Here is a 72,089-nt window from a genome sequence, read left to right on the forward strand (position 1 = left end):
GATACAAATTTAAACGATGTGGCGCACCTTTTTTGACGCGGTCATCATGGCGGAGGTGAAACGCCGCCCGCTTCACCTGCCAAAGGTGTCGCCTGCCCTGCCGCGAAGTTAATGCGTCGGGACGGGTGGTTTGCGAGGCAGCCGTTGTGCGTGCGCGAGTCGTTTGAGGAACGGGTGTTTCGTCTTCACACCGTGGGGGAGGGCTCCCCTGCTGCTCCAGGAGGGGACGTGAGCCTGCAGATGATTTGACTGCTGCTTCCGTCCGCCTGCTGCCGCCATTACTGCCGACCCACTTTTGGCCATATCGACCGTCGCGTCTTCTCCCGCGGCTGACTGACCCATGACCGATGCGCTTGGTTGGCACTGTTGGGCCATGCGCAGGGTTGCCTCGAGTCGCGGCTCCGGTTCCGCAGTCGAGAAGGCGCGGTATTGGCGCAAGTGGCGGTGCAGTTTTTCGCACGTAGCAACTGGCGCGCCAGTTACATGACGAGTGGGCCTGGGCCTCCATGCTAGATGCGTCGAAGTCGAAAGGGTGCATCTCCGTGGTGCAGTTGCATGCCACCTGCATGGCGGTCCGCCCTTTCACCCACTGATTTAGGCGAAGATGGAGGAGTGCTTGTAACCGCTGGGCGGTTACATGCTCCACGCGCGGCGGTTTGGCTTCTTCTGTCCCGGGCCAGCTTGCATGACTTGTGGGACCCAGCCCCCGTGTCGTAGGGGGAGGACCCTGAAGCGCGTTGGTGAAGACTTAGTCCGCGACGCCTGAGGATGCGAGTGGGGAGATTCGCCTTTAAAAAGGGGTCGACCTCCTGGGTGGTAGCCACGCCTTCGCACTCCCCTCATGCATTGCGCCCTTCCACCTTCCGAGCCCCCGGATGGGGAGCGCCCGCGTTGCTTTCGTCTTGCTGCTGTTGGAGGAGCGCAACTTCGCGGAGGTTGGCACCTTTCAGCCATCGCTCGGCTTCAAGGATTTTCATCATTCAGCTCGGCTGCATCCCCTCACCAATGGTCACGCAGGAGGGTGACCACCGGTTCGATGGTGGGGAGAAGCAAGCCGGGCTGCGGCCTCTGCCCCGCCCTCAGCTTCAAGGATCTTCATCATCCTTGCTGGGGCGGGGGGCGAGCTGAGCCGGAGCTCTACCTCCCGTACGGGTCGGCGGGCCACCTCTTCCTTCATCATTCAGGGGAGAGGGCGCTCATCGGCCTAGCGGAGGGGCGGACTTCGACAACGCAGGGCCGATCGGCCGCAAGCGTCGTCAGCTCCAGCATGCCTGGTTTGCTGGCTCAGCTGGCTCTGGCGCAGCTTCCGGTGCCACATCCCATTGCTGGGCGGTGTGTGGCTATCTGCCCGCCATACGGGCGGCTATTGCGCCGCGCGCACCGGGGGACCACCCAAGACGTCGCACGCCGCTAGGGCGGCGTTCGTGTTCTTGGGTTGTCCTGCCCTCGCTCCGGCACGACGCCTCCGCGCGGAGGTCGGTGCTCGCCCGTCCGGGAGGACTTGAGTGGGGATCTACCGGTGGGCAGGTGGCTGCCGTCGTCGGTGCTGAGGTGGTGGCAGCCGGAGAAGGCTTCTCCGCCGACGAGACCGTCATCGCCACCCGCGGACCGACCTCCGGCTCTTTGGCTTTGATAGCTTGTCCTCGCCCCTCGAGTGGGGACGCGGGCGAGGGCCTTGTCGCAGCAGCGTCTGCCCTGAGGTCATCGCTGCTGTTGTTTAGCCGCCCGGAGCGGAGGTCGTTGTCGCTGCTGATGGAGCGGGCGGCGGCGAGCCAACTGGAGTTTGTCGTCCCGTAGGCCCTCCGGTGTGTGGTTGTTCGTACCCGCGGGAGTGGAACCGGAGTTCCGTTTGTAATGGCACCTTGAGTGCCGGTGTCCGTTCATGGTGGCTGTCGGGGCCTGAACATCTAGGTATTTGAGTGCAATACCGTGTTTCTTCCTCATTTCGAGCACCAGGACTCGCCTGTCGGCTAGCTGAACCGCTTAACCAAGTGTGAGTTGCCCTGTGCGGAAGGTGACGAGTGAGGTATCCGTATCCCGGAGGCATAGGAGTCCCTCGGCTCGGTCGCCTTGCCACCCAAGGCTTCTCTTGCTCAGTTAAAGAAACCCTCGGCCGCTCTGCGATGAGCCGGAGCCGGAGGCAGCAGTGTCAGCGTGGACAGAGGCGGAGTTGGCTCGAGAAGAAGCTCCGTCGACCCAGGAGCAGGTGACTTCCCAGGCCGAGGAGGCGTAGCAGCGGCGGCTGGAACCTGGCCAGGTCGTCCACTAGCGGGACCAACCCTGGAGTCGGGCTGCCGAGGCCATGAGCCGGCCTTATGTCCTTGGGGGACAGCTGGCTGAGGCTACGGAGTGGCCGGTCAAGCCGTCTGCTCGGGCCGGGTTCCTGGAAGAGACCCTGGCGGTGATGGCCCAGGCGCGGTGCCGACATCTTCCTTCGAGGTGGAGATCCTCCGCCCGTGTCACCGTCCGAGGCCGGGCCAGATTCCGCCGAAGGTGGAGTCGACGCCGAGGGTGCTGCTGCTCCCCCTGTTGATGTCTAAACCTGCAGGAACAGTTTGTCTATAGTGTGCGTATGTTTTTCGCGGCCGCCGAGGCCCAAACATATCATTGTCGTGTTATAAAGTTGTGTTTCTTTTCTTCTTGTTTCGAGTATCAGGACTTGTTTGTTGGTAGCAGAATCGCTTATCTGAGTGAGAGTTACTTACCGCAGAAGGTGATGAGTGAGGTATCCATATCCCGGAGGCGTAGAAGTTCCTCGGCTCGGTCGGCCTCGTCGCTTACGTGTACTCTTACTCGTCCGCAGGATTCTGTTATCAATATAGTCGAGAAGGCACGAAAAATCGTTTTGGCAGAAAAGTTTTCGAGCGTTAAGACTTGTTCGGTCAGCAGAATCGCTTATCCGAGCCTGAGTTACTTATCGCAGAAGGTGATGAGTGAGGTATCCGTATCCTGGAGGCGTAGGAGTCCCTCGGCTCGGTCGACCTTACCGCTTACGTGTACTCCGTCGTTTTTAGGATCCCACTATCGAAGTAGTCAAAAAGCGCGAAAGATGTTCTGGCAGAAAGACTTTTTCCGAGGAAAATTTTGACGCAGAGGGGGTTCCCCCCTTCTAGCCCCCGAGGGAGGGTCGGGCTTTGCCGAGGCAAGGCTGACCCTTCCTTGATGGTTAGACTCTATTTGTGTATGTAAAGAGAACGAGGTATATGAACGACTTGAAAACATCTTAAGGGTAAAAGCGACGTAGCTGTCGGATGTTCCAAGCGTTGCTGTAGACCTCGCCCTGACTGTTGGCCAGCTTGTATGTTCTGGGCTTCAAAATCTTGGCGATGATGAACGACCCTTCCCAGGGAGGAGTGAGCTTGTGGCGCCCTCGGGTGTCTTGTCGTAGCTGAAGTACCAAGTCCCCCACCTGGAGGTCTCGGGACCGAACCCCTCGGGCGTGGTAGCGTCGCAGAGACTGCTGATACCGTGCCGAGTGTAGTAAGACCATGTCCCGAGCCTCTTCCAGCTGGTCCAGTGAGTCCTCTCGGCTGGTCTGGTTGCTTCGATCGTCGTACGCCTTTGTCCTCGGGGAACCGTATTCTAAGTCTGTGGGCAAGATAGCCTCGGCCCCATAGACTAGAAAAAACGGCGTGAAGCCCGTGGCTCGGCTTGGCGTCGTCCTCAGACTCCAGACCACCGAGGGGAGTTCCTTCATCCATCGCTTGCCGAACTTGTTGAGGTCGTTGTAGATCCTCGACTTAAGTCCCTACAGAATCATGTCGTTGGCATGCTCTACCTGCCCATTCGTCATGGGGTGAGCTACGGCGGCCCAGTCCATACAGATGTGGTGGTCCTCGCAGAAGTCCAGGAACTTCCTGCCAGTGAACTGGGTGCCGTTGTCGGTGATGATGGAGTTTGGGACCCCAAAGCGATGGATGATGTTGGTGAAGAACGCCACCGCCTGCTCGGACCTGATGCTGTTTAGGGGTCGGACCTCGATCCACTTGGAGAATTTGTCGATAGCGACCAGCAGGTGCGTGAAGCCCCCGGGTGCCTTCTGCAAGGGACCAACGAGGTCCAGACCCCACACAGCAAACGACCAGGTGATGGGTATTGTTTGCAGGGCCTGAGCGGGCAGGTGTATCTGTCTTGCGTAGAATTGACACCCTTGGCAGGTGCGTACAATCCTAGTAACGTCGGCCACCACGGTCGGCCAGTAGAAACCTTGTCGGAAGGCGTTTCCAACGAGGGCCCAAGGTGCTGCGTGATGACTGCAAGCCCCCGAGTGTATTTCTTGCAATAGCTCCTGACCTTCGGCAATGGATATGCATCATTGGAGGATGCCTGAGGGCTGCGGTGGTAGAGCTCCTTCTCGTCACCCAGCAAGACGAACGACTTGGCGCGCCGCGCCAGCCGCCGAGCTTCGGCTCTGTCGAGGGGTAGCTCTCCTCGGTGGAGATATTGCAGGTACGGGGTATGCCAGTTTCGATTAGGCGTGACCCCATTCCGCTCTTCCTCGACGCGCAGTGCCTCACCCTTGGCGGCCGAGGGTGCCTCGGGCTGGGCTGAGGCCTCCCCGGGCTCGGGCGTGTCGTCGGTCTTGATGGAGGGTTGATGTAGGTCTCGGGAGAAGACATCTGGGGGAACCGTTGTCCGTCCCGAGGCTATCTTAGCCAGCTCGTCTGCAGTCTCGTTGTACCGTCGAGCGACATGGTTGAGCTCGAGCCCGTAGAACTTGTCTTCCAAGCGCCGAACCTCGTCGTAGTAGGCCTCCATCTTCGGGTCGCTGCTGTGGGAGTTCTTCATGACTTGGTCAATGACAAGCTGCGAGTCACCACGAGCGTCGAGGCGCCGAACCCCTAGCTCGATGGCGATGTGCAACCCGTTAACCAGAGCCTCATACTCGGCCACGTTGTTTGATGCTGGGGAATGGAGGCGCAACACGTAGCGGAGGTGCTTCCCGAGGGGTGAGATGAAGAGCGGGCCCGTACCTGCTCCTGTATTTATCAGCGACCCGTCGAAATACATGGTCCAGAGCTCCGGCTGGATCGGAGCAGCTGGAAGCTGGGTGTCGACCCATTCAGCCACAAAGTCCGCCAAGACTTGGGACTTGATGGCCTTCCAAGGAGCGAACGAGATTGTCTCGCCCATGATCTCCATCGCCCATTTTGCAATCCTACCCGAGGCCTCTCGGCACTGGATGATCTCCCCCAGGGGGAAGGATGACACCATAGTCACCGGTTGAGACTCGAAGTAGTGTCGCAACTTTCGCCGCGTCAGAATTACCACGTACAGTAGCTTCTGAATTTGCGGGTAGCGGATTTTGGTCTCGGACAGTACTTCACTGATGAAGTAGACCGGCCTCTGGACGAGCAATGCATGCCCTTCTTCTCGTCTCTCGACCACGATCGCGGCGCTGACCACCTGAGTGGTTGCGGCTACGTAGATCAAGAGGGCTTCTCCCGCAGCGGGGGGGGCACCAGGATGGGCGCGCTTGTAAGGAGCGCCTTTAAGTTCTCGAGGGCTTCCTCGGCCTCGGGGGTCTAAGTGAAGCGCTCGGTCTTCCTTAAGAGGCGGTACAGGGGTAGGCATCTTTCGCCGAGGCGCGAGATGAAACGGCTCAGAGCCGCAAGGCATCCCATGACCCTCTGTACTCCTTTCAAGTCCTTGATAGGCCCCATGTTGGTGATGGCCACGATTTTCTCCGGGTTGGCCTCGATGCCCCGCTCGGAGACGATGAACCCCAGGAGCATGCCTCGGGGGACTCCGAAGACACACTTCTCGGGGTTGAGTTTCACGCCCTTCGCTCTCAGACACTTGAATGTCGTTTCAAGGTCAGAGGTTTTCCTCGTCTTGACTACGATGTCATCGACGTAAGCCTCGACCGTTTGGCCAATGTGCTCTCCGAACACGTGGTTCATGCACCTTTGGTATGTCGCGCCTGCATTCCTTAAACCGAATGGCATAGTAATATAGCAGTACATGCCAAAAGGTGTGATGAAAGAGGTCGCGAGCTGGTCGGACTATTTCATCCTGATTTGGTGATACCCTGAGTAGGCATCGAGGAATGACAGGGTTTCGCACCCAGCAGTGGAATCCACGATTTGATCGATGCGAGGCAGAGGGTAGGGAACCTTCGGACATGCTTTGTTTAGACCAGTGTAGTCTACACACATCCTCCGTTTCCCACCTTTCTTTTTCACAAGCACAGGGTTGGCTAGCCATTCGGGATGGAATACCTCTTTGATGAACCCTGCAGCCATCAGCTTGTGGATCTCCCCACCTATGGCTCTGCGCTTTTCTTCATCGAATCGGCACAGAGGCTGCTTCACGGGTCGGGCTCCAGCTCGGATATCCAGCGAGTGCTCGGCGACATCCCTCGGTATGCCAGGCATGTCCGAGGGACTCCACGCAAAAACCTCAGCGTTCGCGCGGAGAAAGTCGACGAGCACTGCTTCCTATTTGGGGTCGAGCTCGGAGCCGATCCAGACTTGCTTGGAGGCGTCGTTGCTGGGGTTGAGAGGGACAGACTTAACCGCCTCTGTTGGCCCGAAGTTGCCGATGTGGCGCTTCGCATCTGGCACCTCCTTGGAGAGGCTCTCCAGGTCGGCGATGAGGGCCTCGGATTCGGCGAGGGCCTCAGCGTACTCCACGCACTCCACGTCGCATTCGTACGCGTGTCGGTACGTGGATCCGACGGTGATGACCCCGTTGGGGCCCGGCATCTTGAGCTTGAGGTAGGTGTAGTTGGGGACAGCCATGAACTTGGCGTAGCATGGTCTCCCTAGCACTGCGTGGTAGGTTCCTCGGAACCCGACCACCTCGAACGTGAGGGTTTCCTTTCGGAAGTTGGAGGGAGTCCCGAAGCAGACGGGCAGATCGAGTTGCCCAAGGGGTTGGACGCGCTTCCCGGGGATGATCCCGTGAAAGGGCGCCGCACCGGCCCGAATCGTGGACAGATCGATCTGCAAGAGCCCGAGGGTCTCGGCGTAGATGATGTTGAGGCTGCTGCCTCCGTCCATGAGGACCTTGGTAAGCTTGACGTTGCCGATGATGGGATCGACAACGACCGGGTACTTCCCTGGGCTCGGCACGTGGTCGGGGTGGTCGCCTTGGTCGAAGGTGATGGGCTTGTTGGACCAGTCTAGGTAGACTGGCGCTGCCACCTTCACCGAGCAGACCTCCCGGCGCTCCTGCTTGCGGTGCCGAGCCGAGGCGTTCGCCACTTGCCCACCGTAGATCATGAAGCAGTCGTGGACCTCGGGGAACTCCTCTGCCTTGTTGCCCTCCTTCTTGTCGTTGTTATGGGCTCTACCACCTTCCGTCGGGGGCCCGGCCTTATGGAAGTAGCGCCGAAGCATGACGCACTCCTCAAGGGTGTGCTTGACGGGACCTTGATGATAGGGGCACGACTCCTTGAGCATCTTGTCGAACAGGTTGGCCCCTTCGGGAGGCTTTCGAGGGTTCCTGTGCTCGGCGGCGGCGACAAGATCTGCGTCGGCGGCGTCGCGTTTCGCTTGTGGCTTCTTCTTGCCCTTCTTCTTCGTGTCGCGCTGAGCGGACGCCTCGGGGACGTCTTCCTGCTGGCGTCCCTAAGGATGCTTATCCTTCCGGAAGATGGCCTCGACCGCCTCGTGACCAGAGGCGAACTTGGTGGCGATGTCCATCAGCTCGCTCGCCCTGGTGGGAGTCTTGTGACCCAGCTTGCTTACCAGGTCGTGGCAAGTGGTGCCGACGAGGAATGCGCCGATGACATCTGAGTCGGTGATGTTGGGCAGCTCGGTGCGCTGCTTCGAAAATCGCCGGATGTAGTCCCGCAGGGATTCCCCTGGCTGCTGGCGGCAGCTTCGAAGATCCCAGGAGTTCCTAGGGCACACGTATGTGCCCTGGAAATTTCCGGCGAAGGCTTTGACCAGGTCGTCCCAGTTGGAGATCTGCGCTGGAGGCAGATGCTCCAGCTAGGCTCGGGCGGCGTCAGAGAGGAACAGGGGGAGGTTGCGGATGATGAGGTTTTCATCGTCCGTTTCACCTAGCTGGCAGGCCAGCCGGTAGTCCGCGAGCCATAGTTCCGGCCTTGTTTCCCCCGAGTACTTAGTGATGGTAGTCGAGGCTCGGAACCGGGTCGGGAACGGCGCCCGTTGTATGGCCCGGCTGAAAGCTTGCGGACCGGGTGGTTCGGGCGAGGGACTCCGATCCTCCCCGCTGTCGTAGCGTCCCCCATGCCTGGGGTGGTAGCCTCGGCGCACCTTCTCGTCGAGGTGGGCTCGACGGTCGCGGTGGTGGTGCTCGTTGCCGGGGCGACCCGGGGCTGCAGGCGTTGCGTCCCGCGTATGCCCGGTGTGGACCGAGGCTTCCCGCATGAATCGGGAAGTCGTGGCACGATGCTCCGAGGGGTACCCTTGCCTTCGGGAGGCAGAGCTCTCGGCCCGTCGGACCGCGGCATCCTCCAGGAGATTCTTGAGTTCTCCCTGGATACGCCGCTCCTCGGTGGTGGATGGCTCCAGCATCGCTCGGAGTAGTATTGCTGCTGCAGCCAGGTTCTGGCCGACCCCACTGGAAGCCGGGGGCAGCCTTGCCCTGGCATCGTCAGCGATGCGGTGCTGGACGTCCTGAGCCAGATGACGCGCTTCTCCGGCTAGTGCTCGGCCTTCCCACTCCTGCTTGATGTTTTGCCGGAGCTGCACAAGTTGTCATGCTTCCTCGTCAAGCTTGGCCTGCATCTTGCGGATTTGCTCGAGCTGTGTGTCCTGACCCCCCCGCAGGGACTGGGACCACAGCTAGCTCCTAAAGGATGTCAACGCGAGGCGCAGGCCTAGGGGGATCGTCGTCCTCTGGCATACCAAGGTGGTTGCCTTCGTCGAGAAACCCTAGATCGATGTGGAAACATTCGCGACTTGGGCCACAGTCCTCGTCGTCAAGGCTGTGGCCACCATCGGAGCAATCGGAGAGGCAGTAGTCACATGCGGTCATGAAGTCTCGCATGGCACTGGGGTTACCGAGCCCGGAGAAATCCCAACCAGAGTCGGGCTCGTCATCTTCCTCGGAACCCGGGGGCCTGTAGGTCGAGACGGCCATCAATCGGTCCCAGGTTGACCACATATGGTACCCCGGAAGGTTAGGATATGCCTTTATGAAAGCGTCCACCGAAGCGGGGTCGCTTGGTGGGTCGAAGCTGAATCTAAAAGGCACAGGGTGGAAAACGGACGATACCTCTTGATCGACGGATGGTGACGAAGTCGCGTCAGGGACGGACTGAACCGTTATCTCAGGTACGAGGCTAACGCCCAGCAAGTCCTTCGCAAGCGTGCTGGCGTCATCCGTCCGCTTAGGGTTGGCGTGTTGCGGGGAAATGACGCTCGTCTTCATCTCAGACGCGAGGTCAACGCCCGACGTGTCCCTCGCTGGGGCGCCGGCGTCGTCGACTCGCTCGATAGCCAACGAGGTGCCGCCTTCTGCTTGGCCATGGTTGCCCCGCCTCCTCCTCCTGTGGCGGGGAAGGTGATGGGACAGACCCGGATGCTGCTCTTCCGCCATGGGGGGGAAGACGTCGTCGATTCTGCCGCCGTCGGGCGGGCTGACGGTCGTCGTTGTCGTTGTCGCATGGTGGAGGAAGGAGTACCATGTCGTAGCTGCCGTCGAGCGACATGAACTCGAGACTCCCGAAACAGAGCAGCGTCCCGGGCTGGAGAGGTTGCTGGAGACTACCCATCTGGAGCTTGATGGGAAGTTGTTCGTCAACACGCAGCAGGCCCCTACCTGGCGCGCCAACTGTCGGCGTTTCGACCCTGGGGGGTCCCTGGACCGACGAGTAAATTGTCGCTGCGTGCCCTAGCCCAGATGGGTCGGCGAGAGACGGAACATAAGGAGGGGAAAACCACGGCTTCATGTTGTCCTGCGCCCAGGGTGGATGCGCTTGCAGTAGGGGGTTACAAGCGTTCGCGAGGGAGAGAGAGAGAGCCTGTCCGTCAGCCCGTCCTCCCGCGCGGCCACCCCCTCGTACAAGGGCCCTGGACTTTCCTTTTATAGATGTAAGGAGAGGGTCCAGGTGTACAATGGGGGGTGTAGCAATATGCTAACGTGTCCGGCAGAGAGGAGCCAGAGCCCTATGTACATGCCGACGTGGCTGTCGGAGAGGTGCTAGTGCCCTGCGCATGTGATATCGTGGCCGTCGGAGGAGCGCTTGAGCCCTGTAGAAGCACAGCTGTCGGGGCTGTCGGGACCTTGCTGACGTCTCCTTGCTTCCGTAGGGGGCTGAGAACCGCCGTCGTCATGGGAGCACGTGGGGTGCCATCATTACTTGTTTACCGGGGCGAGCCAGATGGGACACCGGTTTTGTTCCCCGTAGCCTGAGCTAGCTATGGGTAGGGTAATGATGTACCCCCCGTGGCGTGGTCGGTCCGAGCCCAAGGTCGAGCGAGGCGGTGACTCCTCCGAGGTCGAGGTTGAGGCCGAGCCCTGGGGTCAGGCAAGGCGGAGACCGTCTTCCGAGGTCGAGGTTGAGGCCGAGCCCTGGGGTCGGGCGAGGCGGAGATCATCTTCCGAGGTCGAGGTTGAGGCCGAGCCTTGGGGTAGGGCAAGGCGGAGTCCACCTTCCAAGGCCGAGGCGGGGGCCGAGCCCCGGGGTCGGGCGAGGCGGAGCTTCCTATGGCGCCTGAGGCTGGACTCGGCTGTTGTCAGCCTCACCCTGGCGGGTGGCACAGCAGTCGGAGCAGGGCAGGCGACGCTGTTTTCCTGTCAGGTCAGTCAGTGGAGGGGCGAAGTGACTGCAGTCACTTCGGCCCTGCTGACTGAGGAGCGTGCGTCAGGATAAGGTGTCAGGCGATCCTTGCATTGAATGCTCCTGCGATACGGTCGGATGGCGAGACGATCTGGCCAAGGTTGCTTCACTATTAAGCTTGTCCGAGCTGGGCCTCAGATGAGTCGAGGGTGCGCCCATTGCTTGAGGAGGCCCTCAGGCGAGGCGTGAATCCACCTGGGTCTACTGTTCCTGCCCGAGGCTGGGCTCGGGCAAGGCGAGATCGTGTCCCTTGAGTGGACGGAGCCTTGACCTGAATTGCGCCCATCAGGCTTTTGCAGCTTGTGCTGATGGTGATTACCAGCTGAGTTTAGGAGTCTCGAGGGTACCCCTAATTATGGTCCTCGACAGCTAGGTCGAGTAGCTGCTTTGCTAATTAGGATCTCAGTAGAAGTCGAGTGATTTTTCTAGCACTCACGCGAGATCAGGAATTGATTGTATTCATCTTGATAACGGGATCTATGATGGTCAATGGACTTGGATCTAGGGAGGATGCCTTGTCCCTGAGACGAGAAAAGGAATTAAGGATTAATGTGTGGATACCTGAGTCAAGCGTTTGAACGTACTAAACACATGTCGAAAAATATGGTAACCGGTAAACCTAGTACCTGAGTGAAGCCGGGCGTGGACTTTACCCCTCACGCGACCTGAGACTGGGTCTCCCATGCTAGCTATGGTGGGCACAAGTGCGATCACTGCACGGCGGCAGCCGGGGTCAGAGGAGCATTGTATGCCAAGGCGGTGAGGCCTGGCCGCGAACGGGGAATCGATGGGGACGGTTGACGTGTGTGGGGACGGAGTGCCCCTACATGTCGTGTGTTTAGGTTTACCTTGCAAGGTTAAAACTCGATTCAAATCGTCTGCTTCTCGCAGCTAATGAGACTGCTTGACCCCTTGTACTACATTGAGTAAGAAGTGAAATGAGGCTTTACATGAGATAACTTATTGATTGTATTAAATGACTGTTACCATGTATGCTTAGAAAGAGCAAACTTAGCTAAAATAATGATACTAGAAATGGAAAAGCTAAAAGTTGACCTTAGATACAGCTAGTGCTTTTGGCAAACCTGCATGGTCTAGAGGTAGAGGAGTAGATTCCTCACACCGGGTAAGTCTGGCTGAGTATTAGCATACTCAGCCTTGCTTGTGGCATAATTTTTGCAGGTACGCTTCAGGACATGGTTGATTGTGTGACTTGGCCTACCACCCTGCCACAGGGTTGGACGGTCGAGTGGGATGCTGCTCCAGCAGGAGAGGAGCAGGAGGAGTAGTGGGCTAGGCCTTGCCCTATTCCTGACTTTCGACGATATCGATTATCCGCTGCAATCTATCTTGTGAATTTATGCCAGTTTACTTGAGAAACTCCGATTTATGTAATAACTCCAGTACTTTAATTTGAGGTTTCCTATTTTATTGTATTTCCTCTGTGACTCACCTTCGAGTGGGTTAGTGGTATTTGATCCTGGATGAGTGGCTTTATCAGACTAGATCTGAGGGACTGACAGGTTATTCCGATTTAAGTGTGTTGCGACCTATAAGGCGTGACTTGGGCACTTAAGCTGGAATAATTCGGGCGGTTCTACCACACTGTTCATTGTCCAGTGCCCTGGCACGTCAGTCGACCGTTGGGGTCTGTAGCAGTCGACTGTTGGATCCAACCGTTACTCAGATTGTCTGGTGCACACCTGACAGTCCAGTGCTACAGCCCGAGAGCGCCCGTTGTGGCCCTCTCTACGTAGACTGCCTGGTGTCCCACCAGGCAGTCCGGTGCACACCGGACATGTTATTGTTCACTGTCCGGTGCGCCACCAGTACACTGGCTGACTGCCCACTTCATAGATTTCTTCGTTGTTTCCCTGGGCTTCTTTTGTTCTTGAGTTTTAGACTTCTATGCTTCTTTTATGTCTTGTTTTGAGGTGTTGCATCCTCAATGCCTTAGTCCAATCCTCTTCGCATTCTGTGAACTATAAACACAAACATTAGTAAACATATTAGTCCACATGTTATGTTGATCATCAAACACCAAAATCCCTTTAGCCAAATGGCTCGGGGTCCATTTTTCCTTACAAGAGTGTTAGAAACTGGTATATCAGTCGTGCTCGTGGTTATGAGTAGCCATGGGAGCTCCTTTGATTAGAGTTACTTTGGTTAACTTTTATGATGATGCTTAACGATGATGAGTATCTTTATGGTATCTGGTATTTCCTCTTGGAGGGAGTGCCATTTGGGTAATAACTGGGGATTATTGATAAAACTTGGCTTTCTACTAGTAATAAATATCTGACCAACTAAAAGCATATGCTTTAAGCTTAACTCCACATACAGCTAGTCCACTTTAGCCAAACGGGACATTTGCTGAGTACGTTGATGTGTACTCACCCTTGCTTTAAAACACCAAACCCCCAGGTTGTCCCTATTGCAACCTGTTCAGGAGAAGATGAAGAAAACATGGAGGACTTTCAGGAGTTTCAGAATTTCGACGAGTTCTAGTATTGTTTTGTGGCAAACCCTCAGTCAGCTACCTGTGAAGGCCTTATCATACTATGTTTCGTATTCGCACTTTGATTATGATTATGACTTAAGTTAATGACTCTGTGGATGCCTTGGACTTTGTGTTGTAATAAAGTACTATTTCGACTATTATTTCGAGCAATGTGTGATGATGTCCAACTATGTAATCGCTGTGTACGTGAGTTTCTAACCTTACACGGTTCGCAATCGGTTTGCCTTCCAAAAACTAGGTGTGACACCAGTGGGTCACGCCTGCCAGGCAACATGCGCGTGGTGGATTGTAAGGAAACCGACTGACCTGTGGGCTGGGTGGTGGAATTCGGTAGTGGGCTGGCGAAGTGAAGCAGGATTGGGCCGGAAGTGGAAAGAGAAACAACCCAAGCAGGTAAGTCAGTTCCTTTTCTTTTCTATTCTCAATTTTCAGTTTTCAAACCAAGTTTCAAATTCAACCAAAGTTTGAATCTCAAACTAAAAAACAAAAATCCAGTATGTATGCAATGCAAAGTCAACCTAATTTATTTTTTATTACTTTATCCTTTCAAATATATGTTTCCAGATATAATGATAAAACAAATAAAACAATATTTAGTTTGGGAAAACTATTTTCTAATATATAACTACACCAAGGTATGCTTTTAGCTTAAATCTTTTAGAGAGTACTTACTTTTAATTCAATAGTGTGATAACTAATTTCATGTGGGTCTGCTTTAATTAACTCTTTATTAGGAAGGATGTTTATTTTAGGGGATATAACTTCAAGGTAGAAAGAATGAGTACTTATAAATATATTTTCTAATAAAGGAATTGTGACAGAACCTCCCAAGTCATTAGGCCCACCTACAGTTGTTCTTGTCCATTGGACTTTAGAGAACCCTGCAGGTGCACCTGATCACTTGACAAGTTCGGTATCTGCATTCTTTACCTTGCCCAAGAGCGTTTCACTCGTCACGCAGATATTACAACACATCGGAGTAACGAGAATGCGGAAGCAATTACAATAACTTACTTTATATTAAAGTATAGAAAGAGTAGTATTATTATAGACCAGAGAAATATAAGAGTGCTGGAGTAATATTATTACATAACCTGGGAGGCAAAAACCCCTCCCGATAAACAGTAAAAACTTTTAAAGGAGGACACTTCCTCCCGAGGCTTCAGTCTTGACTTTCTTCCTTAGGCACCACCTTGGAACAAAAGCAACAAAAATTTGCTGCTTCCTCACCTACAACAACATGTACTTTCGTAAGTCTTACCCGTCAAAATAAAAAAGACTCTCAAGGATATGCTGGCCTTTGGGAGTCAAGGTATGGCTTATCAATAATCAAAGACTCTCTTTGCAGAAATGCTTACTAATAGTGGATCCTTAAAAGTCCAGTTTTATTAGCAAGTTAAGTCATTACCTGAGTTCTAGAGTTCTTTCTACCCTAGTTCAAGCACTTGACCTATACTAGCCAATTTCTTATCAACCCTTCTTGTTCACTGGATTGCTACGTGTAGGTCAGTGACCAAGTCTTCATGTTCGAGAAGTAACGGCGATCCGAATCGATTAATACTCAGTTGAGGATCTCCAATCACACGACATATGTAGCACTTAACCCTTGCATATGTCAACTCGCCACCGGGGTTCTTAAGACCAGATCAGGTTCACGCCAACCGAGAGCACAGATACACCACCGTCCAGCCTCTTGTCGTGGAGGGTACACGCTACTCTCGCCATCTCTCCACTCCCATTGCGTGTTATCTTATTCTGGTATTAGTCTGCCCGAGGCAAAGCTTACCCATGATGAGGCATGTGACCAGTTAAAGGGTCCTCGATCATCAAGCCTACATCGACAAGGTCCTTAATCGACTCAGACGGAGACACTACACCGAGACTCCCTTCTCGTGCAAGTCAACCGCCCGGTCTCAGCTTTATCTTTTCAAACCCAAAGTTTGGTACCTGGCAGAGGTACATCTTTTCCGATATTGAACCCATCACGACCATGATGGATCCACCATCAAGTTTTATTTTTGAAAACATCCCACCCACTTGAAGCATCATCTTTTATCGAAACAAAACATTTTGTTTTTCTAGAGCAAAGCTAAGCATAAGAAAAACCTCTTTGTAAAACAGGGGATTAAGGAAAGGTAATCAAATCCTCAAGGAAGGAAATGCAGCAACTGGTTTAGCACACAACTCCTATCACCTAATGCATCAAGCAAGTAAGAAAGATTTTAAAATAGCAATGAGGTGGCAAATGCACCGGGGCTTGCCTTGTGTTATAGGTGAGTCAGGCTCTGCTCCACAGATGTCAAAATAAAAGTTGTTCCCTGTCTGAGGTTCTTCAAGTGGTGGTGGTGTAGTCCTTGCTTCTTCAACTTCTATCTCTTCTTCGTTTTCTATATATAGCCATATATAATCACGAATGCTCATGTAATGCTTATGCAAATGCAAAGATAATAAAAGTACATTATCTTAGGTCTTGAATACAAATTTCCTTCATGGATCTCCAGAAAACTAGGGTTTCTGGAGTCAGTAGTGAAGTTCATAGGGCAGACACCAATAGAAGACTAGGGTTTTGGGTTCTAGGTACCAAACATGGTCCAAATCATACCAAACTTTACCTAAGGCTTCTAAATAACATCTAAAGCTTATCTAAAGAGTTTGGTGATTTTTGGGATTATTAATTAATTTCTAAAATTCTAGAAGTATGGGTTTTCGCCATTTTAAATACACCATAATTCCCTATTTGGAATAAAAATCATACTACTATTTTTATTAAATACTATAGGAAATTAGGAGTCTAACAAAATTGATCTCATATTTTTAACATTTTCCTGGAATTTTCTATGGATTTTCTAGGCTTGGTAGAAAAGAAAAAGAGAAAACTGTGAACAGTTCTGGGCTGAAACTGGCCCAATACAGCCCACGCCCAGGCGAAATGCGCCGCGCGCGCGCCCGCATTGGCGGTTTTACACAGAAGACCTCAGCTTTTTTGAATAAGCAGAAAATAACCCAGAGTACTATTTGTTTGTCTCACTAACGTTTGCACCAAGGCCCCTGAAGTTCTATTCCTTCGCAACACCAGGTCCGCGATGGTGGTCGGCGACGAGCACATCTCCGGTGAGCCAATACTGGCCGGAATATGCCAAGACCGGACCCCTAACTTAGCTGGCACCGAATTCTACCCTCGGCGACACTAACCCTTCAATCAATTGCACTAATCCGGGCCGGAGCACGCCTGTTCACGACGACGGCAAAACCCGAGAAGAAGTTACAGTGTTTCGGGCAATTCAGTACAATCTAGTTCAATCAATCGAGCCTACAAGCAACAGGAGATCCAAGAGATGCTAGAACATTCAATAGAGGGTTATGAATCAACCTGAAGCAGGCTGGCCACAGTGAGCTCACATCGCACGGTGTTCTTGGTTGATTTGGGGGAAATCCCAAATTGAAGTTCTCTAGTGGATAATTTGAGGCACGAGTTGGTGTATGGGTTGCTTGACTACCTTGCGGAGCCGACAACACACTCAATTTATAGGCTCCGGGGGCGGTGGCACGTGAATTGGAGATGGCGCGGTGGCGGTCGGAGAGAAGGAGATGTACTGTCGCGAGAGCTTGGTGGCTTTCATCGTGGCGAGCTCACCGACGATGAACGGACATGCCAAGGCGAGTTACAGAGATGTGGTAATAGGGTTATGGCGTGGCGCGACCGGGGAAAACGGCGATGGCCGCGGTAATGGTCGTGCGGCCACGTCGCCGGCGCAAGTGGGCAAGAGACAGAGCGACCATGGTGCCTTGTGTTCATTCGCGATGAGATCTTTTCACCGTTGAGCGTAATCCACTCGCCCGAGGCACGAATCACGACGACCGGCGGTGCGAATCCGGACGCGCAGATCACCGGCGGCGAGGTACCCTAAACCTGTTGATATTTGCGTGGCACTGTACCATTGGAAACGATCATCAGAGTGCCTGACAAAGCAACTTGCAATGCTAAGATCTCGGATTTTTGTGCCAGAACATGCCAATCTGTCTGCAGCAAACTTGTAGCCCTATGATCTAGCTACAAATCGACTATGGCAACTATCCTCAATCGAGCAACAGATCTTACTCAAAATCAAGCCCTAAGTTCATCCAACTTCACTATCACTGAAAGTTCAGATCCAAGGCTAACTGACAGCACAACTTTGGGCTTATTTTTCTCCAAATTTTGTATGTAAACAAAGTTTACTTACTTAAGCAAAATTGTTCTCCTATTATAGCTCTATAATCTTGATGTATTGACCTAGGGCAAATTATTCATGGATTAAAAGATATAAGGTTCCAAAGATGCCCTAAGTTCACTAAATTTTAGACTTAACCCAATAGGGTTTAAGTGGTGCTTTTTGCAAATAAGTCCAAATCTCATGGTTTAATTTGCAAATCATCATACATGTGAACCATGTGTTTTGAGGTGCTCAAATCCTTGGTTTTTGCACTTTGGTCCAAAAGTGTACAAAATTTACACTTAGCCCCTAGGGTTTCAATTCAGGGTTTTCCCAGGGGTCCTTTCAGGGTTTTTAGCACTTTAGGGTTTTGGTATCACTAAAGTCCTTCAAATATGATATTTTTAAGATCATTTCTCATATCTTTTGAAGTTTTCTCATACTTGGGCTTCCCTTGACACCCTGAGCTCAGTTTAGGGTTAAGTACCCTACCCTAGGGTTTTACCCATGACATGTCACATCAATACAATCTTGTTTGAAATTTTTGCCTAGTGAATGCACTCTAGGTGTGACAAACACATGATATGCCAATGCTTATGATGTTATGCTCAAGTTTTAGTGATAATAACACCAGGGGTGTTACAGGAATAACTAAAATCATATAGGGATACTTTTATTTATTAGAAACCATATTTGGTTTAATAGATGTAATTCCCAAAGGGAACAAAGTTTTGATTGAAAGGTATTTTAATTTAAATTCCTCGGAGAATTTTATCAGATTACCCAAAATATGATTTTGAGGTGTTACAGCCGATGACTGGAAGTAGGGACGTTCTAGCCGAACTAGTATAAATCTTGCGCCTACCGCGCACACCGTCCGGAGCCCGAAACACGCACAATAAATTTACTTGTCGACGCGAGGTTGAAAACACCGACAATTAGTTGGCTAAAAATCGCAATTAGAATTGGCTAGCTAACAAATAGCCAATTTAATAAGGGGGTGTTTGGATGCATTAAAGCTAATAGTTAGTGACTAAAACTAGTTGGAGACATTCAAACATCATGGCTAATAGTTCATCTATTAGCTATTTTAGTAAATTAGTTAACACTCAGCTAGCTATTTGTTAGCAAGCTAATTTCACTAGTAATTCTTTAGCAAACTAACTATTAGTGTTTGGCACCAAAATGAGCGTGCGGACGATCCGGCCCTGAGGCCGGACAGTCCGCGCCTATGGGCCGGATGGTCCGCGCGTGCGCAGAGCAGATTAGGGTTCCAAGTTTTGTGCTACGGTTGTTAGCTAGATTCACGGAATTAGCTCGGAAATCAGTTATGTAAAGGGTCCAGCCCCCCTCCTCTATAAATAGAGAGGTATACGGCCGATTTGTAAGGATGAATCGAATCAAAAACACTTCTATTTCGCATTTATTTCCTAGGAGTAGTTCTAGTCTAGTTCTAGTTTAGCCTTCCGATCCCCAAATTCTTCGCTTCTCTTCGAGTCTACGTCGATTAGAGGAGTCTAGGTCGGCCTGCCCGAGCCTAGACAACTCCTAGGATCTCTCCTCCCCGACAGGGTCCCTCCCGGGAGCGAGATCCAGGCGCCGCCGCCGATCTTCCGCCGCCCCTGCGCACGCGCAGACCATCCGGCCCCAGGGCGCGGACCGTTCGACCGTCAGACAGGAACCCTAGCCTCGCACCAGGCCGCGGACCGTCCGGCCCCTGCGTGCGAACCGTCCGCCCCTGTGCAGAGAGCACCGCCGCTGGTTCGTGTTGAGTGTTTAGCGCCCTAAAAAGGTGTCAACATACTTTTTGGTGACTCCGTTGGGGAAAACAAATATAGACTCATCAAATCAGCCCTCAATGGCCAGTTCAAGGGATAGCTCTGATATTTCCCCAAGCAACATCATAGAGCCGACTTGGGAGACCTTGCCGGCTGACGAACAGCTCCAGTTCGAGGAGCACAAGGAGCAGATGATCCAGGAGGCAAAAGCAAAGTTCTTGGCCAACTTCAAAGTGGACAGGAACAACAAGGTCGTCCGACATCGGGCGACGGATCCGGCTTCGCTCTGACCCACACCAGATATCCCCAATGTAAGTAATACTAATGAGCTACAATCTCTTAGGAATTATGTAGATAATCAGCGTGAACAAATGCAAAATATCATAGGGGGTATGCAAAACGATTATAGGAGACTAGTACATGCATTTGATAAATCTAATATCGCAAATTTTCCTTCGCACGAGGTTGAGTTAGGGGGTAACACATGTAATACATTGGCTACTGGTTGTCACGACCAGTCACAACCCCTTTATGGGATGCCGATGGACACATATCCTGAGCAACCACAAATCGGCAGCAAAACAGCCGATCTACACATGCCCGGACCATCCGCACGTGAGCGCGGACCGTCCGGGCCAGCAACGTTCGGGCCCATTTTTAATGAATTACCAACACATTTGCCCGAGCCACATCATTTTGCGCAAAATTCAAACTACCCAGTCGGACCATCCGCATACCACGATGGACGGTCCGCATATAATCACGGACGATCCGGGCCAATGTCCGGACAGTCCGCGCATGACCTTTTTGAGGAGGATCGTTACCTGAATCCTCACCCGTCCCAGCAACACTTTCCAACACACTATGCTATGCATCAGCCCATTAATTCAAAATCCAGAGCCCATGAAAGCTTTCCGGCCCCACCTAGAAGGCTGGAAAGGAACGATCAATCCTATGAGCCATATAGGGCAAATGGCAATGCACCGCATAGCTCAAACCTATGGGGGGGAAAGACAACATGCTAATATCCAACCAACCCCACTTATGTTTGACCAGAGAGCTGGTGGTCTCGCACCAGCTGCCATTGACATAGTGAGAGAGGAAATAGCTAGGGCGTTCCGAGATAAGCTCGGAGTAAGCATGGTCCCTGGGGGGCAATCATATTGGAAACCTTATGACAGCCGATGTGATCACCGCCCATACCCACAGGGAACCAGGATACCCGAATTCGCAAAATTTTTGGGTGACCAAGGAAAAAACACGCGCGAACACATAGTCCAGTTTTTAGCATAATTAGGAGAATTGGCCGACACAGAAACATTTCGCTTACGTTTATTTTCATTATCTTTAACAGGAACCGCGTTTGCGTGGTACGCCACTTTACCTCCTAATTCTATTTTATCATGGGGGATTTAGAACAAAAATTCCATGATCACTTTTTCTCTGGTGACTATGAATTAGATCTGGTAGACCTAGTGGCCCTTCGACAGGGGAAGGACGAATCGGTTAATGAATACATCCGGAGATTCTGGGATACAAGAAACCGATGCTTCCAAATTCATTTAGCAGAAAAACAGCTAGCAGGATTAGCCTTTAATGGTCTGCTATATTATTTAAAAGAAAGATTAGAAGGCATCCAATTTTTTACACTAGCACAGTTACACCAGAGAGCTTTGGCCTGTGAAAGCCGAAGCAAAGAAACTGCTAAAACAATTCGTCACAACGTGCATATAGTAGAGTGCGACCAAAGTAGCTCAGATGACGAATCAACAGAAGTTTATACTACTGAAATGATTTGGCCTAAGCAGGCCAAATCTTTGGCTTGTTCCTCTTTGTAGCCGATTCAGAAGAAACGACAAGAGGAAGTTAAGTTTACATTTAATGTTGGTAAATGTGATAAAATATTTGATAAATTACTCAAAAATGGCAATATTAAAATAAATCACACTGTTCCATCTGCCGATGAGCTAAAACGTCGGGCATACTGCAAGTGGCATAACTCATTTTCTCATGCCACTAATGATTGTAATGTATTCTGTCGACAGATTCAATCGGCCATTAACGAGGGACGATTGAAATTTTAGGAAATGCAGGTGGATACAGAGCCCTTTCCAATGAACATGATCGACTTTGAGGGCAAGAAAGTCCTGGTTTGGCCAAACATAACCGATAAAGGCAAAGACGAGGAGATAGTCATCGGCAATGCAAGAGAGACCGATGAGAATCATAAAATTTCTTGCAGAAAAGTGGTGGCAAAGAAGACTCCCGATGGAGGGGAAACTCTTAAGGTGACCATCACGACCTCCGACGCTGGAAGGCAGGCACGGACCAAGGAGCAGGAACCCATGCTGTGCATCCCGGACGGTTCGACACACAGGCGCGGACGGTCCGGGACCACGCCGGACGGTCCAGAGAATTCAAACGGACGGTCCGGCCCCACTCAAGACTCGCAACGACCACGTACCTTCAAACCACGACGACCAGAGATAGGTACGTGGAAAACAAATACATTCAAGGCAGCTGGTCGGTTGGTCAAAACCGGCCCGTCCTTCAATCAATTATTGTCTAAGTACGTGAAAAAGAAGGCCGGCCCTAGAGACCGGCCAGCAAAGCGACCCCGCTCACCTGTTTATGAGCAACGTCAGGTAAGGCCGATTGGACCACCTCACCAATTGGAAGAAATGAAAGGTCATAATGTGCAATTGAGACCTAACATACCTGCATGGACACCTCCAACTCCATATCTACCTATGCCATATCCATACACATACATGCCTCCACCATATGTTCCAAATCAAATGTGGGGCATGCCACCATATTTGTTTGGGATGCCACAGTACCCCACTTGGGGGGGCACCCCAAACATCTGTATTCAACAGGTTGGCACCACCAGCACAAGACCGATTGAGCGCCACTCAATCCTGTCACCAAGCACAGACCCAACAAGATTGCTGGACTACTGAAAGGGAATTAGGCTTACACCTATTTTCCTAATTGATTTTGGTGGTTGAATTGCCCAACACAAATAATTGGACTAACTAGTTTGCTCTAGTCTATAAGTTATACAGGTGTCAAAGGTTCACAAAAAGCCAATAAAAAGACCAAGAAAAGGGTTCATCAATAAGAGCAAGGGATAACCGAAGTGTGCCCGGGTCTGGCGCACCGGACTGTCCGGTGCGCCACCGGACAGTGTCCGGTGCGACTGTCCGGACAATGTCCGGTGCACCAGGGGACTTCAAGCTGAACTCCACACCTTCGGGAATTCTCAGAGGCACTCCGCTATAATTCACCGGACTGTCCGGTGCCCCAAGGGAGAGCAACTCTGAACTCGCCACCTTCGGATTTCCGCTCCGCCAAAATTCACCGGACTGTCCGGTGAGCCAGCGGAGCAACGGCTACTTCGCGCGCAACGGTCGACTGCAACGCATTAAATGCGCGCCTGCGCGCGCAGAGGTCAGAGCACGCACGGGTGGCACACCGGACAGTCTACAAGACTTGTCCAGTGCGCCACCGGACAGCCAGGCGGGCCCACAAGACAGAGCTCCGACGGTCGAACCCTAACGGCCGGGTGACGTGGCTGGCGCACCGGACACTGTCCGGTGGCGCACCAGACTGTCCGGTGCGCCCGTCGACAGCAGCCTTCACCAAACAGCTAGTTTGGTGGTTGGGGTTATAAATACCCCCAACCACCCCACATTCAAGTCATCCAAGTTTTTCACCTTCCAACAACATTACAAGAGCTAGCATTCAATACAAGACACACCAAAGAGATCAAATCCTCTCCCAACTCCACACAACGCTTTAGTGATTAGAGAGAGTGATTTGTTGTGTTCATTTGAGCTCTTGCGCTTGGATTGCTTCTTTCTCTCATTCTTTCTTGTGATCATCTCATTTGTAATCGAGGCAAGAGACACCAATTGTGCGGTGGTCCTTGCGGGAACTTTGTGTTCCGATTGATTGAGAGGAGAAGCTCACTCGGTCCGAGGGACCGTTTTAGAGAGGGAAAGGGTTGAAAGAGGCCCGGTCTTTGTGACCACCTCAACGGGGAGTAGGTTTGCAAGAACCGAACCTCGGTAAAACAAATCCGCGTGTCACACTCTTTTTTCGCTTGCGATTTGTTTTTGCGCCCTCTCTCTCAGACTCATTATTATTTCTAACGCTAACTCGTCTTGTAGTTGTGATTAACTTTGTAAATTTCAGTTTCGCCCTATTCACTCCCCCTCTAGGCGACTTTCAATTGGTATCAGAGCCCGGTGCTTCATTAGAGCCTAACCGCTCGAAGTGATGTCGGGAGATCACGCCAAGAAGGAGATGGAGATCGGCGACAAGCCCACTACAAGCCACGGGAAGGCTTCATCGGAAGAGTCCCGCAACAAAAAGAAAGGGAAGGAAAAGAAATCCTCTTCCCACAAGTCGCATCGGAGTGGCAACAAGAAAAAGAAGATGAGGAAAGTGGTCTACTACAGGACCGATACTTCATCGCCTTCCACCTTCGGCTCCGACGCGCCGTCCGTCACTTCTAAGCGCCATGAGCGCAAGAAGTTTAGTAAGATCCCTCTACGCTATCCTCGCATTCCTAAACATACACCTTTACTTTCCGTCCCATTAGGCAAACCACCAACTTTTGATGGTGAAGATTATGCTAGGTGGAGTGATATGATGCGATATCACCTAACCTCACTCCACAAAAGTATATGGGAGATTGTTGAGTTTGGTGTACAGGTACCATCCGTAGGGGATGAAGATTATGATGAGGACGAAGTGGCTCAAATCCAACACTTCAACTCCCAAGCCACAACTATACTCATCGCCTCTCTAAGTCGAGAGGAGTATAATAAGGTGCAAGGGTTGAAGAGTGCTAAGGAGATTTGGGACGTGCTAAAGATCGCGCACGAAGGAGACGAGGTGACCAAGATCACCAAACGGGAAACGATCGAGGCGGAGCTCGGTTGCTTCCGTCTTCGCCAAGGGGAGGAGCCACAAGACATGTACAACCGGCTCAAAACCTTGGTGAACCAAGTGCGCAACCTCAGGAGCAAAAAATGGGATGACCACGAAGTGGTTAAAGTTATTCTTAGATCACTTGTTTTCCTTAACCCTACTCAAGTTCAATTAATTCGTGGCAATCCTAGATATACACTAATGACTCCTGAGGAAGTAATCGGGAATTTTGTGAGCTTTGAATTGATGATCAAAGGCTCAAAGAAGATCAACGAGCTTGACGGCCCCTCCACGTCCGAAGCACAACCGGTCGCATTCAAGGTGACGGAAGAAAAGAAGGAGGAATCTACTCCAAGTCGAACACCCATCGACGCCTCCAAGCTTGACAACGAGGAGATGGCGCTCATCATCAAGAACTTTCGCCAAATCCTCAAGCAACGGAAGGGGAAGGACTACAAATCCCGTTCCAAGAAGGTTTGCTACAAGTGTGGTAAGCCCGGTCACTTTATAGCTAAATGTCCATTATCAAGTGATAGTGACAGGGACAACGACAAGAAGGGGAGAAGAAAGGAGAAGAAGAGACACTATAAGAAGAAGGGCGGCAATGCCCATGTTTGCCGGGAGTGGGACTCCGACGAGAGCTCCACCGACTCCTCCTCCGATGAGGACGCCGCCAACATCGCCGTCACCAAGGGACTCCTCTTCCCCAACGTCGGCCACAAGTGCCTCATGGCAAAGGACGGTAAAAACAAGAAGGTTAAATCCAAATCCTCCACTAGATATGAGTCCTCGAGCGATGATAATGCTAGTGATGAGGAAGATAATTTGCGTACTCTTTTTGCCAACCTAAACATGCAACAAAAAGAGAAATTAAATGAATTAATTAGTGCTATTCATGAGAAGGATGATCTTTTGGACACCCAAGAGGACTTCCTTATTAAAGAAAATAAGAAGCATGTTAAGGTTAAAAATGCTTATGCTCTAGAAGTAGAAAAATGTGAAAAATTATCTAGTGAGCTAAGCACTTGCCATGAGACTATTGACAACCTTAGAAATGAGAATGCTAATTTGTTAGCTAAGGTTGATTCAAATGTTTGTGATGTTCCAATTCCCAATCTTAGAAATGATAATAATGATTTGCTTGCTAAAATTGAAGAATTAAACATTTCTCTTGCTAGCCTTAGGATTGAGAATGAAAAATTGCTTGCTAAGGCTAAAGAACTTGATGTTTGCAATGTTACAATTTCCGATCTTAGAGATAAAAATGATATATTGCGTGCTAAGATTGTTGAACTTAATTCTTGCAAACCCTCTACATCTACCACTGAACATGTCACTATTTGCACTAGATGTAGAGATGTTGATATTAATGCTATTCATGATCATATGGTATTAATTAAGCAACAAATGATCATATAGCAAAATTAGATGCTAAAATTGCCGATCATGAACTTGAAAATGAAAAATTTAAATTTGCTCGTAGTATGCTTTATAGTGGGAGACGCCCTGACATCAAGGATGGCATTGGCTTCCAAAGGGGGACAATGTCAAACTTAATGCCCCTCCTAAGAGATTATCTAATTTTGTTAAGGGCAAGGCTCCCATGCCTCAAGATAATGAGGGTTACATTTTGTACCCTGCCGGTTATCCCGAGAGCAAAATTAGGAGAATTCACTCTAGGAAGTCTCACTCTGGCCCTAACCATGCTTTTATGTATAAGGGTGAGGCATCTAGTTCTAGGCAACCAACCCGTGCTAAGTTGCCTAAGAAGAAAACTCCTAGTGCATCAAATGAACAAAGCATTTCATTCAAAACTTTTGATGCATCTTATGTGTTAAATAACAAATCCGGTAAGGTAGTTGCCAAATATGTTGGGGGCAAACACAAGGGATCAAAAACTTGTGTTTGGGTACCCAAAGTTCTTGTGTCTAATGCCAAAGGACCCAAAACCATTTGGGTACCTAAAGTCAAGAACTAAACTTGTTTTGTAGGTTTATGCATCCGGGGGCTCAAGTTGGATCATCGACAGCGGGTGCACAAACCACATGACAGGGGAGAAGAAGATGTTCTCCTCCTACGAGAAAAACCAAGATCCTCAACGAGCTATCACATTCGGGGATGGACATCAAGGTTTGGTCAAAGGATTGGGTAAAATTGCTATTTCACCTGACCATTCCATTTCCAATGTTTTTCTTGTTGATTCATTAGATTACAATTTGCTTTCCGTATCTCAATTATGTCAAATGGGCTACAACTGTCTTTTTACTGATGTAGGTGTCACTGTCTTTAGAAGAAGTGATGATTCAGTAGCATTTAAGGGAGTGTTAAAGGGTCAGCTGTACTTGGTAGATTTTGATAGAGCTGAACTCAACACTTGCTTAATTGCTAAGACTAACATGGGTTGGCTCTAGCACCGCCGACTAGCCCATGTTGGGATGAAGAATCTTCATAAGCTTCTAAAGGGAGAGCACATTTTAGGATTAACAAATGTTCATTTTGAGAAAGACATGATTTGTAGCGCATGCCAAGCAGGGAAGCAAGTTGGTGCTCATCATCCACACAAGAACATCATGACGACTGATAGGCCACTGGAGCTCCTACACATGGACCTATTCGGCCCGATAGCTTACATAAGCATCGGCGGGAGTAAGTACTGTCTAGTTATTGTGGATGATTATTCTCGCTTCACTTGGGTGTTCTTTTTGCAGGAAAAATCTCAGACCCAAGAAACCTTAAAGGGATTCTTGAGACGGGCTCAAAATGAGTTCGGCTTAAGGATCAAGAAAATAAGAAGCGAAACGGGACGGAGTTCAAGAACTCACAAATCGAAGGCTTCCTTGAGGAGGAAGGCATCAAGCATGAGTTCTCTTCTCCCTACACCCCACAACAAAATGGTGTAGTGGAGAGGAAGAATAGAACTCTATTGGACATGGCAAGAACCATGCTTGATGAGTACAAGACTTCGGATCGGTTTTGGGCCGAGGCGGTCAACACCGCCTGCTACGCCATCAACCGGTTGTATCTACACCGAATCCTCAAGAAGACATCATATGAACTCCTTACCGATAAAAAGCCCAATATTTCATATTTTAGAGTCTTTGGTAGCAAATGCTTTATTCTTGTTAAAAGAGGTAGAAAATCTAAATTTGCTCCTAAGACTGTAGAAGGCTTTTTATTAGGATATGACTCAAACACAAGGGCATATAGAGTCTTTAACAAGTCCACTGGACAAGTTGAAGTTTCTTGTGACGTTGTGTTTGATGAGACTAACGGCTCTCAAGTAGAGCAAGTTGATCTTGATGAGATAGGTGATGAAGAGGCTCCGTGCATCGCGCTAAGGAACATGTCCATTGGGGATGTGTGTCCTAAGGAATCCGAAGAGCCTCCAAATGCACAAGATCAATCATCCTCCTCAACGCAAGCATCTCCACAAACTCAAAATGAGGATGAGGCTCAAATTGATGAAGGAAAAGATCAAAGAGATGAGCCACCTCAAGATGACGGCAATGATCAAGGGGGAGATGCAAATGATCAAGACAAGGAGGATGAAGAACCAAGGCCGCCACACCCAAGAGTCCACCAAGCAATCCAACGAGATCACCCCGTCGACACCATCCTCGGCGACATTCATAAGGGGGTAACCACTAGATCCTGTGTTGCACATTTTTGTGAGCATTACTCTTTTGTTTCCTCTATTGAGCCACACAGGGTAGAGGAAGCACTACAAGATTCGGATTGGGTGGTGGCGATGCAAGAGGAGCTCAATAACTTCACTAGGAACGAGGTATGGCATTTAGTTCCACGTCCTAATCAAAATGTTGTAGGAACCAAGTGGGTCTTCCGCAACAAGCAAGATGAGCATGGTGTGGTGACAAGGAACAAAGCCCGACTTGTGGCCAAGGGATACTCCCAAGTCAAAGGTTTGGATTTTGGTGAAACCTATGCACCCGTAGCTAGGCTTGAGTCAATTCGTATATTATTAGCCTATGCTACTTACCATGGCTTCAAGCTTTACCAAATGGACGTGAAAAGTGCCTTCCTCAATGGACCAATCAAGGAAGAGGTCTATGTTGAGCAACCTCCCGGCTTTGAAGACAGTGAGTATCCTAACCATGTCTATAGGCTCTCTAAGGCGCTTTATGGGCTCAAGCAAGCCCCAAGAGCATGGTATGAATGCCTAAGAGATTTCCTTATTGCTAATGGCTTCAAAGTCGGAAAAGCCGATCCTACTCTATTCACTAAAACTCTTGACAATGATTTATTTGTATGCCAAATTTATGTTGATGATATCATATTTGGGTCTACTAACGAATCTACATGTGAGGAATTTAGTAGGATCATGACACAAAAATTTGAGATGTCGATGATGGGGGAGTTGAAGTACTTCTTGGGATTTCAGGTGAAGCAACTCCAAGAGGGCACCTTCATTAGCCAAACGAAGTATACTCAAGACATTCTAAGCAAGTTTGGAATGAAGGATGCCAAGCCCATCAAGACACCCATGGGAACCAATGGGCATCTCGACCTCGACACGGAAGGTAAATCCGTAGATCAAAAGGTATACCGGTCGATGATAGGTTCACTACTCTATTTATGTGCATCTCGACCGGACATTATGCTTTCCGTATGCATGTGTGCAAGATTCCAAGCCGACCCTAAGGAAGCTCACCTTACGGCCGTAAAACGAATCTTGAGATATTTGGCTTATACTCCTAAGTTTGGGCTTTGGTATCCTAGGGGATCCACCTTTGATTTAATTGGTTATTCGGATGCCGATTGGGCGGGGTGTAAGATTAATAGAAAGAGCACATCGGGGACTTGCCAGTTCTTGGGAAGATCCTTGGTGTCTTGGGCTTCAAAGAAGCAAAATTCCGTCGCTCTTTCTACCGCCGAAGCCGAGTATATTGTCGCAAGTCATTGTTGCGCGCAACTACTTTGGATGAGGCAAACCCTTAGGGACTATGGTTACAAATTAACCAAAGTTCCTCTTCTATGTGATAATGAGAGTGCAATCCGCATGGCGGATAATCCTGTTGAGCATAGCCGCACTAAACACATAGCCATTCGGTATCATTTTCTAAGGGATCACCAACAAAAGGGAGATATCGAGATTGCATACATTAATACTAAAGATCAATTAGTCGATATCTTTACCAAGCCACTAGATGAACAAACTTTTAACAAACTTAGGCATGAGCTAAATATTCTTGATTCTAGGAATTTCTTTTGATATCTTGCATACATAGCTCATAAATATACCTTTGATCATGTCTCTTTCATGTGCTATGACTAATGTGTTTTCAAGTGAATTTCAAACCAAGTCATAGGTGTATTGAAAGGGAATTGGAGTCTTCGGCGAAGACAAAGGCTTCCACTCCACTCCATCACTCATCCTTCACCGTCTCTCCGAGCATCTCTCCGCATTTGGTATAATCTTCACTCATATGCCTTTTACCAAAGGGGGAGAAAGTAATTCAAAGGGCTCTAATGATTCCGTTTTTGGCGATTTATGCCAAAGGGGAGAGAGCATGAGCCCAAAGCAAAAGGACCGCACCACCACCAATTTCAAAATTTTAGTCTTTCAATTTGGTTTTAAAGAAGGATTTTCAAATTGGTATCTTATTTGTGATGTAATTCCAAATTGGTATACCCTCTTCAAAATCAACATCAAAACCCTCTTGAACACTAAGAGGAGGATTTCATTAAGGGGGAGTTTTGTTTAGTCAAAGGAAAAGCATTTGAAACAGGGGGAGAAAATTTCAAATCTTGTAAATGCTTCTCAAGAGTCTTATTCATTTACCTTTGACTCTTTGCAAAAGTCTTTGAAAAGAATTTCCAAAACCTTTGCAAAAACAAAACAAGTGGTGCAGGCGTGGTCCAAAATATTAAAAATTAAAGAAACAATCCATGCGTATCTTATGAGTATTTATATTGGCTCAATTCTAAGTAACTTTTGCACTTACAATTATGCAAACTAGTTCAATTATGCACTTCTATATTTGCTTTGGTTTGTGTTGGCATCAATCACCAAAAAGGGGGAGATTGAAAGGGAATTAGGCTTACACCTATTTTCCTAATTGATTTTGGTGGTTGAATTGCCCAACACAAATAATTAGACTAACTAGTTTGCTCTAGTCTATAAGTTATACAGGTGCCAAAGGTTCACAAAAAGCCAATAAAAAGACCAAGAAAAGGGTTCAACAATAAGAGCAAGGGATAACCGAAGTGTGCTCTGGTCTGGCGCACCGGACTGTCCGATGCACCACCGGACAATGTCCGGTGCACCAGGGGACTTCAAGCTGAACTCCACACCTTCGGGAATTCTCAGAGGCACTCCGCTATAATTCACCGGACTGTCCGGTGCACCACCGGACAGTGTCCGGTGCCCCAAGGGAGAGCAACTCTGAACTCGCCACCTTCGGATTTCCGCTCCGCTAAAATTCACCGGACACCGGACATGTCCGGTGAGCCAGCGGAGCAACGGCTACTTCGCGCGCAACGGTCGACTGCAACGCATTAAATGCGCGCCTGCGCGCGCAGAGGTCAGAGCACGCGTGGGTGGCACACCGGACAGTCTACAGGACTTGTCCGGTGCGCCACCGGATAGCCAGGCGGGCCCACAAGACAGAGCTCCAACGGTCGAACCCTAACGGCCGAGTGACGTGGCTGGCGCACCGGACACTGTCCGGTGGCGCACCGGACTGTCCGGTGCGCCCGTCGACAGCAGCCTTCACCAAACGGCTAGTTTGGTGGTTGGGGTTATAAATACCCCCAACCACCCCACATTCAAGTCATCCAAGTTTTTCACCTTCCAACAACATTACAAGAGCTAGCATTCAATACAAGACACACCAAAGAGATCAAATCCTCTCCCAACTCCACACAACGCTTTAGTGATTAGAGAGAGTGATTTGTTGTGTTCATTTGAGCTCTTGCGCTTGGATTGCTTCTTTCTCTCATTCTTTCTTGTGATCATCTCATTTGTAATCGAGGCAAGAGACACCAATTGTGTGGTGGTCCTTGCGGGAACTTTGTGTTCCGATTGATTGAGAGGAGAAGCTCACTCGGTCCGAGGGACCGTTTGAGAGAGGGAAAGGGTTGAAAGAGACCCGGTCTTTGTGACCACCTCAACGAGGAGTAGGTTTGCAAGAACCGAACCTCGGTAAAACAAATCCGTGTGTCACACTCTTTATTCGCTTGCGATTTGTTTTTGCGCCCTCTCTCTCGGACTCATTATTATTTCTAACGCTAACCCGTCTTGTAGTTGTGATTAACTTTGTAAATTTCAGTTTCGCCCTATTCACCCCCCCCCCTCTAGGCGACTTTCAACTACTCGGCCTCCAAGGCCAACCAATCCGACAGGGGGGCATACGCCTGCAGCAACTGAAAGAACAACAAAAAAGGACATCATCAAAGTAGGTACTGCAGATGTTGTCATACAGGAAGATAAGAAAGGGTCGATGATTTTTGGCGAATTGGCCAACACAACCAAAATAGAAGATACGGCTACCATCAAAACAGCCGATCCAAAATACTCCATGCCTCGATGGTGCCCAGCGGGATTGACACGGTCCCAAAAGCGGAAATTGCAGCGCCTTAGAGCAAAGGAGAGCCAGGAGAAGGAGGCGGAAAAGATATTCAATGACACACATCCACAGTACCCGCCACCACAAAAGAAATGGAGACCAAAGGCCGTTGAAGAAAAACAAACACTTGTGCAGCACCCTACAGGTACGGCAGATAGCTTGGCCAGCAAGGCCGGACAATCTACACCAGGCGCGGACCGTCCGCTCTCGGAGTCCGGATCGTTCGCACCACACCAGGAAGCCTCCAACGACATACCAACATCAATGGAAGAAGACGACCTACTGGGAGAAGACCTGGTCGACTACGAGGCTTCTCCAGAGCGCCCAGGTATGGACGTAAATGCTATTACATTTTCTGTCGATTGTACTATTGTCGGCGACGATGAACCTGTTGTTGCCCAGTTTGATTTTGGTCCTAAAGAAACCGCCTTTACTAAACCAAAGGAATCAGTAAATCATTTAAAGCCGCTCTTCGTGTGCGGTCACATTGATGGGATACCGATTGCTAAAATGTTGGTAGATGGAGGGGCGGCTGTAAATTTAATGCCTTACTCATTATACAGAAAATTAGGTAAACAAGATGACGAACTTGTCAAGACCAACATGCCCCTCAGCGGTGTTGGAACTAATAGTTTGATCAAAGCCAGGGGAGTCACGTCCGTTGAATTAACCATTGGGACCAAGACCATTGCTGCTGCATTCTTCGTCGCTGATGTAGAAGGAAATTACAGTTTAATCCTAGGTAGAGATTGGATTCATGTCAATCAATGTATACCTTCTACATTACATCAAATGTTAATACAATGGGTAGGCAATGATGTAGAACAAGTACATGCTGATGTATCGGCCTGTATCGCTTTGGCCGATGTCCCTGTACTCTGGACTTATGAGACTGCTACATGTCTCACAGGAGTAGATTTTTCTGATTATCAGTTCATAAGTATAGATAAGAAGGGTTTCATTCTTGTAATGCTAGAGCCGATGGAGAATTGGCTAAATCCTAAATAAACTTTAAATGATGAGTACACACAAAGTTCATGAGTCTTTGGTCACGGACAGTTCGACTTCTAAGGCCGGATGGTCTGGTCTTTCACAAAACAGTTCAGACTTTAAGACCGAACATCTACCGCAGCATAAAAACAGTGTTACGGATGACCCAGTCCCCGAGACCGGAAAGCCCGCCATCACACAAAGATCATCTGATTCCTCTATGGGGGACATGATAGAGGAATTCAGAGATCTTGATAAACTAGGACAGGGGTTTACGGCGGCTGATCCTTTGGAGGAGATTGACACAGGAGATGGTAAAACTCCAAGGCCGACTTTTGTAAACAAGACCCTGGAGACCGATCCTAGAAATGGGATGATCGGTCTATTGAAAGAATATTCAGATTGCTTTGCTTGGAATTACACTGAGATGCCTATATTAAGCTGAGAGATCGTAGAACATCGGCTGCCTATTAAGTCTGGTTTCAGACCTTTCAAGCAGAAAGCTAGAACATTTCGTCCAGACCTTCTCCCACGAATAAAGGACGAAATCCACCGGCTGCTAGAAGCTAATTTTATTAGACCTTGCAGATACGTAGAATGGGTCTCCAATATTGTGCCAGTGGAGAAGAAGGAGTCAGGTAAGCTTAGAGTATGCATTGATTTTCGCAATTTAAATAGAGCAACTCCTAAAGATGAGTATCCCATGCCCATAGCCGACACATTAATCAATAATACATCAGGAAATAGAATTATTAGCTTTCTTGATGGTAATGCCGGATATAATCAGATTTTTATGGCTGAAGAGGATGCGTCTAAAACGGCCTTCATATGTCAAGGCTTCATTGGTTTATTTGAATGGTGAAAGTCGCCTAGAGGGGGGTGAATAGGGCGAATCTGAAATTTACAAGCTTAAGCACAACTACAAGCCGGGTTAGCGTTAGAAATATAAACGAGTCCGAGAGAGAGGGTGCAAAACAAATCATGAGCAAATAAAGGGCGAGACACGATGATTTGTTTTACCGAGGTTCGGTTCTTGCAAACCTACTCCCCGTTGAGGTGGTCACAAAGACCGGGTCTCTTTCAACCCTATCCCTCTCTCAAACGGTCACTTAGACCGAGTGATCTTCTCTTCTCAATCAAACGGAACACAAAGTTCCTGCAAGGACCACCACACAATTGGTGTCTCTTGCCTTGGTTTCAATTGAGTTTGATCACAAGAATGAGAAAGAAAAGAAGCGATCCAAGCGCAAGAGCTCAAATGAACACAACAAATCTCTCTCTCTAATCACTAAAGCTTTATGTGGAGTTGGGAGAGGATTTGATCTCTTTGGTGTGTCTTGTAATGAATGCTATAGCTCTTGTAAGGTGTAGAAGTGTAGAAACTTGGATGCCATTGAATGTGGGGTGGTTGGGGTATTTATAGCCCCAACCACCAAAAATGGTCGTTGGAAGTGTGTTGTCGCATGGCGCACCGGACAGTCCGGTGCGCCACCGGACACTGTCCGGTGCGCCAGCCACGTCAGCAGACCGTTGAGGTTCGACCGTTGGAGCTCTGACTTGTGGGGCCTCTGGGCTGTCCGGTGGTGCACCGGACAGGTCCTGTAGACTGTCCGGTGCGCCAACTGTGTGCTCTGACTCTGGTGCGCACTATAGCGCATTGAATGCGGTTGCAGTCGACCGTTGCGCGCGAAGTAGCCGTTGCTCCGCTGACACACCGGACAGTCCGGTGAATTATAGCGGAGCGCCCTTGGAATTTCCCGAAGGTAGCGACTTCAGCGTTGAGTACCCTGGTGCACCGGACACTGTCCGGTGGCACACCGGACAGTCCGATGCGCCAGACCAGGGTGCCTTTGGGTTGTCTTTTGCTCTGTTTGTTTGACCCCTTTCTTGGTCTTTTTATTGGCTTATTGAACCTTTGGCACCTGTAGAACTTATGGACTAGAGCAAACTAGTTAGTCCAATTATTTGTGTTGGGCAATTCAACCACCAAAATCAATTAGGAAAAAGGTGTAAGCCTAATTCCCTTTCAATCTCCCCCTTTTGGTGATTGATGCCAACACAAACCAAAGCAAAATATGGAAGTGCATAATTGAACTAGTTTGCATAATTGTAAGTGCAAAGGTTACTTAGAATTGAGCCAATATAAATTCTCATAAGATATGCATGGATTGTTTCTTTACTTTAACATTTTGGACCACGCTTGCACCACATGTTTTGTTTTTTGCAAATTCTTTTGTAAATTCATTTCAAAGTTCTTTTGCAAATAGTCAAAGGTAAATGAATAAGATTTTGAGAAGCATTCTCAAGATCTCAAATTTTTCTCCCCCTGTTTCAAATGCTTTTCCTTTGACTAAACAAAACTCCCCCTCAATAAAATCATCCTCTTAGTGTTCAAGAGGGTTTTAAGATACCAATTTTGAAAATACTAGTTTTCCCCCTTTTGAATATAATAAGATATCAATCGAAAAATTTATCATTTTAAAACCTTTTCTTAACTTCAATTTTGAAATTTGGTGGTGGTGCTGTCCTTTTGCTTTGGGCTAATACTTTCTCCCCCTTTGGCATGAATCGCCAAAAACGGATACTTGAGTAAAATATAAGCCCTTCAAACTACTTTCTCCCCCTTTGGTAAATAACATATGAGTCAATATTATACCAAAGTTGGAGAGTTGCTTTGAGCGATGGCGAAGGATGAGTTATGGAGTGGAGTGGAAGCCTTTGTCTTCGCCGAAGACTCCAATTCCCTTTCAATACACCTATGACTTGGTTTGAAATATACTTGAAAACACATTAGTCATAGCATATGAAAGAAACATGATCAAAGGTATACTTATGAGCTATGTGTGCAAAACATCAAAAGAAATTCCGAGAATCAAGAATATTTAGCTCATGCCTAAGTTTGTTAAAGGTTTGTTCATCTAGTGGCTTGGTAAAGATATCGGCTAATTGTCCTTAGTGTTAATATATGCAATCTCGATATCTCCCTTTTGTTGGTGATCCCTAAGAAAATGATACCGAATGGCTATGTGTTTAGTGCGGCTAAGCTCAACGGGATTATCCGCCATGCGGATTGCACTCTCATTATCACATAGAAGAGGAACTTTGGTTAATTTGTAACCATAGTCCCTAAGGGTTTGCCTCATCCAAAGTAATTGCGCACAACAATGACCTGCGGCAATATACTCGGCTTCGGCGGTAGAAAGTGCGACGGATTTTTTGCTTCTTTGAAGCCCAAGACACTAGAGATCTTCCCAAGAACTGGCAAGTCCCCAATGTGCTCTTTCTATTAATTTTACACCCCGCCCAATCGACATCTGAATAACCAATTAAATCAAATGTGGATCCCCTAGGATACCAAAGCCCAAACTTAGGAGTATGAACTAAATATCTCAAGATTCGTTTTACGGCCGTAAGCTGAGATTCCTTAGGGTCGGCTTGGAATCTTGCACACATGCATACGGAAAGCATAACATCCGGTTGAGATGCACATAAGTAGAGTAAAGAACCTATCATCAACCGCTATACCTTTTGATCTACGGATTTACCTCCCGTGTCAAGGTCGAGATGCCCATTGGTTCCCATGGGTGTCTTGATGGGCTTGGCATCCTTCATCCCAAACTTGTTTAGAATGTCTTGAATATACTTTGTTTGGCTAACGAAGGTGCCCTCTTGGAGTTGCTTTACTTAAAATCCCAAGAAGTACTTCAACTCCCCCATCATTGACATCTCGAATTTCTGTGTCATGATCCTACTAAATTCCTCACATGTAGATTCGTTAGTAGACCCAAAGATAATATCATCAACATAAATTTGGCATACAAACAAATCATTGTCAAGAGTTTTAGTGAATAGAGTAGGATCGGCTTTTCTGACTTTGAAGCCATTAGTGATAAGGAAATCTCTTAGGCATTCATACCAAGCTCTTGGGGCTTGCTTGAGCCCATAAAGCGCCTTAGAGAGTTTATACACATGGTTAGGGTACTCACTATCTTCAAAGCCGGGAGGTTGCTCAACATAGACCTCTTCCTTGATTGGTCCGTTGAGGAAAGCACTTTTCACGTCCATTTGGTAAAGCTTAAAGCCATGGTAAGTAGCATAGGCAAGTAAAATGCGAATTGACTCAAGCCTAGCTACGGGTGCATAGGTTTCACCGAAATCCAAACCTTCGACTTGTGAATATCCCTTGGCCACAAGTCGGGCTTTGTTCCTTGTCACCACACCATGCTCATCTTGCTTGTTGCGGAAGACCCACTTGGTTCCTACAACATTTTGATTAGGACATGGAACTAAATGCCATACCTCATTCCTAGTGAAATCGTTGAGCTCCTCTTGCATCGCCACCACCCAATCCGAATCTTGAAGTGCTTCCTCTACCCTGTGTGGCTCAATAGAGGAAACAAAAGAGTAATGCTCACAAAAATATGCAACACGAGATCTAGTGGTTACCGCCCAATCCGAATCTTGATGTCTTCTTGAGGATTTGGTGTAGATACAATCGGTTGATGGCGTAGCAAGCGGTGTTGACCGCCTCGGCCCAAAACCGATCCGAAGTCTTGTACTCATCAAGCATGGTTCTTGCCATGTCCAATAGAGTTCTGTTCTTCCTCTCCACTACACCATTTTGTTGTGGCGTGTAGGGAGAAGAGAACTCATGCTTGATGCCCTCCTCCTCAAGGAAGCCTTCAATTTGAGAGTTCTTGAACTCCGTCCCGTTGTCGCTTCTTATTTTCTTGATGCTCAAGCCGAACTCATTTTGAGCCCGTCTCAAGAATCCCTTTAGGGTCTCTTGGGTATGAGATTTTTCCTGCAAAAAGAACACCCAAGTGAAGCAAGAATAATCATCCACAATAACTAGACAGTACTTACTCCCGCCGATGCTTATGTAAGCTATCGGGCCGAATAGGTCCATATGTAGGAGCTCCAGTGGCCTGTCAGTCGTCATGATGTTCTTATGTGGATGATGAACACCAACTTGCTTCCCTGCCTGACATGTGCTACAAACCCTGTCTTTCTCAAAATGAACATTTGTTAGTCCCAAAATGTGTTCTCCCTTTAGAAGCTTGTGAAGATTCTTCATTCCAACATGTGCTAGTCGGTGATGCCAGAGCCAGCCCATGTTAGTCTTAGCAATTAAGCAAGTTTCGAGTTCAGCTCTATCAAAATCTACTAAGTATAGCTGACCCTCTAACAGTCCCTTAAATGCTATTGAATCATCACTTCCTCTAAAGACAGTGACACATGTATCCGTAAAAAGACAGTTGTAGCCCATTTTACATAATTGTGAAACTGAAAGCAAGTTGTAATCTAAAGATTCTACGAGAAAAACATTTGAAATAGAGTGGTCAGTAGATATAGCAATTTCACCCAATCCTTTTACCAAACCTTGATTTCCATCCCCGAATGTGATAGCTCGTTGGGGATCTTGGTTTTTCTCATAGGAGGAGAACATCTTCTTCTCCCCGGTCATGTGGTTTGTGCACCCGCTATCGATGATCCAACTTGAGCCCCCGGATGCATAAACCTACAAAACAAATTTAGTTCTTGATTTTAGGTACCCAAATGGTTTTGGGTCCTTTTACATTAGACACAAGAACTTTGAGTACCCAAACACAAGTCTTGGAGCCCTTGTGTTTGCCCCCAACATACTTGGCAACTACCTTGCCTAATTTGTTGGTTAGCACATAAGATGCATCAAAAGTTTTAAATGAAATGTTATGATCATTTGATGCAGTAGGAGTTTTCTTTTTAGGCAATTTAGCACGGGTTGATTGCCTAGAGCTAGATGTCTCACCCTTATACATAAAAACATGATTAGGGCCAGAGTGAGACTTCCTAGAATGAATTCTCCTAATTTTGCTCTCGGGATAACCGACAGGGTACAAAATGTAACCCTCGTTATCCTGAGGCATGGGAGCCTTGCCCTTAACAAAGTTAGACAATCTTTTAGGAGGGGCATTAAGTTTGACATTGTCCCCCTTTTGGAAGCCAATGTCATCCTTGATGCCAGGGCGTCTCCCACTATAGAGCATGCTTCTAGCAAATTTAAATTTTTCATTTTCGAAGTCATGCTCGGCAATTTTAGCATCTAATTTTGCTATATGATCATTTTGTTGTTTAATTAAAGCCATATGATCATGAATAGCATCAATGTTAACATCTCTACATCTAGTGCAAATAGTGACATGCTCAATGGTAGATGTAGAGGATTTGCAACCATTAAGTTCAACAATCTTAGCACGTAAAATATCATTCTTATCTCTAAGATCGGAAATGGAAGCATTGCAAACATCTAAATCTTTAGCCTTAGCAATCAATTTTTCATTTTCATTTCTAAGGCTAGCAAGAGAAACATTCAATTCTTTAATCTTAGCAAGTAATTCAACATTATTATCTCTAAGATTGGGAATTGAAGCATCACAAACATTTGAATCAACCTTAGCAATTAAACTAGCATTTTCATTTCTAAGGTTGGTGATAACATCATGGCATGTGCTTAGCTCACTAGATAATTTTTCACACTTTTCTACTTCTAGAGCATAAGCATTTTTAACCTTAACATGCTTCTTATTTTCCTTAATTAGGAAGTCCTCTTGGGTGTCCAAGAGTTCATCCTTCTCATGAATAGCACTAATTAATTCATTTAGTTTTTCTTTTTGTTGCATGCTAAGGTTGACAAAAAGGATGCGCAAGTTATCCTCCTCATCACTAGCATTATCCTCATCACTAGAGGTTTCATATTTAGTAGAGGATCTTGATTTTACCTTCTTCCTTTTGCCGTTCTTTGCCATGAGGCACTTGTGGCCGACGTTGGGGAAGAGGAGTCCCTTGGTGACGGCGATGTTGGCGGCGTCCTCGTCGGAGGAGGAGTCGGAGGAGCTCTCCTCGGAGTCCCACTCGTGGCACACATGGGCATCGCCGCCCCTCTTCTTATGGTACCTCTTCTTTTCTCTCCTCTTGCCCTTCTTGTCGTCGCCCCTGTCACTATCACTAGATATTAGACATTTTGCAATAAAATGACCGGGCTTACCACATTTGTAGCATACTTTCTTGGAGCGGGGCTTGTAGTCCTTCCCCCTCCTTTGCTTGAGGATTTGGCGGAAGCTCTTGATGATGAGCGCCATTTCCTCGTTGTCGAGCTTAGATGCGTCGATGGGTTGTCTACTTGATGTAGACTCCTCCTTTTTCTCCTCCGTTGCCTTGAATGCAACCGGTTGTGCTTCGGGTGCGGAGGGACCATCTAGCTCGATGATTTTCTTTGAGCCTTTGATCATCAACTCAAAGCTCACAAAATTACCTATTACTTCCTTGGGAGACATTAGTGTATACCTAGGATTACCTCGAATTAATTGAACTTGCGTAGGATTAAGAAAAACGAGGGATCTTAGAATAACCTTGACCATTTCATGGTCATCCCATTTGGTGCTCCCGAGGTTGCGCACTTGGTTCACCAAGGTCTTGAGCCGGTTGTACATTTCTTGTGGTTCCTCCCCTTGACGAAGCCGAAAGCGAGCTCCCCCTCGATCGTTTCCCGCTTGGTGATTTTGGTCACCTCGTCTCCTTCGTGCGCGGTCTTGAGTACGTCCCAAAATTCTTTGGCGCTCTTTAATCCTTGCACCTTGTTATACTCCTCCCGACTTAGAGAGGCGAGGAGTATAGTGGTGGCTTGGGAGTTGAAGTGTCGGATTTGGGCGACCTCGTCCGAATCATAGTCTTCATCCCCCGGCGATGGTACCTGTACTCCAATCTCAACAACATCCCAAATGCTAGTGTGGAGTGAGGTTAGATGATGCCTCATTTTATCACTCCACATATTATAATCTTCACCATCAAACATGGGTGGTTTGCCTAATGGGACGGAAAGTAATGGAGTACGTTTTGGAATGCAAGGGTAGCGTAGGGGAATCTTACTAAACTTCTTGCGCTCATGGCGCTTAGAAGTTACGGACGGCGTGTCGGAGCCGGAGGTGGATGGCGACGAGGAGTCGGTCTCGTAGTAGACCACCTTCCTCATCTTCTTCTTCTTGTCACCGCTCCGACGCGACTTGTGTGAAGGGGATTCCTTTTCCTTCCCCTTGTTGCGGGACTCTCCCGATGGAGCTTTCCCGTGGCTTGTAGCGGGCTTCTCGCCGGTCACCATCTCCTTCTTGGCGTGATCTCCCAACATCACTTCGAGGGGTTAGGCTCTAATGAAGCACCGGGCTCCGATACCAATTGAAAGTCGCCTAGAGGGAGGGTGAATAGGGCGAATATGAAATTTACAAGCTTAAGCATAACTACAAGCCGGGTTAGCGTTAGAAATATAAACGAGTCCGAGAGAGAGGGCACAAAACAAATCGTGAGCAAATAAAGGGCGAGACACGATGATTTGTTTTACCGAGGTTCGGTTCTTGCAAACCTACTCCCCGTTGAGGTGGTCACAAAGACCGGGTCTCTTTCAACCCTATCCTTCTCTCAAACGGTCACTTAGACTGAGTGAGCTTCTCTTCTCAATCAAACAGAACACAAAGTTCCCGCAAGGACCACCACACAATTGGTGTCTCTTGCCTTGGTTACAATTGAGTTTGATCGCAAGAAGAATGAGAAAGAAAAGAAGCGATCCAAGCGCAAGAGCTCAAATGAACACAACAAATCTCTCTCTCTAATCACTAAAGCTTTATGTGGAGTTGGGAGAGGATTTGATCTCTTTGGTGTGTCTTGTAATGAATGCTATAGCTCTTGTAAGGTGTAGAAATGTAGAAACTTGGATGTCATTGAATGTGGGGTGGTTGGGGTATTTATAGCCCCAACCACCAAAAATGGTCGTTAGAAGTGTGCTGTCGCATGGCGCACCAGACAGTCCAGTGCGCCACCAGACACTGTCCGGTGCGCCAGCCACATCAGCAGACCGTTGGGGTTCGACCGTTGGAGCTCTGACTTGTGGGGCCTCTGGGCTGTCCGATGGTGCACCGGACAGGTCCTGTAGACTGTCCGGTGCGCCAACTGCGCGTGCTCTAACTCTGGCACGCACTGTAGCGCATTGAATGCGGTTGCAGTCGACCGTTGCGTGCGAAGTAGCCGTTGCTCCGCTGACACACCAGACAGTCTGGTGTGCACCGGACAGTCCGGTGAATTATAGCGGAGCGCCCTTGGAATTTCCCGAAGGTAGCGAGTTCAGCGTTGAGTACCCTGGTGCACCGGACACTGTCCGGTGCGCCAGACCAGGGTGCCTTTGGGTTGTCTTTTGCTCTCTTTGTTTGACCCCTTTCTTGGTCTTTTTATTGGCTTATTGTGAACCTTTGGCACCTGTAGAACTTATGGACTAGAGCAAACTAGTTAGTCCAATTATTTGTGTTGGGCAATTCAACCACCAAAATCAATTAGGAAAAAGGTGTAAGCCTAATTCCCTTTCAAATGGGCTATCATGACATTTGGTCTTAAAAATGCTGGTGCTACTTATTAGAGTGCTATGACATTGATTTTCCATGAGTTGTTAGGAAACACTGTGGAAGTCTACATTGATGATATTGTAGTCAAATCGGCTGAGTTTAGTTCTCATATAGCTGATTTGCGCAAAGCCTTTGATAAAATGCGTCGGTATGGTTTGAAAATGAACCCACGTAAATGTGCTTTTGGGGTGTCGGCTGGTAAGTTTTTAGGATTTATCATCCATAAACATGACATAGAGATAGACCCTGACCGAATTAAGTCTATTCGGAATGTGGGACCTCCGACCTGTAAGGTCGAAGTGCAGAAGTTTCTCGGCAAGGTGAATTATTTACGAAGGTTTATTTGTAACCTAGCCGGGAAGATTGATGCCTTCACCCCTATCCTTCGGCTTAAGAATGATGCCGAATTCGCTTGGGGGCAGAGCAGTAGGAAGCATTTGATCTCATTAAAAAATACTTGTCTTCGGCTCCCGTATTAAAAGCACCACGAGCAGGAGTACCATTCCGATTATACATTGCAGTTGAAGATAAGGTCATTGGGGCTGTTCTGACACAAGAAACTGAAGGAAAGGAGCATGTGGTGACATATCTAAGTCGAAGGTTGGTGGATGCTGAAACGAGGTACACTTTTATTGAGAAGTTATGCTTATGCTTGTTTTATGCATGCACCAAGTGTAGATGTTATTTACTGTCTAGTCATTGCACTGTTTCTGGTCAAGCCGATGTAATTAAATACATGTTGCATAACCCAATTATGAGTGGTAGAATTGGTAAGTGGGCTTATGCACTCATAGAATATGACTTGGCCTATGAACCATTGAAATCTATGAGAGGCCAGGTCGTAGCAGATTTTATTGTAGAACATCAGATTAATGATACTCATAAACTAGAGATGTCATACCTCACTATTACTCCTTGGACTTTATATTTTGATGGATCGGTTTGCAATGAAGGGCAAGGGATTGGCATTGTACTTGTTTCACCAAGTGATGTCTCCTTCGACTTCTCTAGCCGATTGAAAACTTATTGCACTAACAATCAAGTCGAATATGAAGCCCTTTTATTCGGCTTGGAACTTTTAAATTGTATGGGAGTAAAACATGTGAAGGCATTTGGTGATTCTCAGCTGGTCGTCCAACAGGTGTTAGAAGAATATCAATGTTTTGATGGTACTCTAAATAGTTACCTTAAAAAATGTTGGAGCATAATCCATTCTTTTGACGAATTCAGTATTCGGCATATCTCTAGGGTTGAGAATCATAGAACTAATAATTTGGCACAAGATGCATCAGGTTATCGGGTAAAGCGAGGGAAATTTCACAATACTGAAAATCTGATAACCAGTGCAAGGCCAAATCCCCAGGTCGCAGACCGTCCGCGTGAAGACACCGGGCCGTCCGGGGTTACCAGGAAAGTTCTCCTAATCGATTCGGCTGATAATGAAGCCGATGCAAGAGATTGGAGGACGCCCATAACTAATTATTTACGAAATCCCAATGTCAGGACAGATAAGAACATTCGGCGTACAACTTTCAAGTATGTTTTGACGAGTGATGAGCTCTACCGCCGAACAGTCAACGACGTCCTGCTTAAGTGCTTGGGCCCGGATGATGCTATATTAGCCATGGCCGAAGTACATGAAGGAATTTGTGGTACCCATCAATCGGCTCCAAAGATGAAGTGGCTGTTGCGAAGGTCTGGTTTTTATTGGCCTAATATGATAGCTGATTGTTTCAAGTACTACAAGGGTTGCCAAGTGTGTCAAAAATTCGGCGACCTACAGTTGGTCCCAGCAGCCGAATTACATCCTATCATCAAGCCTTGGCCTTTCAGAGGATGGGGATTAGACTTTATTGGGGAAATTCATCCTTCATCATCAAAGGGGCATCGGTTCGTGTTAGTTGCCACTGACTACTTTACCAAATGGTCTGAAGTCGTTGCTCTGAAGAACATGACACACAAGGAGGTAATTGAGTTCATAACTGAGCATATTATTCATAGATTCGGCATTCTTCTTTTATGTCAAAGGAGGTACGTGAATTTGCTGAATTATATAGAATTAAGTTGTTTAATTCATCTCCATATTATGCTCAGGCCAATGGACAGGTCGAGTCTAGTAATAGGACATTGATTAACTTGATAAAAAAGAAGATATCTGATAATCCTAAGCATTGGCATAAGATTTTGTCCGAAGCTTTATGGGCTCACAGAATATCTAAACATAGTGCTACTAAAGTGTCTCCTTTTGAGCTTGTCTATGGGCAGGAAGCAGTGTTGCCTGTGGAAATAAGTTTGAATGCTGTCAGGTTCGCCAGACAAAATGATCTAACTCTCACTGATTATTACAATGCAATGATGGATAATATTGATGAGGTGACCGACAAAAGGGTGATAGCTTTGGGAGCAATAGAAAAGGACAAGATCATGGTAGCCAGGGCCTACAACAAGAAGGTCAAAGCAAAGTCATTTCAAGTAGGGGACCTGGTGTGGAAGACCATCCTGCCTCTAAGGAATAAAGACCAGAAGTTTGGAAAATGGTCGCCAAGCTGGGAGGGTCCTTATAAAGTAAAACAAGTAATATCTGGTAACGCCTATTTACTACAAACATTACAAGGCAAGGATTTACCCAAAGCTTTGAATGAGCGTTTTCTCAAGCAGTACCATCCTAGTATGTGGCAAGATGCTTAAGAAAACCGATGTGATCACATCGAGTTAAGATGCTTTTGGTTTGCCCAGCTCCACCAAAAGACATGGGGCATATGTTTGGCACCAAAATGAGCGTGCGGACGGTCCGACCCTGAGGCCGGACAGTCCGTGTTCCGGACAGTCCGCGCCTGTGGGCCGGACGGTCCGCGCGTGCGCAGAGCAGATTAGGGTTCCGAGTTTTGTGCTACGGTTGTTAGCTAGATTCACGGAATTAGCTCAGAAATCAGTTGTGTAAAGGGTCTAGCCCTCCTCCTCTATAAATAGAGAGGTATACGGCCGATTTGTAAGGATGAATCGAATCAAAAACACTTCTATTTCACATTTATTTCCTAGGAGTAGTTCTAGTCTAGTTCTAGTTTAGCCTTTCGATTCCCAAAATTTTCGCTTCTCTTCGACTCTACGTCGATTAGAGAAGTCTAGGTCGGCCTGCCCGAGCCTAGACAACTCCTAGGATCTCTCCTCCCCGACGGGGTCCCTCCCAGGAGCGAGATCCAGGCGCCGTCGGCGATCTTCCGCCGCCCCTGCGCACGCGCGGACCGTCTGGCCCCAGGGCGCGGACCGTCCGACCGTCAGGCAGGAACCCTAGCCTCGCACCAGGCCGCGGACCGTCCGACCCCTGCGTGCGGACCGTCCGCCCCTGTGCAGAGAGCACCGCCGCTGGTTCGTGTTGAGTGTTTGGCGCCCTAAAAAGGTGTCAACAATTAGTTCTAGTGTATTCAAACACCTCGTAAAAGTAGCTAATAGCTAAACTATTAGTTAGCCTATTTAAATGCCTTCAGCTAATTTTAGCAGCTAACTATTAACTCTAGTGCATTGCAAGATGGTCATAGGCCCTGTTTGTTTCAAATTATAATATCATAAGATTATATAATCTAACACAAATAATCTCATGGGTAAACAAGCATCTAGATTATAGTTCTAGATTATATAATCTAATATATAGATTATGGTAATCTCATAATCTTCTAAAGAGTAAGTTATTTTAGATTATTTTTTTTATAAAAGACTCACTAACCAAGGTTATGTAAATGAAAATTACGGAATTTGCCATTGCCGCCCGGGCCGGAGCTGCACAGCCTGCACTGCAGTGCATGAGTGGCGCACGAGTTTGTGCTTGTCATCCATTATTCCATTTGCAGTGGTCCCGGGCAAGAACAGGCGTGCACGTGCGTGTAACGTCGTCGGACAAAAGGGAAAAAAATATGAAAAGAAGATCCCAGTAGATTCCGTGGCATGGTGAGAGAGAGAGCCCGGCGTTCTCTTCTGTCCTTCCATCCAGCCCCAGAAAGCGTGCCCATCCCACGCCGCCACAACCGGAGCAAGCGTCGGCGTGCGGCCCTTGGAGCCTTGTCGTTGCTTCGTCCGGAAGCAGAAGCAGGTGCCGGTGCGGCGGCGGGCCTGCCCCCTGCCGACACCGACACGGCGGACACCTCGCCGCGGCGCCGGCCGGCCACCTTTCCACACACTTCCCACTATTACTACTCTGCTACGTACTTGAGGGAAGCTTCCTGACGCTTCCGGTGGCACGTGGCCTGCTTTGGTCCGTTGCGTATAAAGTGGTAGCTGCGTGCGAAAAAAATTATGATCCATATCCATCCATTATATTGGTTAAGGGGGTGTTTGGTTTCTAGGGACTAATGTTTAGTCCCTTCATTTTATTCCATTTTAAGGGGGTGTTTAGTTTCTAGGGAAAAAAATAAAGTTTTAGTTTCTATATTTAGCAATTTATACACTAAAAAGGAATAAAATGAAGGGACTAAACATTAGTCCCTAGAAACCAAACACCCTCTAAAATGAAATAAAATCTAGGGACTAAACATTAGTCCCTATAAACCAAACACCCCTAAGTTGGGTCGGGTTTTTTTTCAATGATCAGGTTCACAAACCCGATTCAACAACAGACAGACCCAACGTCGCAACCAGGTACGGAGCCGAGCTCGGCCGGTCGGTCCCATCAAAATCCATCCTCCGCGGCCGCGGAAGCTCGCTCGACTCGACGCCGCGACGCTTCCCACGTTCCAGTTTTCCACGACACGCCCGGGGCTCCTCGGTGCCCTTTCCCCTCGCCCCCTACCGACACCGACCCCGACCCATGGGCGGTGGCGCCGACCGCTCGGCGCCGGTGCGCGCCGAGGAGTCCGTCTCCGGCGGCGTCGACGTCTGGAGCGACGCCGTCTCCTCCCACGCACCGGACCACCTCCTCGTCATGGTCCACGGCATCCTCGGCAGGTGCGCGCCCCGCCCCGCCGCTTCTCCGCGCTCCAGGGTTGGTCATTGGGTCGTCTCCCGGTTCGCAGTAGATCGTGACGAATTTGTGCCCAATGCGGACTGGCGGGGGGACTCTTGCCGACGCCGTCTGTTGAGACCTTGAGGGGGCACCTCATGACTGTACTTCATACCTGGGCATTGCTTCTGTAATTTTGGTGTGCTTCCGCTTGCTGCTGAAATCTACCAGATGGTGCATTTCGGTGGGATTTGTTCTACGGATAGATTGCATTTGAGAGTAACACCGTCGTTGGGTCCTTGTTGTACTCACTAAGTCACATGTTCTGTCTCCGGAATCGATTAGCCACTCTTATAGTCCTGTCTCCTGTGGACATCCAACGAACAATCTGATGCAAAGAGCCAGTAAGTTTATTCAAGGTAGACTAGGCACTGGGTCAAGACTGCAAATGGGGCCAAATGTGATCACGTGGTCTGCAATTTGGCTCAACCATTTGTACTTCATGTTCACATGCTGCTTTTGTAGCAAAAACTCCACTGTACGATGAATAAAAGACCGCTTCAAAAAGAAAATGAATAGAAGCCTAATTTCCAGCTGCTCTAAACTTCTGAAGTTAATCATGCCTTATTCGAAATTCTACCATGAAGTATATATGCAAGGAGCGAGTAGGGAATTATGGTTTGCGAAGTAGGGAATTATGGTTTGCGATTGGGTACAACCAAGCATATGCAAGGCTGCAAGCTGTTTCAGTGATGTTATCTGCCTGTCCACTGTTGCTGACAGACTGATCTTTTTGTTTACAATAATCTGGTTTTTACATGCAGTGGACGTGTTTCTAATTACGTTTGTCTGAACTTATGGCCTGTTCCCCTTATGTGTGTGTGTGTGTGTGTGTGTGTGTGTGTGTGTGTGTGTGTGTGTATATATATATATATATACTATGTTATTCACTTTGTTCTTTTTTTGTTCGAACAGTACTGCTGATTGGCAATATGGAGCTAATGAATTTGTAAAGCAACTCCCTGACCATGTAATCGTGCACTGTAAGTTGTGCCACTTTGTACTGTCCATTACCATGTTATTTTCTTTTACATTTTTCTTTGCTTCATTTTCTTATTTCTATGAAATATGTTCTTTGTTTTATTTGGAAACCGATTTCACTGTAAAAATAGCAAATAAAATAATGTTGCGCTGTGCAGATGAAAGAATTGTTTCTAGCTTTGCTACCTTATACTAAAACTTATTGGCGAATTAGAGTAACAAAAGTGTCAACCTTTGGGCACTAGTGTTCATTTTCAAATAAATATAATCGATCCACCAATAAAAATGGTTTGTCTTTCTTGACCGGCAGCACTGTCACAACTCACAAGTATACATTGCAGTTCTTTTAGCTTTATTACATTCTGACCTGTGGGAGTGTGGGCAGTGTTTTATTGAGTAGCACCCAGAATGGTGTGATGTTATGTTTGTTGGGTCAGATACGCATGCAGCATCCTTGCAACTGGATGCAGTCTTGGTTTGGAGCCCTTTCTTTTCTCTCATAAAGCAAATCCATTTGTTGAGAAAAGAGGTATATGATTGGAGATGTAGTTGACTGTTACTGAATTTTACTACTCTGAGCTTATATATTGTTTCAACTCATTATACTAACTACTCCCTCCGTACTTTTTTATTTGTCGCGGTTTAGTTCAAAAATGAACTAGCGGACGACAAATATTCGAGAACGGAGGTAGTATTATTTTCTACATCTTCTCCCTCTACTCATTGATGCTCTCAATTCTGAATAGTTCATTCATCTGCAAACTTTGAGTTCTGCTATATAATTACCATAGTGTAATGCAAGTCTCCCTTCTTGAATTTTGTAATTTGAAGTGAATAGCCTGTTTATCTAGCCTGTAGTATACAGACTTATTTGATGCATTTTTCCAGGCAGTGAAAAAAATGCATCAATGTTGACTCTAGATGGAGTTGACGTCATGGGGGAACGCTTAGCAAATGAGGTAAGTAATGCAGACAGCTAATTCAAGAACTAGCTGTTGCTCCATAGTAATTTGTAATAAAATTTTATTCTTTATCAAACTGTTCTCTGGCACAGTTCCTATTGTCTGAACAATCAGTCTAGATGCTAACTTGCATTCTCCTCTTACTCAGGTGCTTGATGTAATTAGTCGAAGGCCAGAAATCACCAAAATTTCTTTCCTTGCACACTCCGTTGGAGGATTAGCAGCAAGATATGCAATTGCAAGACTTTATAGACATCCAGACAGCGTGTCTGATGGAAATACTAAAGGAACCATCTGTGGCTTGGAAGGAATAAACTTTATTACTGTAGCAACGCCTCACCTTGGTTCACGAGGGAACAAGCAGGTTCAACTTTTGACTGCCTCTTTTCAGTGATCTGTCTGGGTAATTTGTCTGTTCACCATAAAGATGATGCATGAAAAAAGGTGATATTATATCCATCTGTTGGAACAACTGTAAAACCATTTGCTCATGTCCTCTATAATATCTTTTGAAAGAACTAAAGAATAATTTGCTCATGAGTCATGTCCTTAATGTTTCTCATTTCCTGTAAAGAAAAGTCGGATGTTTCTATTGATGGTTAATCCATCTAGGGTTCGACTACATGGTAGAACATAATAACATATGGAGCAATACTTAGTGCTAACTTCGTTTTCACTGATTTCAATGCATCTGAAGTGCATGAAAGGGTCATGCAGAGGTGCTAAAACACCTCTGAACCCTTTTGATGAAGAGAAAAACAACACCGGTGCCATTTACTGAAAAAATTACAAATTTGTTGTGAGACTTTTTTTTATTCTTATCTTTACAACCACTAGAAACTACTCCCTCGATTCCAAATCCTAAGCTGTCTCTTGAGGTTGTATAGTGGTGTGATCGAGATTGTTGTCTTTATGTTTCTGGTGCAAATATAATGATTTATGTTGCAGGTTTGTTGTATTTATTATGTTCTTAATGCAATGATGCTCAGCTCTCCTGTGCATTTATTTAAGGGAAAAAACTTCCAGTTCTGATGTAGTTTATATGCCATATTCACTGAGCCATTGGCATAAGTCACTTGCACTCTTTATTTGATATTAACTTTCTTCATTTACAAACTAGGTTCCACTCCTGTTTGGATCTGTTGCAATGGAAAAGGTTGCTTGCCACATCGTTCATTGGATATTTAGGAGAACCGGTAGACATCTCTTTCTAACTGACGATGATGAAGGGCTGCCTCCACTGCTGCAGCGGATGGTTGAAGATCATGACGATCTCTACTTTATGTAAGTTTTATCTCGCTCTTGGCTTATTTTGCATTCATGATCTGTTTCAGTTTGCCTTGTATTTTTTTCCTTTTCTGTTTTTGTTGGTGGCCAATGTTGGGTTTCAACTCGAGCCTACTCCAACTTCCTTGACTAAAAGACACTTCTGTTTTTGTTTTGGTTCTGCCATACTATACTAACGATCTGCACCTGTTGTAGATCTGCTTTGCGAGCATTCAGAAGGAGAGTGGTGTACGCAAACGCAGACTGTGATCGTATCCTTATTATTAGCGCTGTTGGCAATTTTCTTTATGGTGTTCATGTTGTTTGTTTTATTGTTGTTGTATACTTTTGGCTATGCACTTCTTTAATGGACAAACCAGACATTGTTGGCTGGAGAACATCATCTATTAGAAGAAACAATGAGCTTCCTGAGGTATTTTTTATTGACTTCCTAATTATGTTAAGTATCTAGGAAGGACTATGTGTTTTCTTTGTATCACCATTCTCATATATGAGGCCTTCTTTTGCTTCTTTTGATCTGCAGTTGCCAGTATCGTCATCTGACAAGTACCCCCACATTGTACATGAGGAGCATTCAGAAGAAACCGATGATGATAAGTGGCAAGATTGCATGGCAGAATGTGATATGGACGTTCTGGAAGGTAAGTTTATAGAGTTGCATACAAAATGAGGTAGGATTAGGATCTGATGGGTTGATAGGATTAGGGTAATGATGCTACGAAGATTATACGGATGAGACACCGGAGGGCGGGGCTGCGTGCGGCGCCAATGTGCCGTCGCTGCTTGCGAGGGGCGAGAGACAGAAAAGGTGTGGTGCGCCCAGCTCCTAGGCGAAGCGGGCAACTAAGATTGATGCTGCTTGATTTCAAATAGAGACGTACAGAGTTGTTTTATAGTCCCTCCTCTCCTCTTATCTAACTAACCCTTATATGGACTTATCTAATGCTAGTAACCGACTCCTATGATCCTATCTAATAGCATCTAATAGCTATCTCCTTATCTAATGATAACTTGGTCCTTAAGCCTGTTGATCCTAATCACGGCGTCTCTGGTAGTGGATGCTGGTCATAACAGAATGCTTTTTTGCTATATTTCAAGAAGCTTCATTGGTTTTCTCCTTTTGTTGTGCCTGTTACAATTAATTGATGCTTCAGTGCTGTGTGGAAAAGGTGGTCCTTTTCCTTATTCTTTTTAGATTGTGTCCTTATTATTATACATTTCCTTTTTATTTTTCTTTTCCTTTTTTAAAAAAATGTTGTCTTTATTATGAAACTGAGTAAATAAGCTTACTCCTTCCGGGTTCAAATTATAAGTCGATTTGGACAAGGTTTGAATCAAACTTATAAAACTTTGGCTACAAATAGCCGTTTTGTTATTTAGTTTTGAAACCTAATAGTCATATTCACCGATTTATCTTAAAAAGTACTTTTTATATAAAAGTATAGATGTATTAAGAGTTTATTTGTGTTTTAACACAAAAACATTGGTCAAAGCTATGTTTTGAAGGCGGCCGTGTTGTTGTCCTAAATGACTTATAGTTTGGACCTAGTGGGAGTACCAGTTTAGTCTTCAAAACAATGAGGCAGCAAGCGACCGTGTTACTAAATTTGTACTGGCTTTGTCATTTTGGTCTTGCCGCTGAAGCATACCATCTATCAGTGCCTCCATTGAGACAATGATGCGGCACGTAAAGGCCAAAAATTCAGCGTACCATCTATCAGTGCCTCCATTGAGACAATGATGCGGCACGTAAAGGCCAAAAAGTGCTGTTCTGAATCTAAGGCTAGGACCCTGAATGTTGGTCGTAACTAATTAGCAAAGCAGTTGCGTGGTTTCAAAATTTAAAAAAAATGAGTAGGTTTGTGACCCAAGTTCAGTAGCTGTATGCATGACTCTTACTATCTCCTCATTGTATGTACCATCCTGTAGAGAAGATGGTGACGGGGCTTGGAAAGGTGTCGTGGGAGAAGGTGGACGTGAGCTTCCACAGCAGCATGACGAGCTTCGCGGCGCATAGCATCATTCAGGTTTGTAGAGCCCCGCTGGGCGCCTGCCATTGTTATATTGTGACGCAAACGCAACGCTAGTTATTATTGTTTTCTTTTGTTCTGGCACGGACAGGTGAAGTACGCGTTCATGAACGAGGGAGCGGATGTGATACAGCACATCATAGACCACTTCCAGCTCTAGAGAATTTTATTCCTCTTCCCCGGTGCGGTGGCCAAAAAAAATGCATGGAACCGCACGAGGAGAGCATGCATACACGGATGGAGAGCCATGGAGGTGCAGTGCAGCAGAGTGTGTGCAGAGGCTGCTAGCTAAAGCTTGTTGGGCGGGCGGGCTGGCTGGCTGACTTGACTGGCTGGCTGCGCTGTGTAACAGTGCGTTGTCTATGTTTTTGTTTGTGCTACGTACACAATTAAAGATGATGAGAAAAAAAAAATCGTTGATGCCCCCATTGTCTCTTGCCAAACATACACCCGCACCCTCACTCTGCCGCGGATCGAATTGTACGTACGAACGCGGAGCATTGGTCGTCGTCGCCGGCAGCAGCAGCTTTCGTGGAACAGGACAAGGATAATCTCTCCGTTTACCTGTCTACCAAACCAATATTCAATGGACAAACACACCGCTGCTGGTACAGTGGTACTTCTCTTGTCTACCTGTAGGAAGTACTAAGACTATCCCAGCAAACGTATATCTCACTATTTCAAGTTCTACTATGTAGACAGTGCATAATAGTACTTTGAACTAAGGAAACTACAGCAGTCGATATTTAGCTATACGAACGAACGCATGGGTAGTGTGGAGTTAAATTTAAGGTAAATTTAAGATAAATCTATCAATATTTGTGTTTCAAAACTGACACGGGCTTAACGGAATAGTGTCACATTTGTGTTTGCTAGTGCATAAGATTTTAGTTCATTTGATGCAAGGATGGCTTACACAAAAGGCAACATGAAGATCGAGCGATCAAACAGCTCAAGAAAAGACTAAGCTCATTTTTCTTGGTCAACGGGTTGTGTTCCTCAGTGTTGTTCATTTCAATGGAAAGGGGTCAAGTCAAGAGCTGCATTTACAAGAAAGCATAGCAAGACACCAGAATTATCCTCTACTCTTAGGAACATACCAGTCCCTCTTCGTCTGATCATAAGCAAGCGAGGAACAGCTGCCATTGCGGTAATCCCACGAGAGCACCTTCTTCATCAGGCCTCGCAGCCTTTCGGCACCAGGTCCAGGCTCGAAAACAGAGTCTTCACCCCTAGACAGGCATGGATCAGCTCCTCCTTCAGAGCTCCCGTCACACCATGCTCCAGGGGTGAACCAGCCCTCCGAGCGGTGCAAGAGCTCGCGGTCTATCTTGTCCAGGACCTTGTCGTCCTTGGGAAACTTACGCGCAAATGGCGCGCCGCTCTTGACCATCCTGTTGAAGTCCTTCATGGAGAGGATCAACGGATGCTGCTTTGGAGGGTAGTCCCAGGCGATGTAATGAAGGTCGTGGCCAACTGCCGTGCCCCGAAAATCATCAGAATTGCATATGACAGTTTGGAAGTAGCCTTCTGGTGAGGAGATGAAGTTGACATAGTACATCAGAAGGTTCCGTGGGAGATTATCCCAGCCCCATATACAGTACTCAAGGAAGGACTTCGTAAGCATTATCCAAGCAGAACCTGCCGATCAAAAATAGGAAGGACATGATTATAGCACAGATTTAGAGTCACCAAACATAGTGACATTCTATAGTACTACCAAGATGCATAAATCATTCCACCTTACAGAAATAGCTTTTTATTTCTTTTCTATACCGCTATTAATTCATTTCAACATGTGCTGAAACAAAGAAACACACGAGCCCTAGGCACGGTCAATCAGAAGATTTAATCATTTAAAAAAAACCAGCAAAATATCCAAACACTACGGCTCGGTCCAAATATCTTGACCACAAACCTCCTGACAGACAATTCAATGCAGCAGCGACTATTGTTTTTGGCTCTCTTTTTTAGCTAGAAAATGCCAAGCCTCTGAGCATATCGCAACAAGAGTTTATAACTACTGTAGACATAGGAGGACATGAGGACACTGTGGGGCATAAAACTGCCATAAGAACAGCAAGAGTTCACAGTGAAGGAAAAAAACTGACTAGGAACTAAAAAACTAAAAATTTGCATTCACAATTATTAGTTCAAGACGAATTAAGAAATTCCAGCTCTATCATGGCCAGGCAGCAATACTCTGCTAGCTTAAGAGGTGACTGGGATCTGTTCCCCTAATTTTGTGGTGCCTGGTTGTAAAGCAGCAAGGTTGAAGGTTAAGCTATTAGATAAAGTATTACGCAAAATTGTTAGTAAGTAATTACTACATGCCAATATTCGTGCAAACTGCCGCATCAATGTATTGCCATTTTGTGGCTATAATAGTTTCAAGAGCCTATGTGCTGAATATTGAATTCAGAATCAGGCCTACCAGTATATAATTTGAAAGATGTTGGCAATTCTCTCCGCTCAGTAGTCATAGTAAGATCAAATTTCTTGGACAGATAGAGCCCTGGGTCCAGAACAATTGGTTTTGCCCTTATATTACTGTGATTGGGGGAAAAGTGTCAGAAAGTAAGGGCACAAAAGTAGAGATCATTTTGTACAAAGTTAACAAATTGACAGATTAGTAAGGGTACTTACACTTTCCATCCAGATAACCGAAAGTGCTCTATAAAATTAAGATTTCTTGGCAAAGAAGAGAAGACATGAAGTATGTCTGCACAAAAAACAAGCATTTGACCATACAACTACAGTAACTTCAATAGCTATGTAATAACATGTTGCTGCTCTGCGTATGAAGATTTAAGCTCCACTGTAGGGGCATAACCTCGAACGAATCATGACTGCAGATTCTAGTGATGTCTTTCCATATGAATAGATGTCTGAAGATCATACAAAATTAACATGTGTGCCTATACAATTTGAGGCCCATGTTACTTGACTGACGTTATGAAAATTAACTTATAATTTTGAAACTGGACATTTCCCATCACCCTTAACTCTGCTAAAATATTCATTCTTAGCTGAACCATGTGTTTCCAAAGATGGCAACCTTACAAAACAAGAAGTAGACAGGTTAGGTTCACAACAGTGAAGCAATGTATTCTGCTCATTTACACCTAGCAGGAATTCATATGCAAAAATAATGCAAAATAAATCTGATGCAAACTAGTGCAGAGAAAGGGGATGTAATCTATGAACTATGGTGCCTATGTTACTCTTGAACTCCTCTAAAACTTGTTAATGCTGTCATAAGTTATGTTATCAATCAGACCGCAGAAACAAATCATTGTCCTCTCCAAAAGAATTAAGGGGGGAAATGGTGACTCAGGCACACTGACCATCTTGTGTCATGAGCGGATAATCTGACGCACTGAGATTGATGAACCAGTCCCACTGGAGCCCCTCCTTGAGGAGAATGGCGACGGCGTGGAGCGTGCAGGCGACCATGGTCGGCCCCTTGTAGGTGACAAGGTTGCCCTTGGCGATGACACGCACATTCCCGACCTGGCTGAACATGGGATCACCCTTGACATACATTGCCAGGTCGATCCGTTCCCGCGGCGGCGCCTCCAGGTCGAGGTGCAGGATGTACTGGTTGCGCGGGTGGTAGATGGCCTGCAGAGTCCGCCGCATCCGCAGGCCGTCCCCCTTGGTGCCCTCGAGGAGGTACGCGATCCGCGGCGGCTCGGCATCGGAGTCGTCAGAGTTGACGGCGGCGTCGTCGGGGTTCTCGTCATCGCTGTCGCTGGCGGCGTTACCTTCCAGCAGCCGGTTCTTGATTCCCGCCTCGACGGAGGGGGCGCCGTCGCCGCCTGTCGACGAGCCGCCGTCGTCCCAGTCGGCGAGGGAGACCACGTCGAACAAGACCGCGTCGCTGCCGCCGCCCGGGTACGGCGGCGAGAAGAGGCCGCACGCGGCGGCGAGTAGGAGCGTGGCCGTGACGAGCATGGTGGCGAGGAAAGGGAGCAGCCAGCGGCGGTCACCGAACGGACGCGCGGGGCCCGAGCCGAGCCCCAGATTCTTCCTCATTTGCCCGTCATGCGCGCGCGCGTCTTCCTTCTTCTTTAGCGCAACTGAATCTCAGGATGTCCGACCTTACGGAGCACACCGGCTTTTCTCCGGTGATATAGAATCTCGCGAGCGCACCAAATTGGTGGCGGGGACGAAACGGATCTGGAACTCAGATGAGCTCTGGAGAGCAAGATCCTCAAGCGAAGCCTCGGAATTTCAAGAGGGATTTTGCTCGCCAGGGGAGTGAGGACAGCGGATGAGGCCTCCTAAACAATCCGAGCTCTCGTTCGCGACGAGCGAGTGGCCCGGCGAGGCGCGCAGGCCACCGTTGTTCCGCACGGGCAGCGAGCAGGCGCCGCGTCGGCGGCGAGCACGTACGCGCGACGAGGACAAGGCCCAGCCCCGGCGTAGAGCAACGAGGGAGAGCTCGTGAGGCCGCCGGGCACGGCCGGCCAACTTCAGCACGGCTCCGCTCCTCCCCAGTGAAGCACTTCGCGCGCGGCGGCGCTGATCTCTTCTCGGTAGGCGGTGGCAGGTGAACTGAAGCTCTCACAGTGTGAGCTGCAGCCAGCAGGTTGCGGTTGCAAATCGTCTACTCACACAAGCTGATGGGCTGGACTGAATGTCATAAGGGCCCAACTGAAAATCTCGAGTTATTGTAGTTGGGATCGACCATAAGTCATATGGGCCGGTCCACGAAACTAGAACAGCCTTTTTGGTTCAGAACTTCAGATCGTTTTCATTCGCAGATTCGCTTTTGGATCAAATCCATATTGATTATCTCCAGTATAACGGTCATCATTCGTGAACTTTTTAAATTTTACTCCCATCAAGTCGCATGCATACCTTGTAGTAGCATTGATGAAAACCGGGAAATATGAAATGACATGTAGATGGAAAATTAAACTTAACTTAGATCCTTTTGTTGTGGTATTTTCATTGCCGTTGCCGTGAGCTCGTGACAGGCAAAGTCAACAGGCCCCGATGCACACACTGCCAGTGGGCCCTTAGGCTGTCCGCAGTCGCATTTCGGAAGGCAACTCTAAAGCTATAAAATAATCGTATAGGGTAAAAATATGCTGCAGTGGTGTACTGGAAAGCTAACTCTAAATTTGCATGTAACTTCGAGAACCCTAAATACAGCGTACGCTTCCATCCAACTCGAAAATCTCTCTCCTCGCATGGGTGGCCTGTCCGTAGCAGCATGGCCAAGGTGGGACCGCGGAAGGCAGTTGGGTACTTGGGTGTGGATAGAAAAGTGATGGAAATAAATAATAAAATATGTAGTAGTTGGTATAGGGTAGATATATAGAGTAATTGTGACCGCGGAGAATTGTTGGATAGAGTAAAAAACCTCGCTGACCAGGATGGAATATTCCTTTTAGGGTAGAGAAGGCTATCCGCACTCATACTACCCTATTTCTCTACCCTAAAAGGAATATTCCATCCTGGTCAGCGAGGTTTTTTACTCTATCCAACAATTCTCCGCGGTCACAATTACTCTATATATCTACCCTATACCAACTACCATATATTATATTATATTTTTTTCTCCACTTTTCTATACCGTCAGCATGCATGTGGGCCCGCCTCCACCACCTCCGCGTGCATGCATGTGCATGCAGCCGTGCACAGCATGCGTCTACCATCCAATACGCGCACGAGAAAGTTTCGAGTAGGACTCTGTAAATAGCGTTCCTCCGGTCCGCTCTAAATTTACAGTCGCCTTTAGAGTCCTTCACTGCAACATTCTTTTACTTTATATCTAACGCTATCCTCATAGCGTATTCCTCAGGGCATGTACAACCTAGATACAGCTGCACGGTACTCCAAGTATAAGACACAGCTAAAACACAACATAATACAGTGGTCATGTCTAAAACATGTGTCTTACCATATTCATTGTACCAATCAGAACATTCAATAAATTAAAGTGACCAATCAGATAGTCTCCTGTCTCGAATATAGAGCTAAGACACTGTGTCTTCGTCAAGATACATGTCTTGAGATTTTTTACATTCACCCCCCCTAGACACACTCTAAGACACAACTTAAGACACCCATTGTACATGCCCTCACAGCTTCCCACTGCGGAGCCTTATAAGAGCACCTCCAATAGTTCCCATAAAATTTACTCCCTAAATACATGTTTAGCAACTTTGTAAATTACGTTTAGGGAGTAAAACAAACTTGACCTCCAATAGATCCTGAAATATAGGGAGGCTTATCTCATTTGAATCTAGGTGGGCCCACATTGCAATTTAATCCTGCCATCAAAACCCTCGCAAGCAACAGAAACACCCCAATCTGTTCGTCCGGCCACCGCTGCGCAGTGCTCGGCCGCCGCCGCGCAGTGCCGCGAACCTGGCCGTACGGACGCCGAGCCTCTCCAGTTTGGACACAAAAAGCAGACATTCTCCTCCATCGAATTGCAATTGCCGGAAGGTACAAAATCTGCCCAAAGTTTGTACGATCTAGTGCATGCAAGTATTATTTAGGCTCTGGTGCATGCAAGCTGATGCACGTATGTTGCTGCCTCATCTAACTTTGGCTACTGTTATATATTGTAGTGTTTTAAAATCAAGTGATGAGTAATAGTAGATCGTTGTCATCTAGATTACTAGATGAATCTTCATCGGATGACGACGAGGATTTCATACTTTGTGCTGCATAAATCCTTCAAAATGTTTCGCAAGTGCATAGAAAGCCAGGAGGCTCTGTTCCAGGTCATGCATATATTTATCGGAATAGAGAAGCCGGACATGCGAGATTGTACCAAGATTACTTGGCTCATAATCCTACTTATGGTCCAAACTTGTTTCGGCGGAGGTAACAATGTGTTTTATTTCTTTTGTTTACTTTATGGCTTATTTATAGTACGAATGTCTTACTCATTTTAATTGCCACAAGTTTAGGATGAATCGAACATTGTTTATTCGAATAATGAATGCTGTTGAAGAACATGATGATTACTTTAAGCAGAAGAGAAATGCAGCTCATCAACAAGGTTTAAGTTGTTTGCAGAAGGTTACTGTGGTATTCCGTATGCTAACTTATGGAGTTGCAGCAGATGCTACAGATGAGTATGTACACATTGGAGAAAGTACTGCACTAGAAAGTCTAAGAAAGTTCGTTAAAGCTATAATAGAAGTTTTTGGAGATGAGTATTTGAGATCACCTAATGAAAATGACATAAATCGATTACTTACACTTGGTGAGGAAAGAGGATTCCCTGGTATGTTGGGTTCACTTGATTGCATGCATTGGAGGTGGAAGAATTGTCCCTCAGCTTTACAAGGTCAGTTTTCAGGCCATCATCATACACCGACTATAATTTTAGAAGCGGTTGCTTCACATGATTTATGGATTTGGCATGCTTTTTTTGGATTGCCGGGTTCTCTCAATGACATCAATGTTCTTCATCGATCCCCCCTCTTCGCAAAGCTATCGAATGGAGAAGGTCCACAAGTGAAGTACAGAATAAATAATCATGAGTATTCAATGGGATATTACCTTCCAGATGGAATATACCCATCTTGGGCAACATTGGTTAAGACCATACCTGAACCATGAGGAAGTAAAAGAGTATATTATGCCAAAGCACAAGAAGCGGCTCGAAAGGACGTTGAACGGGCCTTTGGGTCCTGCAATCTCGTTTTGCCATTGTTCGGGGGCCAGCTCGATTATGGGACGAGGATACACTAAGCAACATAATGATAGCATGTATAATTATGCATAACATGATTATTGAAGATGAAGGAAGGGTGGATCTAGACGAACGTTTTGAAAATGGAGGAGATAATGTGCAACCCTCACATGAGATGACATCAGATTTTGATGAGTTCTTGGAGAATCACAGGAAACTTAGGAACCAAGAAATGCACTATCAACTTCGAGAAGACTTAGTTGAGCACTTGTGGCAGCATCACCCAGATTTATACACTTAGTGTCATTCATATATTCAATTCTATTTGTGTCATTCATATATTCAGTTGACATTCAGATTTTGTTCACCTAAGAAATATAGATTCAGTAATGACAAACAAAGCCTAATAGCAAAGATAATTCTAATAGTGATAGTCGCCTAGAGGGGGGGTGAATAGGGCGAAACTAAAATTTGCAAATATAAACACAACTACAAGCCGGGTTAGCGTTAGAAATATAAACGAGTCCGTGAGAGAGGGTGAAAAACAAATCGCAAGCAAATGAAGAGTGTGACACGCGGATTTGTTTTACCGAGGTTCGGTTCTTGCAAACCTACTCCCCGTTGAGGAGGCCACAAAGGTCGGGTCTCTTTCAACCCTTCCCTCTCTCAAACAATCCCTTGGATCGAGTGAGCTTTCTCTTCTCAATCACTTGGAACACAAAGTTCCCACAAGGACCACCACAAGTTTGGTGTCTCTTGCCTCAATTACAAGTGAGTTTGATCGCAATGAAAGAATCAAGAAAGAAGAAAGCAATCCAAGCGCAAGAGCTCGAAAGAACACAAGCAAATCTCTCTCTACTCACTAGGGCGTTGTGTGGAATTTGGAGAGGATTTGATCTCTTTGGTGTGTCTAGAATTGAATGCTAGAGCTCTTGTAAGTAGTTGGGAAGTGGAAAACTTGGATACAATGAATGGTGGGGTGGTTGGGGTATTTATAGCCCCAACCACCAAACTTGACCGTTGGTGGAGGCTGTCTGTTCGATGGCGCACCGGACAGTCCGGTGCACACCGGACATGTCCGGTGCCCCAGCCACGTCACCAATGCCGTTGGAATCTGACCGTTGGAGTTCTGACTTCTGGGCCCGCCTCGATGTCTGGTGGCGCACCGGACATGAACTGTTCAGTGTCCGGTGCGCCGGTATGGGCGCGCCTGCCTTCTGCGCGCGCTGTGCGCGCATTTAATACGTTGCAGGTAGCCGTTGACGCGAAGTAGCCGTTGCTCCGAGGATGCACCGGACAGTCCGGTGCACACCGGACATGTCCGATGAATTATAGCGAAGCAGCCTTCGTGAAATCCCGAGGCTGGCGAGTTCCAGAGCCGCGTCCCGTTGGAGCACCGGACACTGTCCGGTGTACACCGGACAGTCCGGTGAATTATAGCGCGCTGGCTCTGGAATTTCCCGAAGGTGACGAGTTGGAGTTGGAGTCCTCTGGTGCACCGGACACTGTCCGGTGGTGCACCGGACACTGTCCGGTGGCACACCGGACAGTCCGGTGTGCCCGACCAGAGGAGCCTTCGGTTGCTCCTTTGCTCTTTTGTTGAACCCAACGCTTGGTCTTTTTATTGGCTAAGTGTCAACCTTTGGCACCTGTATAACTTATACACTAGAGCAAACTAGTTAGTCCAAAGATTTGTGTTGGGCAATTCAACCACCAAAATTATATAGGAACTAGGTGTAAGCCTAATTCCCTTTCAATCTCCCCCTTTTTGGTGATTGATGCCAACACAAACCAAAGCAAATATAGAAGTGCATAATTGAACTAGTTTGCATAATGTAAGTGCAAAGGTTGCTTGGAATTGAGCCAATATAAATACTTACAAGATATGCATGGATTGTTTCTTCATTTTTAACATTTTGGACCACGCTTGCACCACATGTTTTGTTTTTGCAAAATCTTTTGTAAATCTTTTCAAAGTTCTTTTGCAAATAGTCAAAGGTAAATGAATAAGAGTTTGCAAAGCATTTTCAAGTTTTGAAATTTTCTCCCCCTATTTCAAATGCTTTTCCTTTGACTAAACAAAACTCCCCCTAAATGAAATCCTCCCCTTAGTGTCCAAGAGGGTTTTGATGTATCAATTTTGAAATACTACTTTCTCCCCCTTTTGAACACAATAGGATACCAATTGAAAAAATACTTGAAAGTCGCCTAGAGGGGGAGGGTGAATAGGGCGAAACTGAAATTTACAAATATAAATACAACTACAAGCCAGGTTAGCGTTAGAAATATAAACGAGTCCGCGAGAGAGGGCGCAAAACAAATCACAAGCAAATGAAGAGTGTGACACGCGGATTTGTTTTACCGAGGTTCGGTTCTCGCAAACCTACTCCCCGTTGAGGAGGCCACAAAGGCCGGGTCTCTTTCAACCCTTCCCTCTCTCAAACGGTCCCTCGGACCGAATGAGCTTCTCTTCTCAAATCACTTGGGAATCAAACTTCCCGCAAGGGCCACCACACAATTGGTGCCTCTTGCCTCAATTACAAGTGAGTGTTTGATCACAAGAAAGAATCAAGAAAGAAGGAAGCAATCCAAGCGCAAGAGCTCGAAAGAACACAAGCAAATCTCTCTCTCTAGTCAATAGGGCGTTGTGTGGAATATGGAGAGGATTTGATCTCTTTGGTGTGTCTAGAATTGAATGCTAGAGCTCTTGTAGTAGTTGGGAAGTGGAAAACTTGGATGCAATGAATGGTGGGGTGGTTGGGGTATTTATAGCCCCAACCACCAAACTTGACTGTTGGCTGGGTTGTCTGTTTGATGGCGCACCGGACAGTCCGGTGCACACCGGACATGTCCGGTGCCCTAGCCACGTCATCAGTGCCATTGGAATCTGACCGTTGGAGTTCTGACTTCTGGGCCCGCCTTGATGTCCGGTGGCGCACCGGACATGCACTGTTCACTATCCGGTGCGCCGGTATGGGCGACTTTGACTCTGCGCGCGCTGCGCGCGCATTAAATGCCGTTGCAGGTAGCCGTTGGCGCCGGAAGTAGCCATTGCCCCGCTGTTACACCGGACAGTCCGGTGTACAACGGACAGTCCGGTGATTTTTAGCGGAGCAGCAGAAGTGAAAACCCGAGGCTGGCGAGTTCCTGAGGCCGCCCTTCCTTGGAGCACCGGACATGTCCGGTGTACACCGGACAGTCCGGTGAATTATAGCGTGAGTGCCTCTGGAAATTCCCGAAGGTGGCGAGTTCAAGTTGGAGTCCTCTGGTGCACCGGACATGTCTGGTGGCACACCGGACACTGTCCGGTGGCACACCGGACAGTCCGGTGCGCCAGACCAGAGGGGCCTTCGGTTGGCCCTTTGCTCTTTTGTTGAACCCAACTCTTGGTCTTTTCATTGGCTAAATGTGAACCTGTAGCACCTGTATAACTTATACACTAGAACAAACTAGTTAGTCCAATTATTTGTGTTGGGCAATTCAACCACCAAAATTATTTAGGAACTAGGTGTAAGCCTAATTCCCTTTCAATCTCCCCCTTTTTGGTGATTGATGCCAACACAAACCAAAGCAAGTATAGAGATGCATAATTGAACTAGTTTGCATAATGTAAGTGCAAAGGTTGCTTGGAATTGAGCCAATATAAATACTTACAAGATATGCATGGATTGTTTCTTCATTTTTAACATTTTGGACCACGCTTGCACCACATGTTTTGTTTTTGCAAACTCTTTTGTAAATCCTTTTCAAAGTTCTTTTGCAAATAGTCAAGGGTAAATGAGTAAGATTTTGCAAAGCATTTTCAAGATTTGAAATTTTCTCCCCCTGTTTCAAATGCTTTTCCTTTGACTAAACAAAACTTCCCCTAAAAGAGATCCTCCTCTTAGTGTTCAAGAGGGTTTTGATATATCCTTTTTGAAATACTACTTTGAAATACTATTTTCTCCCCTTTTTGAACACAATAGGATACAAATTGATAAATACTCTTGGAAAACACTAAGTTTTTGAAAATAGGTGGTGGTGCGGTCCTTTTGCTTTGGGCTCATACTCTCTCCCCCTTTGGCATGAATCGCCAAAAACGGAATCATTAGAGCCCTCGAAGTGCTTTTCTTCCCCTTTGGCCATAAATAAGTGAGTTAAGAGTATACCAAAGACAAAGTCCTTTTGCTTTGGGCTGACTCTCTCCCCAAAGACGAAGTCCTTTTGCTTTGAATTCTCCCCCTAGAGATGGAGAGAAGCTTGGAGCGACGGCGAAGGATGAGTTACGGAGTGGAAGCCTTTGTCTTTGCCGAAGACTCCAATTCCCTTTCAATATACCTATGACTTGGCTTGAAATAGACTTGAACACACATTAGTCATAGCATATAAAAGAGATATGATCAAAAGTATATAAATGAGCTATGCGTGCAATCTAGCAAAAAAAGTTGTGTGAATCAAGAATATTGAGCTCATGCCTAAGTTTGGTAAAAGTTTGTTCATCAAGAGGCTTGGTAAAGATATCGGCTAATTGATCTTTAGTGTTAATGTAAGAAATCTCGATATCCCCCTTTTGTTGGTGATCCCTAAGAAAATGACACTGGATGGCTATGTGTTTAGTGCGGCTATGCTCGACAGGATTGTCGGCCATTTTGATTGCACTCTCATTATCACATAGCAAAGGGACTTTGGTTAATTTGTAACCGTAGTCCCGCAGGGTTTGCCTCATCCAAAGCAATTGCGCACAACAATGGCCTGCGGCAATGTACTCGGCTTCGGCGGTGGATAGAGCGACCGAATTTTACTTCTTTGAAGCCCAAGACACCAAGGATCTTCCCAAGAACTGGCAAGTCCCCGATGTGCTCTTCCTATTAATTTTGCACCCCGCCCAATCGGCATCCGAATAACCAATCAAATCAAATGTGGATCCCCGAGGGTACCAAAGCCCAAACTTAGGAGTATAAGCCAAATATCTCAAGATTCGTTTTACGGCCGTAAGGTGGGATTCCTTAGGGTCGGATTGGAATCTTGCACACATGCAAACGGAAAGCATAATATCCGGTCGAGATGCACATAAGTAGAGTAATGAACCTATCATCGACCGGTATACCTTTTGATCCACGGACTTGCCTCCCGTGTCGAGGTCGAGATGCCCATTGGTTCCCATGGGTGTCTTGATGGGCTTGGCATCCTTCATTCCAAACTTGGTTAGAATGTCTTGAGTATACTTTGTTTGGCTAATGAAGGTGCCCTCTTGGAGTTGCTTGACTTGGAATCCTAGAAAATACTTCAACTCCCCCATCATAGACATCTCGAACTTTTGTGTCATGATCCTACTAAATTCCTCACATGTAGATTCGTTAGTAGACCCAAATATAATATCATCAACATAAATTTGGCATACAAACAAATCATTTGCAAGAGTTTTAGTGAACAGAGTAGGATCGGCCTTACCGACTTTGAAGCCATTAGCAATAAGGAAATCTCTAAGGCATTCATACCATGCTCTTGGGGCTTGCTTGAGCCCATAAAGCGCCTTAGAGAGCATATAGACATGGTTAGGGTGCTCACTATCTTCAAAGCCGGGAGGTTGCTCAACATAGACCTCTTCCTTGATTGGTCCATTGAGGAAAGCACTTTTCACGTCCATTTGATAGAGCTTAAAGCCATGGTAAGTAGCATAGGCCAATAATATGCGAATTGACTCAAGCCTAGCTACGGGTGCATAGGTTTCACCGAAATCCAAACCTTCGACTTGAGAGTATCCCTTGGCCACAAGTCGAGCTTTGTTCCTTGTCACCACACCATGCTCATCTTGCTTGTTGCGGAAGACCCATTTGGTTCCTACAACATTTTGATTAGGACGTGGAACTAAATGCCATACCTCATTCCTAGTGAAGTTGTTGAGCTCCTCTTGCATCACCACCACCCAATCTGAATCTTGAAGTGCTTCCTCTATCCTGTGTGGCTCAATAGAGGAAACAAAAGAGTAATGTTCACAAAAATGTGCAACACGAGATCTAGTGGTTACCCCTTTATGAATGTCGCCGAGGATGGTGTCGACGGGGTGATCTCGTTGAATTGCTTGGTGGACTCTTGGGTGTGGCGGTCTTGGTTCTTGCTCATCCTCCTTTTCTTGATCATTTGTATCTCCCCCTTGATCGTTGCCGTCATTTTGAGGTGGCTCATCTTCTTGATCTTCTTGTTCAACATCTTGAGCCTCATCCTCAATTTGAGTTGGTGGAGATGCTTGCATGGAGGAGGATGGTTGATCTTGTGCATTTGGGGGCTCTTCAGATTCCTTAGGACACACATCCCCAATGGACATGTTCCTTAGCGCGATACATGGAGCCTCTTCAATACCTATCTCATCAAGATCAACTTGCTCTACTTGAGAGCCGTTAGTCTCATCAAACACAACGTCACATGAGACTTCAACTAGTCCAGTGGATTTGTTAAAGACTCTATATGCCCTTGTGTTTGAGTCATAACCAAGTAAAAAGCCTTCTGCAGTCTTAGGAGCAAATTTAGATTTTCTACCTCTTTTAACAAGAATAAAACATTTGCTACCAAAGACTCTAAAATAAGAAATGTTGGGCTTTTTACCTGTTAGGAGTTCATATGATGTCTTCTTGAGGATTCGGTGAAGATATAACCGGTTGATGGCGTAGCAAGCGATGTTGACCGCCTCGGCCCAAAACCGATCCGAAGTCTTGTACTCATCAAGCATGGTTCTTGCCATGTCCAGTAGAGTTCGATTCTTCCTCTCCACTACACCATTTTGTTGTGGCGTGTAGGGAGAAGAGAACTCATGCTTGATGCCCTCCTCCTCAAGGAAGCCTTCGATTTGAGAGTTCTTGAACTCCGTCCCGTTGTCGCTTCTTATTTTCTTAATCCTTAAGCCGAACTCATTTTGAGCCCGTCTCAAGAATCCTTTTAAGGTCTCTTGGGTTTGAGATTTTTCCTGTAAAAAGAATACCCAAGTGAAGCGAGAATAATCATCCACAATAACTAGACAGTACTTACTCCCGCCGATGCTTATGTAAGCAATCGAGCCGAATAAATCCATGTGTAGGAGCTCCAGTGGCCTGTCGGTTGTCATGATGTTCTTGTGTGGATGATGAGTGCCAACTTGCTTCCCTGCCTGGCATGCGCTACAAATCCTGTCTTTCTCAAAATGAACATTTGTTAATCCTAAAATGTGTTCTCCCTTTAGAAGCTTATGAAGATTCTTCATTCCAACATGGGCTAGTCGGCGGTGCCAGAGCCAACCCAGGTTAGTCTTAGCAATTAAGCAAGTGTCGAGTTCAGCTCTATCAAAATCTACCAAGTATAGCTGACCCTCTAACACTCCCTTAAATGCTATTGAATCATCACTTCTTCTAAAGACAGTGACACCTACATCAGTGAATAGACAGTTGTAGCCCATTTGACATAATTGTGAAACGGAAAGCAAATTGTAATCTAAAGAGTCTACAAGAAAAACATTGGAAATAGAATGGTCAGGGGATATAGCAATTTTACCCAATCCTTTGACCAAACCTTGATTTCCATCCCCGAATGTGATAGCTCGTTGGGGATCTTGGTTTTTCTCATAGGAGGAGAACATCCTTTTCTCCCCTGTCATATGGTTTGTGCACCCGCTGTCGAGTATCCAACTTGAGCCCCCGGATGCATAAACCTACAAAACAAGTTTAGTTCTTGACTTTAGGTACCCAAATGGTTTTGGGTCCTTTGGCATTAGACACAAGAACTTTGGGTACCCAAACACAAGTCCTTGACCCCTTGTGCTTGCCCCCAACATATTTGGCAACTACCTTGTCGGATTTGTTAGTCAAGACATAAGATGCATCAAAAGTTTTAAAGGAGATATTATGATCATTTGATGCAATAGGAATTTTCTTCTTAGGCAACTTAGCATGGGTTGGTTGCCTAGAACTAGATGTCTCACTCTTATACATAAAAGCATGGTTAGAACCCGAGTGAGACTTCCTAGAATGAATTTTCCTAATTTTGTCCTCGGGATAACCGGCATGGTATAAAATGTAACCCTCGTTATCCTGAGGCATGGGAGCCTTGCCCTTAACAAAATTTGACAATCTTTTAGGAGGGGCACTAATTTTGACATTGTCTCCCCTTTGGAAGCCAATGCCATCCTTAATGCCAGGGCGTCTCCCATTATAAAGCATGCTACGAGCAAATTTAAATTTCTCATTTTCTAAGTTGTGCTCGGCAATTTTAGCATCTAGTTTAGCTATATGATCATTTTGTTGTTTAATTAAAGCCAAGTGATCATGAATAGCATTGATATCAACGTCTCTACATCTAGTACAAATAGAAACATGCTCAACATTAGATGTAGAGGGTTTGCAAGATTTTAATTCAACAACCTTAGCATGTAATATATCATTCTCACTTCTAAGGTTGGAAATAGTAACATTGCAAACATCAAAATCTTTAGCCTTAGCAATTAAATTTTCATTTTTCACTCTAAGGCTAGCAAGAGAATCATTCAATTCCTTAATCTTAGCAAGCAAATCATCATTATCATTTCTAAGATCGGGAATTGAAGTAACACAAACATGAGAATCAACCTTAGCAATTAATTTAGCATTTTCATCTCTAAGGTTGGCAATAGTGTCATGGCATGTGCTTAGCTTACTAGATAATTTTTCACATTTTTCAACTTCTAGAGCATAAGCATTTTTGACCTTAACATGTTTCTTGTTTTCTTTAATTAGAAAATCCTCTTGGGAATCCAAAAGGTCATCTTTTTCATGAATAGCACTAATCAATTCATTTAATTTTTCTTTTTGTTCCATGTTAAGATTGGCAAAAAGAGAATGCAAGTTATCTTCCTCATCACTAACATTATCATCACTAGAGGATTCATATTTAGTGGACGATCTTGATTTTACCTTCTTTTTGCCATCCTTTGCCATGAGGCATTTGTGGCCGACGTTGGGGAAGAGGAGTCCCTTGGTGACAGCGATGTTGGCGGCGTCCTCGTCGTCGGAGGAATCGCTAGAGCTTTCGTCGGAATCCCATTCCCGACAAACATGGGCATCGCCGCCCCTTTTCTTGTAGTACTTCTTCTTTTCTCTCCTCTTGCCCTTCTTGTCGTTATCCCTGTCACTGTCACTTGATAATGGACATTTAGCTATAAAGTGACCGGGCTTACCACACTTGTAGCAAACCTTCTTGGACCGGGACTTGTAGTCTTTCCCTCTCCTTTGTTTGAGGATTTGGCGGAAGCTCTTGATGACGAGCGCCATTTCCTCATTGTCGAGCTTGGAGGTGTCTATTGGTTGTCGACTTGGTGTAGATTTCTCCTTCTTTTCCTCCGTCGCCTTGAATGCGACGGGTTGAGCTTCGGATGTGGTGGAATCATCAAGCTCGTTGATCTTCCTTGAGCCTTCGATCATGCACTCAAAACTTACAAAATTCCCGATAACTTCCTCGGGGGTCATTTTAGTATATCTAGGATTACCACGAATTAATTGAACTTGAGTGGGGTTAAGGAAAATAAGAGATCTTAGAATAACCTTAACCACCTCGTGGTCATCCCACTTTACGCTCCCGAGGTTGCGCACTTGATTCACCAAGGTCTTGAGCCGGTTGTACATGTGTTGTGGCTCCTCCCCTTTGCGAAGCCGGAACCGACCGAGCTCCCCCTCGATCGTTTCCCGCTTGGTGATCTTGGTGAGCTCGTCTCCCTCGTGCGCGGTTTTGAGCACATCCCAAACCTCCTTGGCGCTCTTCAACCCTTGAACTTTGTTATACTCCTCTCTACTTAGAGAGGCGAGGAGTATTGTTGTCGCTTGAGAGTTGAAGTGCTCGATTTGGGCCACCTCATCTTCATCATAGTCTTTATCCCCTATGGACGGTACCTGTGCACCAAACTCTACAACATCCCATATACTTTTGTGGAGCGAGGTTAGATGAAATCGCATTAAATCACTCCACCTAGCGTAATCTTCACCATCAAAAGTTGGTGGTTTGCCTAATGGGACGGAAAGTAAAGGTGTATGTTTAGAAATGCGAGGGTAGCGTAGGGGAATCTTACTATACTTCTTGCGCTCTTGGCGCTTAGAAGTGACGGATGCCGCGTCGGAGCCGGAGGTAGATGTTGATGAAGTGTCGGTCTCGTAATAGACCACTTTCCTCATCCTCTTGTGCTTATCCCCACTCTGATGCGGCTTGTGAGAGGAAGATTTCTCCTTCTTCTCTTTGTGGTGAGAAGAAGATTTCTTCTCCTTCCCTTTGTTGGAGGAGCTCTTCTTCTTCTCCTTCCTCTGGGTGCGGGACTCTTCCGATGAAGTGCTCCCGTGGCTTGTAGTGGGCTTTTCGCCGGTCTCCATCTCCTTCTTGGCGTGATCTCCCGACATCACTTCGAGCGGTTAGGCTCTAATGAAGCACCGGGCTCTGATACCAATTGAAAGTCGCCTAGAGGGGGGGTGAATAGGGCGAAACTGAAATTTACAAATATAAATACAACTACAAGTCGGGTTAGCGTTAGAAATATAAACGAGTCCGTGAGAGAGGGCGCAAAACAAATCGCAAGCAAATGAAGAGTGTGACACGCGGATTTGTTTTACCGAGGTTCGGTTCTCGCAAACCTACTCCCCGTTGAGGAGGCCACAAAGGCCGGGTCTCTTTCAACCCTTCCCTCTCTCAAACGGTCCCTCGGACCGAATGAGCTTCTCTTCTCAAATCACATGGGAATCAAACTTCCCGCAAGGGCCACCACACAATTGGTGCCTCTTGCCTCAATTACAAGTGAGTGTTTGATCACAAGAAAGAATCAAGAAAGAAGAAAGCAATCCAAGCGCAAGAGCTCGAAAGAACACAAGCAAATCTCTCTCTCTCTAGTCACTAGGGCGTTGTGTGGAATATGGAGAGGATTTGATCTCTTTGGTGTGTCTAGAATTGAATGCTAGAGCTCTTGTAGTAGTTGGGAAGTGGAAAACTTGGATGCAATGAATGGTGGGGTGGTTGGGGTATTTATAGCCCCAATCACCAAACTTGACCGTTGGCTGGGTTGTCTGTTTGATGGCGCACCGGACAGTCCGGTGCACACCGGACATGTCCGGTGCCCTAGCCACGTCATCAGTGCCATTGGAATCTGACCGTTGGAGTTCTGACTTCTGGGCCCGCCTTGATGTCCGGTGGCGCACCGGACATGCACTGTTCACTGTCCGGTGCGCCGGTATGGGCGACTCTGACTCTGCGCGCGCATTAAATGCCGTTGCAGGTAGCCGTTGGCGCCGGAAGTAGCCGTTGCCCCGCTGTTACACCGGACAGTCCGGTGTACAACGGACAGTCCGGTGATTTTTAGCGGAGCAGCAGAAGTGAAAACCCGAGGCTGGCGAGTTCCTGAGGCCGCCCTTCCTTGGAGCACCGGACATGTCCGGTGTACACCGGACAGTCCGGTGAATTATAGCGTGAGTGCCTCTGGAAATTCCCGAAGGTGGCGAGTTCAAGTTGGAGTCCTCTGGTGCACCGGACATGTCTGGTGGCACACCGGACACTGTCCGGTGGCACACCGGACAGTCCGGTGCGCCAGACCAGAGGGGCCTTCGGTTGGCCCTTAGTTCTTTTGTTGAACCCAACTCTTGGTCTTTTCATTGGCTAAATGTGAACCTGTAGCACCTGTATAACTTATACACTAGAACAAACTAGTTAGTCCAATTATTTGTGTTGGGCAATTCAACCACCAAAATTATTTAGGAACTAGGTGTAAGCCTAATTCCCTTTCAATACTCTTTGAAAACACTAAGTTTTTGAAATTGGTGATGGTGCGGTCCTTTTGCTTTGGGCTCATACTTTCTCCCCCTTTGGCATGAATCGCCAAAAACGGAGTCATTAGAGCCCTACAATACTTTCTCCCCCTTTGGTCATAAATGAACGAGTGAAGATTATACCAAAGATGGAGAGATGCTCGGAGTGACGGCGAAGGATGAGTTGTGGAGTGGAGTGGAAGCCTTTGTCTTCGCCGAAGACT

The 72,089-nt window shown here is 47.0% G+C and overlaps 2 protein-coding genes across 2 annotated transcripts; one reads left to right on the top strand and one right to left on the bottom strand.

The window, feature by feature from the left end:
* The first annotated feature begins 46,841 nt into the window (after nucleotides 1-46,841).
* LOC100284571 (serine esterase family protein) lies at nucleotides 46,842-52,867 on the top strand. The gene is given in 10 exon segments (NM_001157466.1): nucleotides 46,842-47,128; nucleotides 48,099-48,166; nucleotides 49,053-49,123; nucleotides 49,275-49,490; nucleotides 50,247-50,410; nucleotides 50,609-50,664; nucleotides 50,773-50,825; nucleotides 50,937-51,054; nucleotides 52,343-52,440; nucleotides 52,535-52,867. Coding segments are annotated over 10 exon segments (1,050 nt in total). The 5' UTR covers nucleotides 46,842-46,991; the 3' UTR covers nucleotides 52,604-52,867.
* A 554-nt stretch (nucleotides 52,868-53,421) lies between these two features.
* Nucleotides 53,422-57,026, bottom strand: LOC100281210 (xylosyltransferase 2). Its single transcript, NM_001154129.2, has 4 exons — nucleotides 55,791-57,026; nucleotides 55,090-55,165; nucleotides 54,878-54,993; nucleotides 53,422-54,084 (listed from the first exon to the last, which is right to left on the bottom strand). Exons 1-4 carry the CDS (start codon nucleotides 56,479-56,481, stop codon nucleotides 53,519-53,521), a joined length of 1,449 nt encoding a protein of 482 aa, NP_001147601.1. The 5' UTR covers nucleotides 56,482-57,026; the 3' UTR covers nucleotides 53,422-53,518.
* Between the last annotated feature and the right edge of the window lie 15,063 nt (nucleotides 57,027-72,089).

The sequence above is a fragment of the Zea mays genome, chromosome 10, assembly GCF_902167145.1.
Source record: "Zea mays cultivar B73 chromosome 10, Zm-B73-REFERENCE-NAM-5.0, whole genome shotgun sequence".
Lineage (NCBI taxonomy): Eukaryota > Viridiplantae > Streptophyta > Magnoliopsida > Poales > Poaceae > Zea > Zea mays.

Bases quoted from the DNA above. Each gene is read 5' to 3' on its own strand.
- LOC100281210 (NM_001154129.2), bottom strand. From the start codon at position 56,481: ATGAGGAAGAATCTGGGGCTCGGCTCGGGCCCCGCGCGTCCGTTCGGT. The intron at 55,166-55,790 runs GTCAGTGTGCCT...TTTTTTGTGCAG, and splicing joins TCCGCTCATGACACAAGATG to ACATACTTCATGTCTTCTCT. The intron at 54,994-55,089 runs GTAAGTACCCTT...CCCCAATCACAG, and splicing joins CGGTTATCTGGATGGAAAGT to TAATATAAGGGCAAAACCAA.